At 49.2% G+C, this 60118-nt stretch overlaps 7 protein-coding genes and 1 pseudogene across 8 annotated transcripts; 4 read left to right on the top strand and 4 right to left on the bottom strand.

Moving 5' to 3' along the window:
* Positions 1-1812: 1812 nt before the first annotated feature.
* On the bottom strand, positions 1813-2769 carry LOC127023831 (olfactory receptor 51E2-like). The gene has a single exon (XM_050908149.1). It carries the CDS (start codon positions 2767-2769, stop codon positions 1813-1815), a length of 957 nt encoding a protein of 318 aa, XP_050764106.1.
* Positions 2770-8383: 5614 nt separating this feature from the next.
* LOC127023814 (olfactory receptor 51G2-like) lies at positions 8384-14799 on the bottom strand. 2 transcript variants are annotated; one of them, XM_050908139.1, is made up of 2 exons: positions 14770-14799; positions 8384-9379 (listed from the first exon to the last, which is right to left on the bottom strand). In XM_050908139.1, exons 1-2 carry the CDS (start codon positions 14797-14799, stop codon positions 8444-8446), a joined length of 966 nt encoding a protein of 321 aa, XP_050764096.1. In that variant the 3' UTR covers positions 8384-8443. The 2 variants fall into 2 exon arrangements, with proteins under 2 accessions (XP_050764096.1, XP_050764091.1); XM_050908134.1 differs by lacking the exon at positions 14770-14799 and adding an exon at positions 14434-14455 and having other exon boundaries at positions 8384-9387.
* Positions 14800-25320: 10521 nt separating this feature from the next.
* Positions 25321-26277, bottom strand: LOC127025286 (olfactory receptor 51E1-like). The gene has a single exon (XM_050910183.1). The coding sequence runs from the start codon at positions 26275-26277 to the stop codon at positions 25321-25323; it is 957 nt and encodes a 318-aa protein (XP_050766140.1).
* A 4238-nt stretch (positions 26278-30515) lies between these two features.
* On the top strand, positions 30516-33536 carry LOC127025245 (olfactory receptor 51E2-like). The gene is made up of 2 exons (XM_050910112.1): positions 30516-30549; positions 33028-33536. Exons 1-2 carry the CDS (start codon positions 30516-30518, stop codon positions 33534-33536), a joined length of 543 nt encoding a protein of 180 aa, XP_050766069.1.
* A 2778-nt stretch (positions 33537-36314) lies between these two features.
* LOC127025200 (olfactory receptor 52K1-like) lies at positions 36315-37428 on the bottom strand (annotated as a pseudogene).
* Positions 37429-41224: 3796 nt separating this feature from the next.
* LOC127015771 (olfactory receptor 52K2-like) lies at positions 41225-45202 on the top strand. The gene is made up of 2 exons (XM_050895934.1): positions 41225-41238; positions 44235-45202. The coding sequence occupies exon 2, from the start codon at positions 44252-44254 to the stop codon at positions 45200-45202; it is 951 nt and encodes a 316-aa protein (XP_050751891.1). The 5' UTR covers positions 41225-41238; positions 44235-44251.
* A 4991-nt stretch (positions 45203-50193) lies between these two features.
* Positions 50194-51207, top strand: LOC127019838 (olfactory receptor 52K2-like). The gene has a single exon (XM_050902085.1). It carries the CDS (start codon positions 50194-50196, stop codon positions 51205-51207), a length of 1014 nt encoding a protein of 337 aa, XP_050758042.1.
* A 6953-nt stretch (positions 51208-58160) lies between these two features.
* Positions 58161-59111, top strand: LOC127027966 (olfactory receptor 52I2-like). The gene has a single exon (XM_050913807.1). The coding sequence runs from the start codon at positions 58161-58163 to the stop codon at positions 59109-59111; it is 951 nt and encodes a 316-aa protein (XP_050769764.1).
* The last annotated feature ends 1007 nt before the right edge of the window (positions 59112-60118 follow it).

The following is a 60118-nucleotide window of genomic DNA, read 5'->3' as shown; positions in this document are numbered from 1 at the left end:
AAGGACAATCAAGCACTGTAATAGAGACCCAAAGAGGTTGTGCAACATCCATCCCTGGAAGCTTTCAACACCGAACTGGATAAAGCCCTGAGCAACCTTGTCTGACCCTAGAGCTGCCCCTGCTTTGAGCAGGAGGTTGGATTAGAGATGTCCTGAGGTCACTTCCAACCTGAATTACCCTGTGATTCTATGATAATCACCTACTAATGGAGACATCAGTGTTCAAGAGCCCAGGTCCCCAGGGCTCCTGATGGAGTGTGTATCAGCCTTCTTAATAGTACCTGGTGCTGCTCTAGTCACCTGTGAAGGGTCCTGCTGTGCAAGGCTTTGTGCACTACTGCCTTGTGTAGTGTTCAAATTAGAGATCACACACCCCTGGCACCTCTCACTGGAGGAATCCCAGGGGCTGTTGCAGTGGGAACAGCAAACACGGCCCTGTGCATGGCAATGCAGCCACCTCAAGGATGAAGACCACAATTCATGATATCCAACAACAAGGTAAGAGTTCAAACTGAGAGGAAAAAGAAGAGATTGCTTGTTTCTTTCTATTTATAAAGAAATTGATTTATTTTTAAAAAGACAAAGCACATTAGGAAAAAAACTGGAAGTGAACACTCTTCAAATCTGTAAGTTTCTTTGTAAAACCATATTGTACAACATCCTTTCCCAGGATCTTTAACCTTTTTCCAAAATATGAAGTGGTGTCTCCATCCTTAGAGATATTCAAAAGCTGTCTGGACACAGTCCTGGGCAACTGGCTCTAGCTGGCCCGGCTTGAGCTGGGGGGTTGGACAAGATGACCTTCAGAGGTGCCGCCAACCTCAACCATTCTGTGATTCTGTGATGGTGTGAAAACAAATGCAGTTTGCTTTCAGACCTTCTTCATTGGCCCTAAGGCTTGCTGGCTTTCATTGTATTAAAAGAGTTTTGTAGTAGTGTCCCACTGGTAGAGGAGTCATGACAATAAAGAGAGGAAAGGCTGTCATGTACTCTGTTTCATGGGGAATACCTAGGAAGTATAAAAAAAGCTTGAAAGCTGAAGATCTTGACCTTAATTCATAACTTCTTAGGAATTCCAAGCATGTGTGAAGTCAAAGGTATGAAACACCTTTGACTTGGAAATACCACTTCCTTCAGCTTGGAAGTATCACTAACATCTGTAACTTGCTTATTTTTTCTCTTGAGACATTGTCATTTTATTGAATATAATTATTAATTGAAATTATTTTTACAACTGCTACCAATAACTCTGGATCTGAAATTTTTCCAGAGCATCTGCTACAAGGAGGCTGAGCTGTCTTGACTGAACACCCAACATCTATAATGTCACTTGCTATAATTATTTTACTTAGAGATTGATGCTACAGCCAAAGTTTCTGGCAAAAATTTTGCTAAAACGTTTTTGGAAAGTGAATGTGCCACAAGCAGAAACCATGAATTAACTAAATCATTCAAAAAACACTATAGCATTCACTCAGCTCTGCCATTGTTACGGGTGAGATGGGAACAAAGAAATGCAATGTCAAGGCATCTTTATTAGTTTCCTGAGCCACTTTTCCTTCCCATTGTGCTACCTGCTGGATCAGGGTTGGATTTTGATCATTGTAATAGATTCTCTCCAAGTTTGGTGAGGGTAAACACTCTTAGAAGGAGTTTACAATTGCTATTTACTTTTTGCCTTGTGGTAGCACCTCAGAGTCTCCTGCCATGTGCTAGGTGCCATACAAACAGAGGACAGTCCTGCACCAAAGACTCAAGTGTAAAACAAGATGAACTGGTGCAAGGATACAGGAGACAGCAGCCGAGCACAGGTCACTGGGCAGTTCTGTCATTGTGTATATGAATTAAATGCAGGATCCTCCTCTGTATCTCTTTGGTCCTCACCCCGTAGATGATGGGGTTGAGCACAGCAGGCACCAGGATGTAGATGTTCCCCATGGTGATATGGACCAGTGGAGCCAGGTCCTTCCCAAACCTGTGCACCACGGACAGCCCAATCAGGGGCACGTAGAAGGCCAGGACCACGCAGATATGGGCAATGCAGGTGCTGAACACCTTGAGCCTCTCCTTCCACGATGCCAGCCGCAAGACAGCCTTGAGGATCAGGATGTAGGAGAGGCAGATGAGGATGGCGTCCAGCCCCATGACCAGCAGGATGGCGGTGAGGCCGTACACCACGCTGGGGGTGGTGTTGGCGCAGGCCAGGTTCATCACGTCCTGGTGCAGGCAGAAGGAGTGTGACAGCACCCGGGAGCTGCAGAAGGGAAGGGGCAGGAGGAGCAGAGGCAAAGGCAGGAAGAAGAGAACTCCCCTGGCCATGGCTACCAGCCCTATTTTCACTGTCGCAGCATTGGTGAGGATGGCAGCGTGTCTCAGCGGGTGGCAGATGGCGACGTACCGGTCCACGGCCATGGCCAGGAGGACAGTGGACTCGATGGCCGAGAGGGTGTGGATGAGGAACATCTGGACAAGGCAAGCGCCGAAGCTGATCTCCCTGGTGTTGAACCAGTAGAAGGAGAGGACACGTGGCACCGTGGATGTGGACAAGGCCAGGTCGATGGCAGCCAGCATGCAGAGAAAGAAGTACATGGGAGCGTGCAGGCTGGGCTCCGTCTTCACGATGAACAGCACTGCGCAGTTGCCTGTGACCGCCAAGATGTACGCGGAGCACAGAAGGATCGCCATCCAGAAATGGGCAGCCTCCAGCCCCGGGATGCTGGCCAAGACGAAGGAGGATGGGCTGAGGTCAGAGCTGTTGGGGAAGGGCATGGCACATGGGGTGAAGAGCAGTCATGCTATGCCATGGCACATCCCCTGCTGCAAGGGAAAGAGAAACAGCAGCTTTATAAATCCGTTCCCATGACTGTGAATCCCATGGGGCCGGGCCTGTGAAATGCGAGGGAATCTTATAGTTGCCATACTGATACAGAGAGCTCCTCTCTTATTTCTTTAGCCCATTATGGCTATATACAATAACATAGGCAGCCACAAAATGGTGGCATTTGAATTTGAACAGGAATTGCTCGAATTCTCTTAAATGCAGAACACTGTAAAAACAACATTTTAAATGATAAACCCAACAGCCGAACTTGTTTTCTTTTATTTTTAAAGGGCAAAATTAAAAAAAAAAAGAAAACAGATTTTTAGTGCTTCCTGTTAAACTTCAGTTCTGCTTGAGTTTTTCCATATATGCTGTGCTGCCCTGTCAGATGTGTACTCTGTGAAACTGGCTGTGCTGCCTCCCACGGTCCACCGCTCCCAAGTACTGCAGACACGCACAGTGAGACACGCATATTTATTCGCACACACAAATTGGATTTTCATCCTTTCTGCCTGAAAACACATATGGAAATATCAGAATATCTGTAGAGAAAAAAATTCTGATTATTCACCTTCTTCTGTGTCTGTAAACTTCCCAGGAGTGCTGTGATCCAAGGAGAATGGCCAGGAAGATATGCAAAAGCCTTTGCTTTAGGTGCCTTTCTACTCTCAGGGATCAGATTTTTAAAAATATTAGAATTTAAAAAGCATTGGGATGGACCAGCAAAGGCTGATGCAACGGCAGTGTCAGAGCCCCAGCGCTGCACAGCCCAGCCTGGCACGGGAGGGCTTGGGACAGGGATGCAGACCCTGCCTGACTTGCAGCCCCGAGCTCTGACTGAAGAGAAGAGGGGGATTAGCTCAACCCCCTGGGCAACATGGGGCTTCATCCATCCACCCCGAGGGACCAGACAGCAAGTCAGTAGCTGGCTGCACCTGCACTGGAATGAACCCACCGTCCCCCCCTGCCCTGCACGGACAGCACGAGGTCAAGCACATAACTGCTATCTGCAACATTACTGAGCTTTCTGATTATTTCTTTCATGCCCTAACCACATAAAACAAGGATGTAAAATGCTTTTATGGCAAGCTCTGCAGGCTATTAAAACAGCTATTTTAAAAGTCACATTTGGTTGTGAAAATGTTTTGGGTTTTTTACTGCATATCTGTGGTGAAGCCCTTATCCTAAAATAGCAATCATGATTTATTTCCCTGATGTGGGGTTTTTCCATCTTGACTCTACAACAAATAAGACTCATACTCTAGCTTTTTATACACAATTTACAAACAGCGTAGGTAGACTGTTACTGTCAAGTTGCCTAAAAGCTATTCTAGTGATGAAATTTTCAGCAAATCACTTACATTAAGATGCAAGCTGAATGAACAAAGCGCTTCAGTAATTGCCAACAAGTATCTGAGCCAACTTACCTGCCAGCCACTGAAGTGTAATTACAGTATGAGGCTCATTGTAAAATATCTTGCCTTATCTCTTCATTTCTTTTGAGAGAATGTGACTGTGAGAGACAGACACACAAAGTAAATAATCCCTGGATGTTTCAGTTCATCTTTAGTTCTCTGGCATCGATAAATGCACCAACGTTTCCAGATGTGACAAAAGATTTTGGGTTGCTAGTGGGATGAAGACCAGGCACTGTAAGGACCTTGCTTTCTGTCGAGATGAAAACTGGATCTGTGTCTTTAAAACCACCAGTAAATGCAGATTTATTTTCCTAGGGTGATCCTCCCACCAGCAAGCCCCAGTAACTGTAGTTAACAAGAGGTAAGCACATTCAGACAGTAAAGTTATCCAAGCCAGAGGACCATTAGCAGCAGCCACAGCAGCTGATCTCAGTAAATGCTCATAAACATTGACCAGACTTGTCCCATGGAGCCAAAATTGGTCTGAGATCAACTTCCCAGGACAGAACAGGCAATGGGACAGTCTTCATCATCTGAATCCATCTCTCCACTGTTCCCTCCTGCGATGTGGCAGTGAGAGGGGAATATATATACTGCCTCAAAAGCCCTCTGAACCATTCTGAATATGTAGCCATTTATCCATATCATCTCAGCAGAAAAAAAAGTATACATCAAGCCAAAATATTACTTCAGAGGGAAAAGAGAAAAGAAAAATTAAAAACACAAGGCATCACTCAAATTCAAAGCATTTTTGAACCAAAATTAAAATTCATCTTAATTGATGGTTTGATCAAATGTGGGTTGGTTTGGGTTTTTTTTCTAGCTGTTTGTCATCACTTGTAAGCAGAAAAGCTGCTATACCTGCTTGTAGCTCTGCTACTATTTTATATATACGCCCAGGTCCCGGCCAAGTCAGTCACTCTGGGCAGGCACTTGCTGTATTTGGAGTCATACCAGCTATGCCTGTACTAAAGTGAGCAGGACATGGCTGGAGCCTCATCCCACCATCATCCCCACCGTTAACCCATTCCTCGCCTCCCGGGTCATCCCTGGCTGCTGCCCGCTAGCCCTGCTCCAGGCAGTGCCCAGGCATGAATGAGAGGGTAGCACCAGCCGGGAAATAATGTCCACTGGGCTGTGGAGCAAAGCCATCCTGGTTAGGAAAGGAAGAAAGGATAGACGTGGATGTGGCCAAGACGCACCAGGTGCCTCCAAGACAGAGAACTGTCCTTATCCCTCTTTTAAGTATAGTGTGGACAAAGCCACAGAGCGCAGCAGGGACTGCAGCGTGGCTCCGTGTGAATGAAGGTAATGGGAGAGTTTCCTAGGGCAGAGGAGATGCACAGCGCAGGGCTCAGAGAGGGCTCGGGATGGGAGGAGCTGGCAGTGGGAACCAAATGGAGGTGGCAGGGATGGCCTTCCTTCTCCTTCTCCTTCTCCTTCTCCTTCTCCTTCTCCTTCTCCTTCGCCTTCGCCTCGCCTTCGCCTTCGCCTTCGCCTTTGCCTTTGCCTTCACCTTCCCCTTCTCCTTCTCCCCCTTTCCCTTCCCCTTCCTCTTCCTCTTCCCCCTCTCTCCCTCTACTTTGTCTCTCCCTCTCTCCATCTTCCATTCCTCCCTTCCCCTCCCCTTTCCATCCTTCTCTCCTCCTTCTCTCCTCCTTCTCCTCTCCTCTCCTCTCCAAGAGATGCCTCTGATACCTCTCACACTGCTCTTCCTGTGCCTCATAGGAAATAAATCCATTGGCAAGTACTGTAAGTGATCCCATGGTACAAAGTGGAGAGCTCAGGACATCACATAATAGGAATTAGCAGCTGTAAGTGGTTCATCTATCTCTTTTTTCTCTCATGCAGATGTTAAACCACAATTAAGTTTCCCATTCCCAGAGGCAGCCACAAAGGTTTTTGAACATATGTTCCTGAAAGACAGTACCTTATATAGAGATTCCCAAATCTTGAGCGTCTGCTTGGTATCCTCCAGCTACACAGGCTGGGAAGCAAACGGGGTGGCAGATGAAGCTCTGCTGAACTGGGTGATGGAGATGCACCAAATGCACTGCAAGCCTCACTCCACCGTGGTCTCCAGCTGTGCTAATAAATGTGCTAATAAATCTCCCACACATTTCCTCCCCGGCTGTCCCCCCCAAGCGTTTGCTTGCTGTGCCAGAGGCTCCTGGGGCTTTTGCTGTTTTGGAGAATGGCTGTGGCCAGGAAGCACAGACGGCCAGGGAGAAACTCTGGAAGTTTTCAGAATGGGAGCAGTGCTGTGCGAGGATTCTGCAAGCTAAGCATCTCTCCAGCAAAGCTCTTTTCTAGGCATTTCTGCTGAAAGTTGTGTTTGTTCCCTTATGTTAATCTTTCCTCTGATAATAGCTGGCTACAAGCACCAGGTTAAACCTTAGATATTTTGAGCAAAGAGTGTGCCCATTGGGTGCTATCTCAACACAAACAGGACCTCCACCCCAAGACCTGCTGTGCCAACGCTCAGGCAGAGGTTCTAGGGGTGGTCTGCTGAACAGTATTTCACCCCGTGCAAGGGCCCACTGGGATCCTCAGCAAAATAACTAGCAGAACACAAAACAAACAGTGGCCTGGGAATCCTCCCCACAGGAATGTTCCCTTCTCCCTTTCCATTTTTTTATGGAGATGTTCCCTCATTATTCTTTTCTCTCTATTCCTGGTACTGTTATATGTAAAGCAGAATAGAAAAAGACACTACTCCTGGGTTAGTCTGAAGAGTGAAGTGCTTAGCAGCAGGCAGAAACAGGCCAGTTCTGGTGTGTAATCCTGTCCTGATTCCTTCTGCTGCTTCACTCCTCCGAGGTGAACCCGGACCATTTCTTCTTATTCTCCACCATGGTCAAAACTGGCCAAAATATGGCTTAAGATCAACAAAAATACAGCCCCATAATTTGGAGGCATGAAAGATTTGGGGCCATTTTATTCTGTCTGTGGGAAGACGCAAGCCAGGAGGATCATGAAACCTTTCTGCATGCCTGGATGAGACCCATCCTACAGCAGAGCAATAAGATGCTGGGAGACACTGTCACCTCCCATCTGTGGACTGCCCCTGGAGATCTCCTCCTCCCATCCCTCTGAGGGGTACAGTGAGTACCTGGCAGATCTCAGCTGGAAGATTGTAGTACGTGGTCCCTAGTGTCAGGAAGTTTAGCCATTCTTATATTTTTTAAACCCCTTTTTTTCAGCAAGAGAGCTAGCCACACCAGACCCCCAAGCACCATCCTGATGCATACCTAATTCACACAATCCTGTGCTCATCTACAGCAAATGCTGAAGATTTTAAGCAACTCCAACCTAATATCTCTGCATCATATAAACAGCAAAAAATGGCTTCATCAAGTCTTTTGACCTTTTACAACGAATAGATGTCTTTTATTGAAGATATTGCACACATACATTACATTCAATGCAAAACAATGGCTGGAACATTAGACTTGGCAAGACGGTAAGACTCAGTGACATCAAAAAGAGATGCAAAAGCAGCACTGTTTCCATCACTGTAGATGTGTATGGCACTTTAGAAACACAGATGAAGATGAAGTCTGAGCCTTTTTTTTAGGAGGACTGAGAGCACTGCGGGCCCACTTAACAGGACCTAATCTTCAGAAAATGCTCTGTGCTCAGCCTCTGGAGCTGAGCTCCATCTTGTGGGTTGTTTCCAGTTGAACAACTAATGACGAGGATATTCAGAGTAGCTCCAAACTCTTGGCCCAAGCCCTGTCCTGTTGAGCTTGCTGCCTGGGTTAGCTATGCTGTAACATGCGGTGAGGGGACGATGACCCCATGCAGGGGAGTCTGAGTGAAGCTTTCACGCTCTTATCTGGCTACTAGGGTTTGCATAACGTGTTGCAGAGGTTCCTTGATCCACCCATCGCATGACTTGAAAAGAAAAAGTCATGCAGCCCATTTTTCTTTAATTATCTCCCTCTAATCGGGGCTTCCATCTATATATATATCACTGGCATTAATGCTCGGGGTGTTCGCAGGTTGCTGGAAGGGACGAAAGCATCATGCTAGGACAAAACATGGAAGATCACAGCTCTGGGTTGAGGGACAGCATCCGAGTGGATCTGCAGTTCTTTCATCTGGCAGTGACCCGCGTGGACGGAGCACCAAGAAACCAGTCCACTAGCTCTGACCAAGAAACCAGTCCACTAGCACTTTCTGGCAGAACTGGTGGAGGAAGCTACCAGTCAGATTCACTCTTCCTCCGCAGTGCCCTGAGCAAAGCCTCACGGATGTGGCTGGATTTTATGCTGTAGATAATGGGGTTGAGAGCGGGGGGAATTATAAGGTAGGTGTAGGCCACCAAAGTGTTAACCAGAGGAGGAACGTTCTTTCCAAAGCGATGGATCATGGACAGTCCGATCATTGGGATGAAGAACACTAGAACAGCACAGATGTGGGACACACATGTATTCAGAGCCTTGAGACACTCCTCCTTGGTTGCAAGGCTGATAACAGTTTTAATGATCAGGATGTAGGACAGCACAATGAAGATGAAGTCCATCCCCACCGTTGATAAGAGGATAATCATACCGTAGAAGACATTGACTTTTATATCTGCACATGCTAGGTTCATGATATCAGGATGGAAGCAAAAAGAATGAGAAAGCTCAGTCTTCCCGCAATAGGTTAGTCTCTTGAGCAAGAAGGGTATGGGAAGGAGGGAGATCATGCCTCTCAATATAATTGCCAGACCTATTTTTATGACAGTCGTCTTGGTCAGTATGGATGGGTGTCTCAGTGGATGGGAGATGGCAATGAAGCGGTCAAATGCCATTGCCAGGAGCACAGAGGATTCAATGAAGGACAGTATGTGGATGAAATACATCTGAGTGAGGCAAGCATCAAACCCAATCCTTCGCATATTAAACCAAAAAATGCCCAGAGTAGTAGGCAGTGTACATAGAACCAAGCCCAGGTCAGTGACTGCCAGCATGGAGAGGAAGTAGTACATTGGTTCGTGAAGACTTTGGGTCTTCTTTATGATGAATAGGATCATGCAGTTTCCCAAGAGAGCAATAAGGTACAGTGCACAGAAAGGGATGGAGATCCAGTGGTGAAGGGCTTCCAGGCCTGGGATGCCCATCATGAGGAAAGCTGAAGGCTGATAGAAGGAGCCATTGAATTCCCACGTGGTATGAGAGTCATGCTCCATCCCAGCTCAGCTCTCACATGACCTATACCTAAAACAAATCAACAACAGAAACTCCACGTAGTTGCACTCTCCACTGAATATAGAAGTGGGTAATGACAAGCGCTACATCCCTCCACCTCCCCACCAACCTATGCAGATGTCCCCATGCTGTTTAGGACACTGTTATAATTACCATAGTGTCACATATGACTACACTCTTGTTTATCCGTTAAACTATAAAATGAAGGAAAAGGATGGACATTTTTCCTTAAAAAAGAAAAAAAAGAAAAACATTTTTTCTTAAAATGAAAGTGAAAACATTCCTGGTGAGTGCTACTGTTTTACAGTTGTCCCCGAATTCCACAGGTTGAGATGCTCTACTGACTGAGCAAATGCTTTTTCTATGGTCACCCCCACCAAGACTAAGCTGCTAAGCATCTGGCTTCTTTTTGAAGCCAGCTGGAGATCAGAAGACATGGAAATGGTGAAAGTTCAATCTGACTTCTTAGTTAAGAAATCAACATTGGAAATAAATGCAAAATATAACAGAGAATCCGGGACTTAGATGCTACTGCTCTCAGCTCAGAAGATGGCCACCAGGGTAAGGTGGATTTTCAGCGGCTCCCACATCCAAGTTGTTGCTCATTTCATGATCTACCTTACTATCAGGTCAAGGGAAATAAATGAGCAAAACCCCACTTGTGTGGTGCCCGTGACTTTTCTCAATAACAGGCAAACACAAGCCAAAGCACAAGAAGTTGCAGGTTCAGAAGCACTGGGGAGGCATCCATGGAAAGTCTCTGGGTCCGAATCAGAGGGGAGGGGCACAGGGGATATGGTGGGGTTTTTATACAGGGATCAAGAGTATGAGATGAGGCCTTTACAGAAATCTAGCAGATGTCTACTCTAGTGCGTTCAGCAGAAGGCCACTGAGATGGATGGGAGTTGGAGAAATGCCCTAGGGTAAGAGACCAAGGAAAGAGGCTTGTTCAGCCTGGAGAAGAGAAGGCTTTGCAGGGACCCAACAGCAGCCTTCCCCTGCCTACAGGGAGGCTATCAAGAAGGCTGAGCCAGGGTCTTCACAGCAGTGCATGGCTGGAGGATGAGAGACAACAGGTATAAGTTGAAACAAGGGAGGTTTAGACTGGATATAATAAGAAATGTTTCCCCAAGAGGACCATCATGCATCGGAGCAGTTTGTGCAGAGAGGTTATGCATCTCCATCCTTAGAAGTTTTCAAGACTGAACTGGATAAAGCCATGAGCAGCCTTGTCTGACCTCATAGCTGGCCCTGCTTTGAGCAGGATGTTGGACTAGAGATCTTCTGAAGTCTCTCCAACCTGAATTATCCAATGAACCTATGAGCCTGTGATCTTACCATAGGTTTCAGTCCTCCTGGAGGATTTGGCCATCTCGGCACAATCCAGGTTCCTACACTGCACGTGACAATGCACCCTAGCAGAGATGCTGGAGAGGCTGACGGCGTCCCTGAGCCCCCTCTGTGCCTTCCGTGACAGAACGACTGGCTGGGTGGATGGGGGAAAGCAGTGAATGTGCAAAACAAGAGCTAATTAAAGGAAAAGAAATATTTGTGGCTTCAGTCTTAACGCACCTTCTGTAGGATACAAAACAAGCAGGTCAAAGAGTGCCTGAATTATGAGCAAGAGGGTTTACTATAACACAGTTAATTTTTGAATAAACACACATATCTTCCATGATGTATTTATCATGGAGCAATATGATTTTGCTCCATTAGACTCTCTGCCTGCTTGAGAGTCTAATGTGGCAATAAATCCCAAAGCTTAGCAAGGATAAAGATCTTCCTGCTCCAGGGCAAAAGCAACACGTAACTGATGGGAACTGGAGAAGACCTAAAGTCGTTTCATTTCCTCCAGGCAGGGCCACTTTATCTTCATTGCAAAGTTACATGTTAGTATCAGGAATCGCCTTGGCCAGCACGTAGCCCCGCCGTGTCAGTTGCTGAAAAGACAAGGCACAGCCCTTCTTCGGGAGAGCCTCGCCAGCACATGAGACGGCAGAGATGTGGATGGGCAGCCAGCACTTTCCCTAATGCATCGACAGTGGTTGACGTTGGCAAAAGGAAACTGTCCAGAGGTACCTCTGGTCCTAAGTGGCGGCCTGGAGCTCCCCAAAGGTAAGAGCTGTCCCTTTCTGCCAATCCAACAGCATCTGAGCAGCGAGAATTAACCTGCAGACTCCTGCAATTCAGCCTCTATCTGGAGGCTGGGTTAAAAAAAAATAAAAAAACCCAAGTGCGTGCATGCCTGTTTGTCTGTCTAACTGTCTCCCTTACAGCAGCATCTGGCAGATATCCAAAGGTCTCAAAGATATTGAGATTCAAGAGGTTTTCAGGAATATGGAGGTGCATAAAGAGGAGAGACTGTTAGAGCACAGTAGGAAAGAAAGGACTGGTGAGAATTCACTGGGGTCTGTAAGGGATGCTCCTCCTACAAGAAAACCTTCATGCAAACCTGACTTTGTTAGACACCGGCAACTCCTACCACGCTATATGAAGTTATTTCGAAATGGACTTTACTAGCTCTGCTCCTCTCTGAGCTACTCTGGTTTGTTATGTGCTCCTACGCATTACAGATACAGATCCCACTCCAAGCCATTTTTTTCCCCTCCATGTTTTATGTGTATATATATGTGTGTCTATAAATAATACATATAAATATATAAAATACATATATTATACAAAATATATAAACAAGCATGCATGCTTATTTATGTTTATGTACATTTATATGTGTATATATAACATATAGAACACATATATATGTTACACCTCCCAGTTGACTGTCGTGGGACAGCAATTACACCTTTCACACTGCAGCCAAGCCCTGACGAGGAACAAGCCTCCAGTCGGTAGAGGATATCAATTTAAAGATTAATGGCAGCACCTGGGCAGTGTTTGCGGCTCGCCTAGAAAGGCATCCTACCAGAGAGAGAAAACTGCCCGCCTGCTCAGCACCCAAGGCGTGTCTGCTCCCCAGGATCTACTCCAGACTGCCTGGGGGAAGGGGTCAGGCACGAATGCAGATGCCTCATGGAGGACACGGTGCCGTCCCTCCTTCTCCAGCCCTCAAAAGCCACCTCCTGACTTCTTGCCTGTCTCTGATTTTGATTTTCACCAATAACTTAAGCAAAGTGCTGGTGCTTTAAGAGTTCTTCTCAGCGTAGGCAAGAGCAGGGGCTTGGGAGCCGGGGCTGGGGAAGGATGAGACCAAGAGGTCTGCTTTTTTCCCAAGAGGAGATTTTGCTATTTTCACAACTGCATCGCTGCCAACTCAAGCATCCAAGCAAGGGTTCAGCCGCTCAGTGAAGGGAGGAGGATTAGCAAAGGGACTCTGGGGACGCAGCACTCACAGAGCCGAATTTCTGTTGACTTTACAGGCAAGGACAGGAACGTGCCATTCCCACCAGCCAAGCCAGGCCACCAGACGGTGGAAGAGCAGGCTGACTCTTGAACAAAGCCCGCAGCACAATGGCAAGCGGCACTGCGATGGCTAGATCTTCCCTGGCAGTACCGCGGTGCCAGCGGTGCCTGAAATTACAGCCGCCTACTTCCTCCAGCACATCCAACCCAGCGGGTCCCGTGGAGTGGTGTGGATCTCCCGAGCAGCACTTCAGAGACGCATCTCCCCACCCATGTTGGTGTCCAGCCCCATAAACCACAGCCACAGCACGAGTAAAAGAGGACTGCAATGATGGAGAGGCTGCTAATTGCCCAGGGTACTTACCGAGCGCGGTGGCGGGGGCCCGGGGGCTTTACGACCTGCGCAGGCAGCACAACCCTGTTGTGATGCAGAGGAAGAACCCGCATCCGCATCCCGGCGTCGGGAGGGCAGCGCTTATAACGCGCCCCGAGGACTGACCCCGTCCAATCAACCGGGAGCCGTGCGGAGCCCAGGCTCCCTGTGCGTAAACAGCGTGAGGTGTACCAGTGAAAATAGTGTGTGAAGTAAATGATCTTTTCCATTTATGATGCTCTCCCAGCAGGCATGATTTTCTCCTGATAGTTTATTGGGTGACATGTTTATAGCTCCCTGTGATTTATGGCTGGCAATGCTGCAGCATGCTGGCAATACACATAAATTTTATTGTGAGAATGGATCTGTAATGCAAATAATAATAAATTTTGCAAGAAGAGTGCTTGCAGCATCTCTCCGAGTGAATAACAAGGGTGAAGTTCTAGCTATCCCTCTGTGACCAGTGAGACACGAAATGTTTAATTAAAATCATAGTATATTGCACAATAAAAACAAACTAAATATTACAAAGCCAAACACAGACACATTAGCGCATATCCTCTCCAATGGCCCAGAAGCCTGTTGTATCTAGATGTCTCATGGTAATAAGTTTATCTTTGCCACCTCAGCTGTGACATGGAAATTGCTATTAATCCCTATTTCTGTGGCTGCCAAACCAAGACACAGGAGAGCTAATGGGTTTGCCCATTCTCGTATGAGGTGTCTGTAGTAAATACAGACACCGGACCTAAGAGATACTTCTGTAGTCACAAACCAGACTGTGCTGGGGCACTGCCCACGGTGGACACCAGTAAATTGTTATCACGGTCCCTGGCGTGCTGCTGACCTGAGCTTCAGCAACTCTCAGGCAGGGGCTCAGGAGTCTGCATGATGTCGCTGCCTCATTTTAGAGGCTAAAGGGTTTGTTGGCATGATCCTGGACCTGCTGGAGCTGGGTGGCCCTAGTGCCAAAGAACAATTAATTTGCAAGCATTAATTTTAAGTAAGACAGCTGCCTGCTCCTACCTGGTTGTTAAATCTCACGGCCAGGCTTATGGCTGAATACACTGAGCCTTTGTGACACTCATCCGAACGGTCCTGGCAGAGGTTTGTTACCTCTAGATGTGCCAGATGTGAAAAAAACAGAGGAAGAACTATTGAAGCTAGCAAACATCCTGGAGCAAGCGTGCTCAGAGGCGTGGAATAGAATAGAATAGAATAGAATAGAATAGAATAGAATAGAATAGAATAGAAAATTCAGTTGGAAGGGACCTACAACGATCATCTAGTCCAACAGCCTGACCACTTCAGGGAAGCTCCTGTACAAGTGGAGATTATCAGAAAAGGACGCTTCAGCCTTGAGAAGAGACAATCAAGCAATACAGGAAAGGTCTATAAGATAATGAATGGGGAGGAGAGGATACATATGAAATGGTTATTAATCCCTTCTCACACTATGTGAACTAGGAGGGGGAGAACACACCCTGAAAATATCAGGCAGAAGATTTAAAACAAATTTAAAAAGTACTTTTTTAAAGAGCTTATAATGAAATTATGAGACTCATCACCGCTGCATGTTGTGGGAGCCCAAAGTATATCTAAGTTCAAAAAACTATTAGACAAATCCATAGGTGAGAGATTCATTGATTTCTATTAAACATGATGGCCGAGGTGCTGCCTCCTGTTCAGGAAGCCTCTAAATTGGTTGCTAGATTCTGGGACATGTGCCAAGGGAAAGATAAACTGTAAATTACCTTCTTAAATGGCCATTAGTAGCCACTCTGCAAGGCAGGATGGCAGGATGGAGGGACCTTTAGTTTGATCTAGTAGAATAGCTCTTACGGTCTTCAGAGCAAACAAGCTTTAGCCAGAGAACAACGTCTTTACATTGGAAAGAGAAAGTTTTGTCACAATTGGCCATGACAAGCACAAAACTCAAACGTGGTGTGATGGGTTTAGAGCAGCTGAGATGCCACCGTGCAGAGTGAAAGCAGGAGATGACCTCGGAGGCAGCAGAGAGAGGGAAGTGTCCTGCAGCCAAGCAAAGAGATGCTGCAGACGTGGGGATAACCAGACTGTGGGGCTAAGAAAGTGTCGTGGGCTGAACTGGCAGGAAGGAAACCTGAGGTTAGCCAAGGGGTGGACAGTGAAGCAGGGGAGCAGGTTGGCATGGTCATGGAGTCGCCACCACAGATGGTTTTCCTGAATGTCTCTCAGGAACGGTTTCAGCTGAGCTGATCCCGTCTCAGGGCAAAGGCACAGGCGAGATACCCTCTCCAGGCCCCTTCCAGACCTGTTTTTCCACAGCTCTCCAGGAAAGGTATAAACTTGAATCTTTTTGGACTCATCCATCTGTGGAAATGACACGGTATCTCTTTCCCTGCTCTGCTCAGCCCAGCTGCATGCACACGGTCATCTTTCATGCACCCTGGCATATTTAGTTTCTTTCCCTCGGGACTCTCTGCCACCATTTTACTCTACGTATCAGGCAGTTTCCAGCGTTGCTTGTTCAGCCTCCTGCACCGAGAGGCTGCAGACAAACTATGTTGAGCAAACCTGTGTCTGTGCAGCGGGAAGCAATGATTTGGTTTGCAAACTGCAGCATCACCCCTAGCAACTGCCAGAGAGAAAATTTCCCCTCGTTGCATGTGCTGAAGTGATAACGTATTTCCAGCACGAATGTCATGCTTGAGGGTCCTCTCAAGACCAGCGTGCCAAGCAGCCTGGTTGTATGCATGGCACAGAGAGAAGGGTTGCATAGGGTCTGCTGGGACAAGGGAATGGCTTGGAGATGAAAGTGTCTGCTCAGGGTTATCCAGCAGACCTGTGGCTAAATGAGAAAAAGGGCTCAGGCTTCTGGCAGCCACTATAAAATGCCCAACACTGATCTTGCTTGAATCACCCCCATACCTATTGCATAGTGTAAGATAATTTCATCTTGTACCAGATATGCTCAAAATCTTATGATTCCCTCTGATTTGTGTCTCAAGGCTCACCCACATGCACCGAGCTTCCTGCAGGGATGTTTCCATACTGTTCTCCTACCACGTCATTCTTGCTGGTTTTCTGCCTAATCCCTTTTCCCAGAAGTATAGGTATTGCATGTATATAGGGAGGGGTGTGAGGTTCTGTTCATCTATTTTCCCATCTTAAAAAAAACCTGCTTTCCCAGAACCACAGCTGAGGGGGAACACAGCCACCACTTGGCACACATCAGTCTATTTGCTGGAAATGTTTATAATTTGAGCCTAAGCCACTCCTAATCATATTTACTGTACAGGCCAGAGTTCAGTGTGTGAGTACTGATAGGAGTGTGAGAAGGGATGGCGAGGAGGGAAGGGAAAGGTGGGTGGGCTTGGTCCTCCCATGTAAGAGCCTTTATGAGGCCCTGTTCAAAACGAGTATGCTCATAACATTTAGGAAGGCAATGCTCACTGGAGATACGCAAATAAAGAACAGGAAAGGGTTTAGGAGGATCCAGGAGAGCAGGAGCACCATTGCTACCTGAAATCACCACATTGGCACCAGTTCTGGCTTCCTTCTTTTCTCCTAGTGAGGGATTCCACTGTCTGTGTGTCCACGCACAGGTCTGAATTGAAAAGTGAGACTCAAAGGCTGCTGCTGTGGAGGTTTCACCTCCCACGAGCCCAGCAGTGTCCCTCAGGGTTGCTCCAGACTTTGCAGATCCAGGGCAGGGGAGGAAGGCAGGCATGTCCCCCATCCTCCTCTGCTTCAAAAAGTTTCAAAAATGCAAAGGCTGTTTGATCATGCGCAGTTTTCTTTGGCGGCAGTGGCTGTGTTGAGCTGGACAAAAATATCCCAGCTGCCTGGAAGGAGAGATTGCAGCCCAGAAGGGACATCTTCTCCTCGGCAGGCTGTCCTTCCCACTTGGTACCAAAGGAGCGGCTGACCGCGTTGGCACCAGCAGCTCTGACATCACCAGCAGTGACGCAACGTTTTTCCAAGTCAGCCATCTACTGAGGCTCAAAAATAGCACCGAGGAAAAGAGCTCAGCAGGACCTGGACATGGACCAGCTGCTCTAATGACAGATTCCCCGAAGGACCGCGTAACCCTGGAGCCGGGCAGCTCTCCTGCTTTGGGATCTCCCTTGGGCCTCAGCGTTAGGGGGAATCCCTCTCCTGCTGAGCTCCAGGGATGAGCGTGTAGCACCAGCTAACTCCCCAGGGGAGGTGTGATGGGTTAGACATCTAAGATCCAGCAACTCCTTGCACGCAGCAGTCGTTGCTGCTCCCTGCTCTGTGTGTGTGTGTGTGTGTGTGCTGAGGGTTGTGTTTGAAGATGGTGGAACTGGTGGGGTTGGGACTACAATCCTGGCCTGAAAGGTGTGAGTAGATGCTGGAGAAGCATGCCATGGGGTCAGGCTTTGCTTGCGGTGGGAAGTCAGAAGCATAGAATCATAGAATCATTTAGGTTGGAAAAGAGCCTTAAGATCATCAAGTCCAACCGTTAACGTAACACTACCAAGTCCACCAATAAACCATGTCCCTAAGTCCTGGGGAAGGATGGAGAAGGGCAGCTGGAGAAGGGAGGCTTTGGTCAGGCTCAAGTTTGGGGTTGCAGTAAGTGCATGAGGGACTTACATGGGGCAGGACTCAGGTCAGGGGCAGCTGTACATGTGCACGGAAGAGGGGAGGATAAGAGGAGTCCCCTGGATCAGGGTCTGGACCTGGAAACAGGGTTTGCTGGAGACACCTCTGCAAATGTCACCACTTCAACCCTGGAAGTTTAAATAGGTTTGAAAGGGGACAGGAGGTCCCTCCCTTCTGCCCATGCCCTTGCTGCTGTGCCTGGTGTCAACGGTGGGTCTCCTGCACTCTGTGTTTGAGGTAGCTAAGCTGGTTGCAAGACTTCTTGTAGTCTGAACTGTGAAAGGCAGGGTCAAGAGGTGGCGAAGCCCAGATGCGACTCCGTTCATGTATTTCTGTGCAGGACTTCTGGGCAACTTCCAAAACTGCAGAAACCCTCACTGGCTCTGGTCCTGTGCTGAGCGTCCTGCCAGGAAAGCATCATGCAGTAGCTGTGGGTAAAATCCTCCCAAACTCTCCCAGGTTCTGTCGTACAGCTGCGTTTCTGTATGTAACGTTTATCACCTCGCTGCTCATACGTTTTTTCAAGTGAAAGCCCTCATTCAGTGGTGGCTAATAGAAATCAGTCTTCCGCCAGAGCACCACAGTCTCCAGCTCTATTATCCATCCTAAAGCTGGTTCACTTTAACGTCACCTCCTTATGAACAGAGTGACCTCAACACAGAGCTTGGAAGAAATTATAGAGGCAGACAATGCCACTCCAGCATGGTCTTCTGCAGGGAGCAGAGCAGTTAAACCTGTACGGAGCACTTTTAAGCCTGTACAACTGCAGCTCATTCAGAGACCAAGCCACCTGGACTGTTTCAGCAGAAAAATAGTGTCTTTAATTGAAATAATCACAAAAACCCTGGGTGAAGTGAAGTGGTGTCAACCAATTTCCTGTGCTGCCATGAGTGACACACAGGAGATCCTCGGTCACCAGCGCTCCATCCTGCAGAAGTGAATGAGCTCTTGTATGGGTAAACATTGACATATTTAATGCCTGACTTGGTACATCAGGTAAATAATACAATGGGGGGATTCAGAAAATGCAGAAAGGACAGGAGGTCCTGTCGCAAAGGCAGCAGACTCTCTGCTTTTAGTGTGTGGGGTGGAAAATCAAACAATCCCAGAGAAATCTGCAAACATTGCAAAGCCCTGTATTTCATTTTCCCATATTAAGCGAAGCTGGTAGATAGAGGTGATTCAGAGGCAACTGAGAGGTGAACGTAGGTCAACACGACCTGTATATAATTTGCTAAAATACAAACCCAAAGCAGCATCATGTACGGCATGTCCCAAACCTCCACCAGCAGGATAACATTGTCTGAAGGCTGTAAATAACAGCTGGGATGCAATAAATTTACCCTGATGGGGAAGGAATGCCGAGGCAAAGCTGTGAAACTCGCTGCTGGTGTGTGATCTCAATGAGAGCGGTGCCTGATCCCCACACTCAGCGGTGCATGCCACGACTCTTGGACAAGCATCGTTCCTTAGGGATTTCCTTACAAGCATGGTTTCTACCTCCTCGTGCTCGCCATCTGCAGCACAGCTCCACGAGGGATGGCCGGCAGAAGGAGAGGGCACGGCATTAGCTGTAGAGAGACTACTGTTTTGCCAAAAACAAAAAAAAAAAGTGTGCGTGGAAAGCACACTTCGCTTTTAGGTGCACCCCCAAGTGCCTAAAATGGGGTCAAATGGATCCAGGCGCTTGCTGGGGGCAGGAACAGCCGTGGTCTGCTCTGCAGAAGGATTTCCTTCTTAGCAGGAAAAAGAAGAACGGTGCCAATTAATCGATCCAAAGGGTTTCCAGGTTGCCTGGCCCCATCTGGATCAAGGTGGCCAGATCGCGGGGCAAGTGTGCCACAGGAATTTCACGTTTGTCTTCACCCCGTTTCGCAAGGTTTAAAGAGACCGAAATTCCAGAATATCATTTTGAAAAGGCTGAAAAGAATTTGGGTTTTGATCTCATCAACATATTTTGTATTCTGTAGGTTGAAGTAGTTTCATTCTGATAAGGCCAAATGTGTCCATTCACCTTTATCACCTAACGTCATGATTTTAAGAAGATACCGCAATGGGAATCTCAGTAACAGCGGCAAGAAAATGAGAGCAGAGCTGTGAGGAGAGACAGTAACAACGTTGCGTTGCTATTCTGCAATGATTTCTTCAAAATAAATCACTGTGACATCATTGAACTGGTCAAAATTCAATCTGGCAATTGAGAAAATGTTATCAGATTACTCTGCTTTCAAAAGGGACTGGGGGAAGAATCAAGGAGATTTGATAATTGACATATGAGTAACTGACATTGAGTGAAGTCAGAATCTTGTTGCTGCTCATGCATATAAAATTGTTTGTTTGTTTGTTTCACAGACTGGTTGTATATCTGAAACGGTTTCTCAGAAAGGTGGGGTGGAAGCAGAGCAAACAGCCAAAGGAGAAATAGCAGTGTAACCAGAGATGCAATTCAAAGGACTGCAGGGAAAATTTCCATTAGAATTTGCCCTCAGAAATCTTCCAGTTCCTTTGAGAATAAGGTCCCCCTGGGAAGCGATTTTGTGACCAAAATTCTGCTTTTAGGACAAGCTGGTTTACAGATCTCTTGCAGAGCTGCCCGTGTTCCTGCTGGCAGCCCTGGGCACACGGACGTGTTTCCCCACGTGCACAAGCACGAGTCCCTGCGGGAGACGGGGAAGGGGGGAATCGGGGAAGACTGATGGGAAAGGTGCCGGTTTCAGGGCTCTGAGGCACTTGTCCTGTGATGTCCAGCATCATCACAGGGGTCAGAAGATGAGACACCACAAGGACGGTAGGGCCAGTCACAGGGTACTGTACTCAGGTCCCACAGGTTGTTGGCCTTTATGGCTAGAGAGGCCATCTTCTCTGCCCTCAGGTTTTTAAAAGAGTATTTAACAAAGCCAGAGCCTGAGAGGACAATGCAGGTATCTCTGGATAAAATCACCACTCCTACTTTCTCCATTATCAAGGTTAGGAGGAATGAGGTATTTCTCTGAGGTCAGTGGTCTGATGGATTCACTGAAGAGCGCTGCAATAGGGACACACAACCAGCCTGACCTCATTGAGGAAGAAGGTGTGGGGAGTGCAGGCACTGAAGGCAATTTCCATGGAATTAGACCAAATCAGGCTCGGCGTGGCTGGCGGTATGGGAGAAGGTAAGACTGGATCTGTGAGGACTTGCACAAAATGCAAAATATATCCGGGTGCATGGAAGCTTCTCTTCACTTTTGCAATACAGAGGACGTAGTTTCTAGCGAGTATAAGGAGATTAGAGCACAGAGGTTGGGCAGAAATGTCACTGCCGCCCATCAGGACGGATGTCTGATGATTAAAGATGCTGCTGTTGCTGGGCAATAGTTTCTGGACACACCGTAGCCCAGAGTCAGTAATGCAGTACCCTGCAATAGAAGAAGAGATGAATACCTAACCAAGTGCACTAAGGACCACCAAAGCCATGATGCTACAGTTTTATGCTGTCTGTTCTGTGCTAATCCTAGAAATTGTAGACAATTTGGTGAAAAAAGGGACTTGAAGATGTCATCTGGTCCATCCCTCACACTGAAGTGGGTTCACGGTTTCTAAATGAGGCTGGATAAACTCCCCCTCTCTGCAAGAAGAGACACAACGGTAGGGCCAAGAGCCACAAGACTCACCACGCTTAACCAAGGTGCCGAGAGGAGGAGGAGGAGGAGGAGGAGGAGGAGGACATGTGAGAGCCATCTCCTGGTGACAGTGGGCAGCAGCTCCCAGGTACGGGCTGGCCAGGTCCCCGCGTGATCCAACGAGGTCAGCCTCAGCAGTGACGATGCCTCATTTTCTCTCACAGCTGGAGACTAGGATTATTCTGCAAATCCTGAAACCCACCCAGCATAACCCACCTTGAGCTTCTTGAAGGACACTTGTGAGGCAAAAGCTGAGGGTTTATTCATGCATGACCTACAGAGCTATAAACACCTCCAATGGGTCACATCCACTGGGTAAAATTTAAGATGAAAGGGTTGTTACCTAGGATGTGGTTTCGGGGGTAGGATTTAGTTTGAAGTTCCCTTGTTTGAACCTACAGAGCATCTCAGCTCGCCTTAGAGCAGATGTGCTCCACAGCTCCACGGACTGCATTGACTCCCCACCTCTGACTGTCATGGGAGCTTGGACCCCGGCCCACATGTAGTCCCCAATTTGGGACACTGAATGCAGAGCTGAATCTAGGGAAACCCAGAAGCTGGATTTTTGGAGTTTTTCCTCAGCACTTTGAAAAGCTGTATGCCCTTTTATGGTGTCCCACTTTGTGTACTTAAAACGTCCAATTCATTTTGGCCTCAACCGTGATCTACTTCATTCTCAAGGTTGAGATTAATGTATGAAATCTGTTTACATGGAGCTAAAAGCTGCTCTGTCCGGCAATGTGCAAACATACGGATATGGAGGCGTAAACAGAGGATTTTGTGGTCTTAAACTAGGTCAGAACATTAATCCATGTCCAATTCCAAAGATAAAACAAACTTTCCCAATGAACATGTAACCCTTCTCAGCATCACCCCATTGATTTACTACAAAGTTCCCTGGAACTTCACAGGGCCTCATAACAGTGAAATCCCAAGATGCATAAGCAGAGGAGTTGCATGGTTGCTACTAAAACTAATAAAAAGAAAAAAATATCTCAGTGGTATGCATCAGAGTATCCCAGATCTGACCCAGTTTCAGAGCTTGTCTACAGACTCCTTTAACTTCACAGTTAGGGCCCAGTTTTTATGTCTTGCAGAGCAGATGAAGTTTTACCAGTAAGAAAGCTGTGCTGCGGCAGAGAGCCTTCCCCCTTTCGTGGAAGAAAAACCCCGTGAAATCTGTTAACACAAAACCAGCTGAATCTGTTGCAAGGGCTGTGCATGGTTAGCTATTTCAGTCGGAAAGTTGCACACACGACTAAAATGTGAGGTTGGTACAAAACACAAATGTTGACCAGAACAAGAAGCAAGTGAGGCAGCGTCTGGACATCATTTATTTTCACGTCCCTGTGTAGCATCGTCAGAGCTACTGTGCTTACCAGGCTGTGAAGGTGCTGGTGTGAAGTAGAAGTTGACAACTTACGCTGTTTGCTGGCAAAAGGGACTTTTGTGATGGCAAATGTAGTACGTAGGTACAGGGCTGAGCAAATGCAGGTAAGAGAAAGGGATCGACAGGTGGAAAGCACTTGTAGAAAAATTGGTATGTACATTATTGCTTTTGGCACCGTTGATGGAAAGTCAAACATAGAAAAGCAAACAGCAAATGTTAGGAAGACGCACGGTCCTGTCAATTATTAAATGAAGCCAGCAAGTCGCTGTGACTCAGAGACAGCTGGAGAATAGCTGGGTTTAGGGAGAGCTGCAGGTATGGCGAATGCATGCAAGCCTCAAGGTAGCACATTTCCTATTGCAAACCTAAATCAACAGGCAGCAAGGTACCTGGCCCTGTTACTCTGTAAAGTGCGTGAGATGTTTTTAGGATAAACACAAACTAACATCACTGCGGATTTCATCACTCAGCATCACACAGACCTTTCAGGGCTGCAATGCATTAGCTGCGCTCTGTCCTTGAGGGAAAGGCCACCTCCAGGAGGGCTGGGAAGGCCCGTTAGCACCAGATGGACAAATTCTCATATCAGGTCTGTCCCTGGAAGGAGATGCACGGGCTGTTTGGGGCTTGCATCCACCCTTATTTTTGCACAGAGTACATCTTTCCTCCTGCAGACACCAGTCCCTTCCCAGCATCTAACTGACGTGACGCTTTGCAGCATGCACAGCAGGACCCGTGTATTCTTGCTGGTTTTACTGCTTGGCACCTCCCAGTGACAGTACCCAAGAGACCGTGGAAGAGACGGAGCACTTTCTTCCCCTGATGAAAAAGAAAAACCCAGGTACAATTTTCCCATAACTCTCTCATGCTTGCCAAAAAAAAGCACCTAACTCCCTTTCACGGCACTGATCCTTGCCATTTGGATTCTCCATAGCAGCACCTAGGACAGCTGGGAGAAGCTCTCAGTACATTTACCAAAGCAGCTTTTGGAGCTGTAGGGGGTGGGTGGGAAACAAATAAAAAACTAAAGAGAAACACCAATTTTTTTCTCACTACCAAAGCTCCCAGCACATCCCTGCAGTGCGCAGCATCTCCCAGTTTCCTGGGACCTGCTAACAGATGGCCAGGGCATCCCAAGTGCCAGTCCTGATCCTGACCTTGTAGCTCTTTGCACGGCTGGACATCGACCCTGCCAAGCGCCTGCACTGAAATCCGTGGTTTCCTCTGCCTTCATCCCTCCCCAGCACGAGTGCTGCTCACAGCATCACTGCGGCACGCTCTCCCCCATGAGATGGGGGCTGCTGCCCCCTCACCTGCAAGGTCATGGTTTCTCTTTTTCCTCCTTTTCACCCTGCTCCCTCCTTCTTGACCACTCAGCTACTGGGATGAGGCAAAGGCTGGGCTGAGATAGCCCCGAGGAGGAGACCAGCCCATGAGGAAGACTGGAGGCACTGATTTGGGGGCAGAAAGGAGCAAATGGTTTGGTATGACCCTGCAGACGTGATAGAGTCACGGGGATTTGGCTTGCAGGGAGGATTATTTTACACAATGACAAGGGTGGTTAATCAGGAGGTAGATTGCCTTGGGATGGGGTGGAGGCTCCTCTAACGACAGCCTGATGATCTGAAAGGGGCAGCGCAGCCAGCCCAGGCATGAAGCGTGTCATACATGTGCATCCCTAAGGAAACGTGGCAATATACAAACAGCACCATGTGCCGCAGGATGCGTTTGGATTGCATTGCATGCCCATTGCACCCTGTACCTCCATGCCAGACCAACCTACCCTCATTTGAATCATAACCTGGGAGGTGGGGAGAGATTTTCGTGATGTCCCCATAAGAGTTACAGGCAGAGCAGATGATATCATGAGACAGTAAAAACCATACGCTCCCCTTGCTGACCCTGCAACGAGACTGGACTCAGTTTTCTGGGTTTGTGTCCTTAGGCTACAGTCCATAGGCCATTAGTTCCTGTCTCCATAACTGTAAAGATGTGAATGACATTATTTGTGTAATGAAAGCTGAGGAGTCTCATATGATCACATAACCCTGGGAACTGACAGTTTCATATAATGGACCAATATAGGGATATTGTAATTAAAAGCCCAAGTCTGGCAACACTGTTTGTATTTCTTCAGAGACCAAAATTTCTGTTGGCAGTGAATTCCTTGACGAAAGCCTGCCCTTGGCAGTCTTCTCTCTCCCCACCTGCAGGGAGGACAGCTTAATCACATGGCCACACCAGCTCTGCCCTCTTGCAGACTTTCTGAGAAGTGGGGCATCCCAAAATGGGAGGTGGAATAATGTGAATTTCCATAATCCATCCCTCCATGGAGAGGAAAAGAGCTGTATTGCAGAAGAGGTGACAGGTTTCTCCTGGGAAGTGAAGGATCAGGAGTGATTTTCTCCAGGAAAGGATATTGCCCATGAGCAACCCGTCTGGAGAGGAAAGGAAGGAGGAGACTGCCTTTGCGGCATTGCCTCTCTGGGACTAGACCCGCTGCTGGGTCCCTCTCCGGCAGAGGAGGATGAGGATCCGCCTGCGGATCTGCTTGGTTTTCCAGCTGTACACGAGTGGGTTCAGGACAGGAGGAACCAGGAGGTAGGCATCAGCCAGGAGCGTGTGAGTGAGGTGGGGCAGGTGCTTCCCAAACCTGTGGATGATGGACAAGCCAATGAGTGGGATGTAAAAGATCAGGACGGCACAGAGGTGGGAGATGCACGTGCTAAAGGCTTTGGCTTGTGCTTCCTGGGAGACGATGCTCAAGATGGCCCTGATGATCATCATGTAAGACAGGAGGATGGTCAGGGAGTCCAGTCCCTTAGTGAGGATCACTGCAGTCAGCCCATACAAGCTGTTGACCCTGACATCCCCACAAACCAGCCTCAGCATGTCCTGGTGCAGGCAGAAGGAGTGAGACAGGACACGGGACCTGCAGAAAGGCATCTTCTTAATAAGGACAGCAACGGGTAGCACCACACAGATGCCCCGCATGAAGATCGCCCCCCCTGCCTTCATTATCAGGGAGCTCGTCAGGACAGAGGTGTAGCGCAAAGGGTAGCAAATAGCAACGAAGCGGTCAAAAGCCATGGCCACCAGGACCCCAGACTCAATGGCAGAGAAGGAGTGGATGAAGTACATCTGGACAATGCATGCCTCAAAACGGAGGGAGGTGGACTTGAACCAGAAAATGGCCAGCATGGTGGGCAGGGTGGAGAGACACAAGCCCAGGTCTGCCACGGACAGCATGGAGAGGAAATAGTACATCGGTGTATGGAGGCTGTGGTCTGTCTTTATCATCCAGAGTAAGGTGCAGTTCCCCAGGAGCATGAGGAGGTAGAGGCAGCAGAGAGGCAATGCCATCCAGTAGCTGCTCATTGGCAGACCGGGAATGCCGGTGAGGATGAAGGTCAGGGGACTGGACGCAGTCCCATTGGAAGATGACATCTCACGCACTGATGGTCCGAGGGTCTGGAAATAATAGTGTCTTGGAATAAAAGCCCTGCTATGAGACACCTCATGCACCCCAGCTGCAACGGCGCTGGGAGGACAGGCGCCCAAGAGCCAAAAAACCCCTGTGCAGCTGCCCTCATGCATAACCATCACATCAACCAGGGAAAAGCCGCAGTGGACCAGTCTCAGGATCACTGTCTGGGCTGTGCACAGCAGCAGATAACAAGGAAAGAGCAGTGCGGCATTTAACGTGTCTCCCCTAGATGTAGTCCCCAACCTTTAAACACGCAGGGTTTCAGGAAATTTGGTGCTCAGCCCTTTGGGAGGTGCCTGAAAGCTTCTCAGCAGCACAGGCAGGACAACAGCCTGGGGCCAGGGTGCTCCTGCTTGGGGAAGGAGGAGAGGTGGGATGGAGACCTGGAGGTCAGCCCTGGGAACGGGGCTGGCTGCTCCCTGCAGCAGTAGAAGGAGCAGCCGTGGCCATGCTGGTCCCTGCAAGGCTGAAGCACCCAGACAGGAGAGGGAAGGGGGGACGGAGGGGGAGAGAGACGAAGGCAGAGAAAGGTCAATGTTTGTGCTGAACCAAATGCGGTCAGACCACAAGAGATAACATCTCACTCTCAGATGAGAAGTAGCCCCATTATATATGACTCTGTATTGATTTCTTCCCTTTTTGTTTAAGTATGGCAAAACGCATAACGTTTTAGGGAGCTTTATCAGCTAAACCTGCAAGTCAATTAACCAAACCAACCCTGATGGAAGGAAAATGGATTTGTGCTTTATAGCTGCCAAAAAGGTTAAATGGAAAGGAAGAAATTTAGAGGCTCAAATAAGACTGAGAACCCGAAGTGGTGTTTAGTCTGCCTGAGGCCATTAGAAAACCCAACAGCAAACAACAGGTCGCTATTTAAGCACTCTGGAAGCTGCCTGCTTTCCTGGGCAGCTTCACTGCCCCGGGAGCACGGGCGATCAGCTGCGATGCTCAGCGACGGGAGGCTGGGGCAGGCGGGGGAGATTTCCAGAGAAATATTCCCAACAGGCTTCTCTGCAAATGCAGTTAAATTTAGTGCATCTTAAAAGCGCCAGCTGGACAGCTGGTGGTCACAGCAGCACATCCTCAGCTCTTGCCACGGCTGATCAGGGAAAATGTGCATGTCTCTATTCAGCTGGAAATGAATACGTTTTGCATAACTGAGGAGCACAAACTGATTCAGATTTTTCCCAGCGTGTGTCTGCACACACATGCACACACTCCGAGACCTCACCTGCTATCAGGGGGGAAAAAAAAAAAATCAATCAAGATTGCACATGGCCAAAGGGTCAGGCCTGAAAGACAGCAGTGGGAGAGCTGCGAACAGCTCAGCTCACCACGGTGCTGCTCTCCTCCAGCAGCCCACGGTGCAGTTCCTCCGAAGCCATCAAACACCCACTTCCCTGATGAGGGGAAAGAGTCACATAGGGACGAAAGTTAGAGCTGACTGCCCCTGGGAGGAGGGAAAAAAGCTCTCTGAAGCTGAACCGAGCAGTGTGGGAGAGGGAGAACTGGGACAGCAAAAGAGGTGACTGAGGGTGTAAAGAATCTAAAGCTGAGGAGCTGACAACCCCTCCTTTGTGCCTGTGGGGAGCAAAGTCATCGCAGAAATAAACTTACACATCCTATTCGTGTAGTCCTTGAGAGAACGAGGAAAATTTTTAATTATTGATCAAGATCAATTTTTAGGGTGGGTTTTCCTATCACGCCCATCTGTATATATCAGATCAAAATTAATATTTAGCAAAGCAATTTGCCATCTTAGCACTTTTCTAACATGCGAGTTTGTTGTTTCTGCCAGAGACCTTTGTACGTTCTTGTTTTGATGCAAGCCCGCAAAAAAATTGTTCTTGCAGGGGAAGAACACCTCTAGTCTGTCATCTTCAGGCAGCCCACCCTGTACTTACCCCAGGTCACAGCAGAGGACACGGGCTGGGGACCAGGAACAGCCCTGGCTGTGCACGCTGCTGCAGGCAGGCACTGGGCAGGGAGCTGGGAAGCCGTATTTAACCCAGCCGGAGCAAACCCCACGGGTCTCACCCAGGGAGTCACAGCTGATTTCTTTGCTCTTCAGGGGCTGTGAGCACCACGGGGCTGCGTACAAGTAGGTTTTCCTGTCTTCTCTGAAAAAATAGCAGGGTGCAAAAATGGGAGTGAAGGCAGCTTTGGGGCACTGCCTGTAAAAAAAAAAAAAAAAAAAAAGGCAAAAAACGTGTGTTCAGCGAGTTCCCCATTTTTGCCCTGCTCTGTGAAACTTTTGCATTCTGGAAAGTGAAGAGACCCAGCCCCAGTGCCTTCCACCCCCCCGGGTGCCTGTGTGCAGCTCCCCGATTTATACATAGGTACACTTTATATATGTATATTTGTATATGTGTGTATATCGCATTTAGATAGATAGATAGGTTAAATACAAGGAAACAAGGACAATAAGAAAAATCCCCAAAAGGTTCCCAAAAAAGAGCACAAACCAAAAGAACCAGCCAATGGATTAATAATCTTTGAGAACTATTTTGATTCTGTGATGCGTTTCACATAGAGATGGTGGGTGCTGGGGTACAGAGGTGGTGAGTGGTGCGGAGATGCCTTTGTCCACGGCTGTGGGGAGCCTCCAGCTGCCTGTTCCCCCACCATTGATGGGGCACAGACTGGGGCTGTGTGCGTTTCCTTATCCCTCGGTCAACGTCCTTGTAGAAAGCCGTGACACTCGGGCTGGTGGCGAGGATCAGAGGAACTCCTTGCTGAAGGTTGCTGTGGGTGCAAATTATTTACATGAGTTTTACATGAGTTCAAAAGGAGATTGGGAGAGTCTTGGAAGAGGGATTGCTGAGGGCTGCCTCAAGCAGACCAGCCCCCTCCTGAAATGAAAATAGCAGAAAGCAGGAGGGGTATTAACGGGCATGTTCAGCCACCCCCCCGCCGGTTTTGTATCATCTGCAGACTTGCTGATGGTACACTCTGCCCATTATGGGTCATTAATGAAGTGGTTAAACAGTGTTGGCCCCAGTATTGACTCACTGGTGACTGGCCTCCAACCGGACCCTGTGCCACTGATCACCACCCTTCGAGCCAGGCAGCTCAGCCTCTTTTCTCTCCTGGCACTCAAGGAGCCTGTCCAGGAGGTGAATATTTTGGTGTGGTGGGGAGAAGACCAAGAACCATTTCACGGTGCACAGACAAAATCACCTGGAGCAGCTGAGGGCTTCCAGCATGGTGCTGTGCCCTGGGGGACAGATAAGGGTGTCCTATAAAACTGAGCAGCCTATAGCTTGTCCCATGTTGGCAGCACTGAGCCTGGCCGGGACACTGTTCTGCAGTGAGAAGTGCAGGTCTATGGGTGCCTTGGGAAGCTCTTGGGTTTTGGTTTCCAGGATCTCCTCCATTATCGACGCCTGACCTCTCTGTGCTCTTGCAATCTGGTTTTATCTGAGGTTCCCTCTGCCATCTGCAGCACTGCGCTTTTTGTGATTGTCAGGATTTGTCCCACACTTACCCAAAACTGCCTCCAAACACCAGGAGGCTGAGCTCAGACACTGAGTTGCTGCAGCTTAACGAGCTGTGGGTGTCAGACGAGCGTGGTTGTGCCTCGGGGGCTGCGTTACCTTTCAGCCGTGATGTAGCTCAGCTCACAGCAAGCAAAGCTGAAGCCAAGCAGAAGTTCCCAGCATTTTCTGGGGGTTAGAGCAGTCCCTCCAACACTTTCTGCAGCTCAGATGATGCAAAATACCCTGAGAAAGGCCCTGACTGCTTTGCTTGTCAGGCAGGGTCTTTGTCAGGACTGTGGGAGGAAAGAAACTATTCCCAGATGGCATATTGTGAATATATTTATCAGCTTGAAATTTCCCTGTTGTTGCCATAACATACCCTGTGCCCTAGCTGAGAGCACAGGGATGAGAGGCGTCCAAACTGACAAACTATACTATGAACACAAAAACTACAGAATTTAGACTAAGCAGAAACACGCTCATTTGGGACTTGGCGAGGCAATTTTTTACCCTTACCTTCAAAGTCCCCTGGAACTTAAATTTACAGTCCTTATCCTTTCCTGGGACTTCTGTTCTGTGTAAGATAACATGTTTGCTTGCAATAGGACAAAGCATTTACCACCACCTCCTCCCTCCACAAATACCACATGTCTGTGTCTGTGATAGACCATATCAGGAGACCTGTTTCCAGCTGTGGCAACCGTTCAGCGCCCAGCACGATGGGGTATGAGTCTGCAAATACTATTGCAAGTGGTAACAGTGCAAGTTGCTCAAGGGTTGTACTGGGTATTTGAAATACAGAGGCCCTTTTCCTTCCCTGCTAGAGTCAGTGCAAAATTTCCACTGGCTTCAGTGAGGAAGGGCTGAGCCTGAGCCAGGAATTCAAAGCAGGATATACTGATGTTTCTCTGTGCTTCATCCTTGCCTTTAAATTCTTGTTGCCGATTATAATAGCATATTTGATAAACACCGTTCTTCACTTCAAGGCTCAGGAGCTCAAGCAAATCTGCACGGAGCTCATGTCAGCATTCAAGAACATCAGCTTCAGGGCTGCATTTTTCCCCCAACAGGTTTCCCAGGCTTGGAAACTTCTCACCTCTGCTCTACCTGTTTCACTGTGAGCCTTGGCAATGCCTCCTCATCTTTTATGCAACGAGAGGACTGAAGCCCATGTACTATTTCTTGGCCATGTTGTCCATCGTTCTGCCTGTCTGTCTTCAGGACGTATTGTGCTGGGCATATGCTGGTTTAAGTACAGGGAAATCAGTTGCAGTGCTTGTTTCCCTCAAATCTTCCTCGCCCACTCACTGTTGCTCGTGGAGATGTCTATGTTGCTGCTGATGGCCCTCGGTAGCTTTGTGGCAAACCACAACCTCCTGCAGTATGAGTCAGTTTTAACCACTTGAGGGATGACCATGGTGTGACTGGTGTATGTGTCCTTGTTGTCTCAGGAGGGAAAGTGCCTGCACATCCTGGGCTGGATGCCTAAAAGACTGCAAAGAGGCAAAATGGCAAAAAACGGGAAGTAGATTTTTATTTTTTAAACTTATCTACAATAGCATCAGCCCCTTATTGTGGCCCACTGTGATGTGCATTGGTAAAGCCCAGAGCACTTCTCTGGAGGTCTGTCCTTAGCCCGGGCCACAGACTCAGCCTGGTTGGGACACCAGGGGAAGGTGAATGTGGAGGATGCTCTGCATGGGGCAGGGCAGCACGTAATGGCAGAGGAGTGCTTGGGGCTGAGAGGTGCGGAGGAGTGAGGGGTTCTGAGGGGGGGTCCTCACTGATCAGAGAAGCTGGGAGGTGGTTCACTGTGTAAAAGGGATGATGGAGCAATAACATCTTCAGAGGGTTTGTGATGTTTGATCTGCAGTCGAAAGCAGGACTGTGGAGGGAAGTCTAGATGAATCACCACCTCATCATTGCAGGGCAATGGCACAGGACAGAAAAGCAGAAGGGAGAATTTTGCCAAACACAGGAATTGCTCAGGTGGGTTACAGGGAGCAGGTCACCGTTAGTACCTAGGTGATGTCTCATTAAGGACAATTATTTTCAAAAATGACCAGGTTGGAATTTCTTCTGAAACCCACATCACTGTCCCCGTTGCCATTGTCTCAACACTCTGAGCAGACCCGGCTTTACACTTGCAACAGCCAGGAATGTCAGTGTCTCCAGCCCTTTTGCAACTAAACCAGTTCTGCAGCTCCAGTTTGCCTAAGCCACAGTCAGTGCCATTAACCCTCAGATCTCTCCTTTCCCCTCACAGCTGCACAGTTTGAAGCACAAAGAGATGGGGGCTCTTACTTTTCACCCACTGATGTGCATGTTCTTACTGCACACACAGGTTCCTAAGCGAGGCGCATCATCACTATCTTGCAGCAGTGAGCTGAATGGGTTTAAATACATGTAGTTTAAATGAAGTGTTAAAACTGAAACCTTCTCCACATCAGTGATGTTCCTCCAGGGCACAGCAGTGAGGGCCCAACTCTGTGCCCCAAACAGCAGTTACGGAGGGGATTGCAAAGGGCATGACTAGTACGTGAAGTAGTCCTGGTGACCAGCTCATCCCCGTTGCTTCTACAGTAGATAATAAATAACCCACAGAGTAATGCTAACCTGCTGGTGGACCTATAGGCTGTATCAATACTGTGTGAATAGTTACCAGTGCAAACTACTGTCTTCTTTGAGTCTCAAGCACCTTAAGGGAGCCATTGTCCCTGTTGAAGGGGCACTTCCCTTGGCAAAGAGATTCTGTGCTTGAGTGAGCCTTCTTAATGTGTATAAATACCTGATGGGATGCAGTAACGAAGACAAAGCCACATTCTTTTCAGTGGTATCCAGTGAAAGGACAAGAGGCAATGGGCGCAAACTAGAAAAAACAGGAAATTCCATTTAAACATAACAAATATATATTTTCTTTTTTTATGATGAGGTTAATCAAACACTGGCACAGGTTGCCCAGAGAGGCTGTAGAGTCTCCATCCTTGGAGACAGACAAAACCGAGAGGTACACGGTCCTGGGCAACCCGCTCTGGGTGACCCTGCCTGAGCAGAGGGGTTGGCCAGGACTATCTCCAGAGGTCCCTGCTAGCCTCAGTGACTCTGTGGCTCTGGATAGCACGTACCCCTATTTCACACTATAAAAGCACTGCTCTGGTGGTACTACAGTGCAGCTCCCATGTTGGTAACATAATTTCGGTATAAAAAAATAAACACGCTTAACGTTCCAAGAGTGCCAGAACACCACCTGGCTCCAGAGGACAGACAGAACCAAGTCCTCCCTGCCCCTTCCCTTCTGCAGCTCCCGGGTGCTGTCACACTCCTTCTGCCTGCACCAGGACGTGATGAACCTGGCCTGCGCCAACACCACCCCCAGCGTGGTGTACGGCCTCACCGCCATCCTGCTGGTCATGGGGCTGGACGCCATCCTCATCTGCCTCTCCTACATCCTGATCCTCAAGGCTGTCTTGCGGCTGGCATTGTGGAAGGAGAGGCTCAAGGTGTTCAGCACCTGCATTGCCCATATCTGCGTGGTCCTGGCCTTCTACGTGCCCCTGATTGGGCTGTCCGTGGTGCACAGGTTTGGGAAGGACCTGGCTCCACTGGTCCATATCACCATGGGGAATATCTACATCCTGGTGCCTGCTGTGCTCAACCTCATCATCTACGGGGTGAGGACCAAAGAGATAGAGAGGATCCTGATTTCAATTAAAATTTCCGATGCCAGAACTGCCCATTGAACTGCACTCAGCTCTTGACTTTTCTTGGCTTAGCTTTGGGGATCAGGAATGCGCTCCTCTTCTTGGACTATGCAGCATGCTGCCTTCGCCCTTGGCAGGCTCTCAGTCACTATCACAACAGAATAACAATAATTTATGACGGCAAATTGTAGAGCAAATATACTTTGTGCAGCAAGCACTAGTACTGTAGTAAAAGTACAGTACTTGTACACAAGCTTGGCAGGTTGATGGCTTTACGGATGCAGAGTCCTTCAGGAGTTAACATTTAGCTGGGACTTGTTCCTTTCCTTGCAGTGCATCCCAGTGCGTCCCAGAAAGGCACTGGGCCAGACAGACAGTATAAAACACTTTCACCTACTATTAACTTTTTCACTGTGTCTTCTTTTTCTTGCGTTTATTCACTGCCTGTAATTTAGAAAATTATTTTTGGAAGGAACAGATAAATACCACTTTGTGGAAGCAGAAATTTCTAGCACAAATCTGATTAAGAGCTTCATTTCCTGAATTAGGAACAAATTAACTCATTATCCACACAGCACAAAGCAAAACAATATTTGTAAATAGCAGCTCAAGATATTTGTGGAGAGGTGCACTGGGTGTAGGTGGTAAGGTTTGGGTAGCAGAGGGGGCTGCAGGGGTGGCCAGGAGGGAGGTCCAGGGCTGCCCTGTGCCGGACGCAGATGGTTCCAGCTGGATCAGTAACAGACGCATCATGCACCAAAGCTGCGCCAGCCAGGGGAGTTTGTGGTGCCTCTGTGAAAATATATTCAAGAAAGGGCAGAAAATGTCAGACTGAGAGAGGAGGAGTGAACAAAAAGAGTGAGAAACAGCAAGGGGAACACCAAGGTCAGAGCTGTAGGAGGTGCTCCATGTGGTAGAAGCACTCCCACCTAAGGGACTGTGGGCCGTGGAGGACCCACACCAGAGCAAGTACACCCCCGAAGGGACTGCAGCCCATGAATAAGCCCATGCCAGAGCAGCTAGACCCCAAAGGGACTGCGGCCCATGAAGGACCAACACTGGAGCAGGTACACCCCCGACGGGAATGCAGCCTGCAGATCAGCCCATGCTGGAGCATTGGAAATGAGTGAGAAGGAAGGAGTGGCAGAGAGAAACCGCTGTGTACTGACCCTGACCTGCGCCAATCGTCGACTCGCTGAGGGGACTGAGAGAAACCTGCGGTGGTGACAAGGAGAGGAGAGGAGTCTGGAGTGAAGAAGTGACTGGGTACCACTGATGTTTTCAAGGAGTCATCAGTCATAACTCCAAGATGCCTATTTCTGAGTGGGGATGGACAGCTCATAGCACACCATTGTTTACGCAAAAATAGGGCTGTGTTTTGCCAGAGCACCTCAGTTTTAATGAATCTATACTGAATTTTACTGTCCAGTTTATCACTTCATCATTCAGCTTTGCAAAGTTCTCCCATAATCGCTCATCTCTACTACTTCGGGTGTAGCGGTTTCATAAAAAGCTTCAAAACATCCCAATTCACATCCTTCCCTAGATCTCTGATCAATAGAAGAAGAACTGCTGAGGTCAGCCTGGGGGAAGCAAACAGAGACCCCACAAGACCCTGTGACCCTCATGGTAGTGTGGGCGATGAGACACCACATACAATATGAGCTCGCTGGATGTGGGCATTTCTTACCTGCTGGGCTGCCATTGCAAAAGCCAGGTCAGGGATGCAACAGCTATAGATATACCAGTAAAATAGGCCTGACTTTGCTCTTGTGCCACATAAATTCGACACTGTGGACAGGAATCTCCTTTTGTAATTGTCCAGATTTATAAATATGCCAGCTATACAGCAAAACACATTTCTTATTCTAAGACTTGGAGAAAATAAAGGAAGTAGATAAATTAATTCAATAGAAATATTATGGATTTCTTTCTTTTTTTGTGCTGTATTTGCAGCGCTGATCTATGAATCAGATCTACAGCAGCCTAGCACATCAATAATTAACTCAGTTCTGTTAAATTAATAATTTAACAGAAATCACATCTAAGTCATACGAGGAAAATCACAACCGAAAAGACAGCTCAAAACCCCAGTGCTCACAGGTGTTTGTGCTCTTCCCCATGACCCTGGGAGCTGGTCCTCAGTGCATACAGGGGTGGAGGAAGGGAGCAGTGCTCTGCCTTTGCTACTGAGGGGGGATAAGGTGCATCCAGCTGGTTTAACCTTACCCTTACTGAGACTGTCCTCAGAGCTCACGCTGGAAAACGTGAGCAACTCTCCTCCAGGCAGATGCGTCCTCGGCCATGGCACATCTAGCCAAGAGGCTGGGAGCAGGCGTGGGGCTCTGGGCTGGTTTGTGCCTGTGCCAGTGCCATGTGCCTGAGGAGTGGGCATCACCCACCGCCCACCCCCTCTCCTGGCAGCGAGGGTCAGCACCTCGAACCTCACTCCCCTCCCAGCTGCCTGCCAACACAAGATGGTTTGGCCCCTCTTTCCCCCACCCACTTTAGGTAAATGGTCCAGGAGCATGAATGGCTCTTTGGAGAGGACCTGCAGGCCATCAGCTCGTTTCCTTAGCACACAAAAAGAGAAGTGCAGCTTGTGGAGCTCCAACAGGAATGTTATTTACCTCCAGCTCACTGTCAGCACAGTGACGTCAAAGCTGAATACTCTGAAAATTTTCCAGTTCTACATAGGCTGACCTCTGGATTTAGCACCCTCCTCAGTCTGCCAAGCAGGCTTCGCTGCTTGCTGCAGGCAGTGATGAGCTGAAAGGCTACCATTTTTGGCACACACATACAACCCTCTCACAATTCTCAAGTCTTAAACTTGGAAAGATTCAGGAGAAGAGGTGGGAGTTGTTTAAAGTGGGCCACGCACTTGCTGCAGAGTTGTGTGTCCAGGGTTAATTTCTGTGGCCCATCATGGGCTGCAATTTGCATGTGCGGTGGTATGGATAGCCGTACATGCTCCTGTGGATGGGGCGTGTGAGAATTTAGATTCTCTTGAGAGAAAAATGCAATGAGCACCCGGTCATGGATCTGCTTGGTTTTGACACCATACACCATGGGGGCGGAATGGGAAGTAGAAATTAGCCATCAAGATGTGCGTGTGAGAGGAACGTGGCAACCAAACCTGTGGATTATTGATGAGAGAACCACAGGGGTGTAGAAGACCAGAATGACACAGATGGTGGAGAGGCAGGTCCCAAATACCTTCAGTCTGTCCTTCAATGCCAGGCTCCACACGGTCCTCAAGATCCTGAGGTAGGAGAGCCTGAGGAACAACAGATCCAACCCCACAATGAAGAGAACCACGATGATGTTACTGAACCTGGTGTTGGCACAGGCCAGCTCCGCCACTGCCATGTGCTTGCAGTAGCAGTGGCAGATGATGTGGGAGCAGCACTACAGCAGGCGACGGAGGAGAAAAGGCAGAGGCAACGTGAGCCCAGCTGCCCTGGCTAGAGCCAGCAGCCCATTCTTGGCTACTGGGGAAATGGTCAGGATGGAGTTTGCAGCTCAGGGGGTTGCAGATGGCAACATATTTGTTGAAGGCCATGGCCAGCAGCTCCACCAACTCCATGACTGAGAAAGTGTGAAGAAAAAACATCTGCAAAAGGCAGGCACTGAAGGTGATCTCCTGGGCCTTGAACCAGAAGATGCTCAACATTTTGGGCATGGTGGTCAGGGACAGCACCAAGTCAACGACAGCCAGCATGGAGAGGAAATAAAACAAGGGCTTGTGGAGAGATGGCTCTGTCTTCATCACGTACAAGAGGGTGCTGTTCCCAAGGAGGGCTAGGGTGAACACTGTGCTGAATGGGATGGAAATCCAGGGGTGTGTATCTTCCAGCCCAGGGATGCCAGTCAAGAAAAACATGGATGGGGTCGTGCTGTTGGAAGCAGAGAGTTTGACATTGAGAGGCATCCTTTGCAAACTACACCTAAAAGTCTTTCTTTTCAATAAAACATAATAGCAAGAATCATTGAACTTTGCAAAACATACCCAGATTGTGCCACTTTCACTGCAACTCCCTTATAACGTGTGAAGTTGATTTGTTATTCTGCTTGTTACTAAATCATGGCAAGGTCAGTCTGTGCAGCTTATCAAAAAGAGAGTGAAGCGATATCAAGTAAAAAGCATGATCGCCATTGTTCAGATACGAAATTCTTCGGTGCTTATGTGGATTCAAGACATCTCTCCTTCCCTGGAGCAAGTGGAGGAGGCAGCAGGTGGGCCCCCAGCACCATGAGGCTGGCACAGTCCTGACAGCCTCCTCCCAGGACGTCTCTGATTCTCCAGGACCCCCTGAGCACCCCTGGGGAGGCTCTGCCAGCTGTGCACAGAGGCACAGCCACAGCTGGAGAGCAGATCCCAGGTGAGGAGGACTTCTGGTTTGACCCAGCACAGGCGCTCGTATGAGTTCCCAGATTAAACTAAGAAAAAATCGTGCATCATCAGAATTCAAGCTGGGTTTCCATCCCACAACAGATCGGGACCTACATCAGGGCTTAGTTCAGACGCTCTCTTCACTCCCCCCTCGCACAACTCGTGCACCAGACTCCCTGGGATGACTCACCAGATTCCTGACCAAGCTGTGAGTAACAGCTCCTCTTCTCCAAGGACCCCCGGCTCTCCAGCCTGCTGAGCAGACTTCAGAAGCTGCCCTGCAGCTGGGGAGTTTATAGCCAAGCTCTCTCCTGGGAGGTTTCACAAAGCAGCTGGCAATCTCGTGTCATTCTCCCTCTGTCGTCTTCAGCTCCAGAAGACCAGGATTAACTCTTGCCTCTCAGAGTTGGAGGAAACCCTTGCTGCAGAAGAAGGGAGGCAGGGCAGTGATTTACCTTCTCCCTAAGCTGTTTCTCTTGGCCAGAGTCCCAGCAGACTGTCTCTGTCTCTTTTTACAAAACCCAAGCAATCAATTGCTGCCACCATCCATGGGAGGCCCATCCAACCACCCCAAGTGCCCAGCGTTCCCCAAGATTTCTTCTTTAGCTCTACTAGAGGTCTCATCCTGGCTGGGTGGGCTTCCCCCACCTTTGGCCTCTCAGTCACAGCACTGTGAGTGAGGTGCTGAGACCCCAGGTAGGGTAAAGGACGCAGTAACTGCAAAGTGGTGTTCAGTGGGCAAGGTGCTTCGCTGGCTCACCTCTGCGTTATCAAGAGCGAGCCTCCTCTCAGGTCTTCTTGTTCCTGTTTGCACCATGATAATGACGAGAGGGCTCAGAGCAGAAAAGCCACCCCGTTTCAGGCACACAGATGCGATACCTTTGCTTGCAAAGGATGGGAACCCATCCATTGGATTATACAAGGGGACTGCGTCTGGAGCACCAGGCTGCCTGGCAGGTCCGTATCTGGCTCACGGGCTGAGGGAGTCCTGGTGTGAGATTGCACCTGGGGAGGGCTTTCCGAAGAGGTCCTTTTGAACACGGATGCTGGGTGCCCACTCCATGTGCTCCCCAGCTGTTCTGGCCTCTCCCCACCTCTGTGGTGAGATGTCCCTGGTCGCTTGATGGCCAGGTCAGACTTTGGAGTGGGAGAGAAGCTATCACTTGGCTGTGGGGACCCTGAGACAGGACCCTCTTTGTGGTAGGGCAGGACTCAGAGATGGCTTCCCACCACATCGATGTCTCTGTACCCTCTGACGCCACAAGAGCTGCTGAAATCACACATCAAGGCAGCCCTGTGTGCCACATTAGAAGCAGGCTGAAAATAAGTTGGATGCCCGAAGCCACCAATGAATTGTATGTTGAGGAACATGAATGCAGGGAGAGCCCAACTGATGGAAATACGTGTCTGAAAGCAAAACATGTCTCCATGGGTGCGTGGCCAGGAACAGCACATGGAAGAAGAGGGCACAAAAAAACAGACCAAGGAAGCAAGGAGTTTCTATTGGGAGCAAAAGTCTTGACCTGGGGATTTTCACTTAATTTAATTTACAACAAATTAACACAAACTTTTGATAATGAATTAATGCATTGAGGAAAAAAAAAAATATATATAATTAAAAAAACATTTAGGGAAACACCGTTCCTCCCCCTTCCCCTGATTTTTCATCACTCCAGCATCTCTTCTCCCCTGTCCTAGTCTCAACTCCCCATGTCGTCCCCCTGCGTTGCACTCCTGCCCTCCCAGCCCCTTTGGTGGGGTGACGGTGGTGCAGGAGGTCCGGATCAGTGCGTGGTGCTTTCGTTCTGCTGCTCCTTGGTCCTTATTTGCTCTCCTCTGCCCCAGCTTGGGTCTCCCATGGTCCCTCAGGGCTGCCCCTGCCCTGGCGTGGGTCACCTCCTTCCAAGAGCATCTCCAACCATCTAGCCAAAATGCCAGCAGAAGCTGCAAGGCTCCTTAAACTGGTCTTCTGGGCTTCTCCTCCTCTGCAGTCTCTGCAGACTTCTACTAGTTTTTGGTTGCATTCTTTTGAAGGACCAGTAGCCCAAGGGGCCAGCACACCCATAAGTCATTGCTCTTTGTGTCATGTTTGTAGTTGCCAGATCGAAACAGCCGAAAAACCTGACATTGATCCCAGATGTGGGGATTATCTGAATGGCTTCCTGCCCTCCTTCCCCAGCACCCCTCTCCCTAAATACCATACTGATTGTCTGTGGTTCATACATGACCTCCACCCTCAGAGACGGCAAGGACAGGGAATACCTAAATTAGGTCCAAAGGATCAGCACTCATTTACAAAGCATTCACTAAAGTTCATGGGTGCTTCAGGATCCTCAGATGAAAGGTGACATCAAAATCCAGTCCTAAGAATCCAGGCTGCTATCTTGTGCCCCAGAAGGAGTACAGTGACACTGGATCCAAATCCAAAATTAGTTTTACAGTGACAGGATTAAGCCCAAAGGACACATGCACTGTTGCGTGTGTACCAGGAGAACAGCTCGTCATGCCCAGAAGGATATTTGCCCACCCAGAGACAAAATCTTCTTCCCCCTTTGTGGACCAAAGATCTGTTTGGCACTGCTTAATGCTGAGACAGACGTAACCCATGCTGTGGGAGAGAGGAGTGAATTTGTTTACAAACCGTTGCTATTTCTGGCTATTCCCAGGCAGCACTTTCTCCTCTGTGATGATTAGTGTCTCTGAAGTTGCAGCAGTGAGTGATTAGGGTGATCAGGTTCCTTAAGGCATATAAATATTTCCATGCAGGTCCTTTTGGCAGGTTGAGGAGTTGCTTGGTTGTGTGAGAGAGAAACAGTATTTGAAGGGGATGTAGGTACAGCCAGGGTCACATCCAAATCATCCAGGTGAGCTGGGTAGATGGGGTTTTTCATTTAATCTGGTGTTATGCCAGTATTTTTAAGCATAGTGCCAAGCTCTGAGCCAAGTTCAAATTGTAGCCAAGTCGAGGTGGAATACAAAACAGTCTGTCCAGAAAAGCTACTATGCAGATATGCCAATACATCTAAGTGGACTTCGTCTCTTATTGAGTTTATGAGCTACTTCATTGCTTCAAGATATCCCACATTAAGTGAATATTGTGGTAGAGAACTGCCAGTCACACACCTGCAACCTCAGTTTGCTTCCTTGCAACAGTTAATTACAACAGTGCTAATTATTTGGCTGCAAGCTGTTCCTTGGTTAAATCAACTTCAAACAAGCTGTAGACACATAGGTGTAACATCTGCTAACCCAGTCATCTGTGAAGACCTGCAATTACCTGATCATAGCTCTAGTCCTGTCCTTTTTGCTTGCGCAAACCTGAAGAGGATGGCAAACACCACAAGGAAGGTAATAATTTGTTCTTCTCCCTTATGGAAAGGACAAAAGGTATGAGCTGAAGTGACATATAGGCTTGACGCTAGGAAAATGCTCTGAAACGAGTGATTTGGGGAAAGTATAGAGTTTCTGCAATGGGAGATCAGGTCGTGCATGTATCTATCAGAGATTACTTTTGATCTTATACTGGGGAAGGGCTATGGACTGGATCATTACTCTAGCTCTCTTAAAACCCAAAATTCAGGGGATCTTTGTTTCATGACAGGCTGTATGCTGATCAGGAGTGCTGGGTGGCTGTTAGCACAGTCAGATCAGCATGTGGTGGCAAAAGGAGTTAGGTATATGTTTTTCACAGGCTCAGACCACATGGCTGGTAGATTTACAATGTCTAAGAAGGACACAAAATGTTAAGTGCATCAAATCTGGTAAATTTAATGATTATTGCTTAGCAGTAGAGAGGCAGAGCTGACAAAAATGAGTGAGGAAAGAGTTAAAAATCTCAGCTTCAAGTACCAGGATCTATTCCGTCCTTACAAAGTCAGGGAAGCTTTGCCAGTATGCTAGCAATCAAAGATTTCGACTCCTTTTGCACTTGTTCCATACCAAGCAGCTCATTCTCTGAGGGTATTTTAATCTGTTTCACTGTTTAAAAATAAAGTACAGTAAGTTTGCAACAAATCTAATGGGGTACAGCAAGCTAGGTCAAGATGCCTGGTAATGTCCCCCATTTCTAGAAAATCTTCTGGATTTTGACTACTGCAATGAGCAAAACTTGTCACTTTACAAGTTACTGAACTATTTAATTGCACAAAATAAAACTCTATCAGCTTTTCGTGCCAATGAAGCACAAAGAAAATACTCAGAACAGGCCTGAAAGCACTGCTCGACTTGAGCAGCAACAAGTCTGAAAGTGCTGCTCCCATCCCTGCTGTTGCATGGGCAACTGAAAAAAAAGCCAAAATCTCAATATCTTCCTAACGTGGCATTTGTATGTAGGCTGCAACTGCAGTCGTTCTTGGGGGTTGGTGGTAGAAGTGAGAGGTCCATGCAAGGCTGGGTTGGAGGTGAAGAAAGAGCTCTTGCAGGTGTGATGCTCTGTGCAGGGCTGGGACGTGGCACTAGATGCCTCTGTCTGTCTGTCTGTCTGTCTGTCTGTCTGTGTTCAGGGTCCGGAGGCACCTTTGATTGCTAGCACACTGGCACCGTGGCTGCAGGGCACGTCAAGAGGAGGATGCATGAAATGGAGAGGTCAGGTGTAATGTGGATGAAAGTGAAGTGCAGTGGGGACAGCGTCTTTGCATGACCCAAATGGGCTGGTCAGAGAGACGGAGCTAAAGAGGTGGCTTCCTTGGTATTTCATGTGTTTATGTGTGCCCAAGAAATCAGACCCTGCTAAGGGAACAGAACTGGCACAGCACCGTGAACATACATGAAAAGGACCCAGTAAAAACTGAGTCTGATGCTTGTTGAGTAGCATTATTTAATAATCTGGATGGCTTTATTATACAAGATGAAGTACAGGTAACACTGCCCAGAACAGTACACCGGATTTGTAGATCAATTACCTCTGACAGAGAGGAGGGAGGGAGTGTCTGCTTTTTTTCCAAGCGTTACAGGATCTCAGATGTGTTTGTCCTTTCCAGATAAATAATTCTGGCACGAGACACATTTCCTCCCGGACCAGCTTGTGCCAGCTGTGGCTCTGCCTCCCTAAATTTATAGCCGAGGTAGCTGACTACACTGCAAACAGAGTTCTCTTTGCAATAAACTATTATAAATAACATTGTCTTGGCAGCATTTTCACAATATTAGCTTTGCAGTATTTGGCCTTACATTGCAAATAGCAATGACTAGAAACAGACTGAAATGCCTGTTGGTTTGTGTCATGTGGAGGACTCGAAGCGGTTTGGAGGAGAGATGAAACTATTTAGGGGTTAAGGAAGTCAAATGTCTGGAAAGCCAAGGATATGAAGTCTGGCCCTTTGGTATGCTGGGGAAAACAGAAGGTACAAGTGCTTGAGAAACTTGCATCTAATTCCCATACTGCCAGCAGGCTAATTTAACCCTTCTGTGCCTCTGTTTTCCCTGTAAAACAGGGGCAATTCACAGCACTTCTTTCTTTTGCTAAGGGCTTGAGAGTAAGGAGGTACACGCACCGTGGGAGGGTTAGTGCTGGAAGGGACCAGCACTGCAGCCTCAGGCCAGTTTTGGTCATGACACTGGTTTTCCTTCCTAACGCAGGAGACAGGGATGCTGTAGGTGGGATGCCCATTCAGAGAGGGACCCCAGCAAGGTGGTTTGGATGTGGGCTCCAGCAGGAACAGCCCCGCAGCTGACAGTGCTGTCCTGAAGCGGGGCACGCAGCTGGGGGATGCACAGGGTCAGTGCGCTGCTTCCACGGGCATCAGCTCTCATGGCAAAAATGCTCCGGGCGACAAACGTTGATGTTGCAAATATACATCTGCTGCAATTTCCCAAGGTGGGAATCAGATGGGGAACACCAGCCCACAAGAAGATAACAGTTTATACCTGCAGAGGTGTGTGGGTGACCAGAGTCCTGCTGAGCTGCATCCTCAAAGTATTCTGGATCTTCCCCCTTCTCCCATCTTAGATTTTTGTACTGATGGCAACTAAATGTACTCAATTTCTAGCTTGTAACTCCCAAACTATGGAGGGGAGGGGTAGAGACAACAGCCAGAGGTCAGCCCGGGATGGGAGGAGAGGTAAGATAACTCCCAAATATTCAGGCTAAGACCATGTGAGTTTGTCTCTTGCCAATGATGGGACTGAGTGTACCTGGATAAGAGGCAGGAGGATACGAATATCACAGAATCGTATCGTAGAATATCTCGAGTTGGAAGAGACCCGTAGGGATCATCGAGTCCAGGTCTGTGTGCCTGAGAAGACAGGCAGGGGTATTCTGCCTGTGGCTGGAGTCCACAGCAGTGCTTGTTGCAGCTCATTCCTCTCCCTGTCTATGCCAGCTGTTCCTGTGTCTTCCCTTCCAGCTCTGCAACAGTGCCTCATGTCCTACCCAAATCGGTCCAGTCCCTCGTCCTTCATCCTGACAGGCATCCCTGGGCTGGAGGATGCTCAATTCTGGATTGCCTTCCCATTCTGCACCATGTACTTCATGGCAGTGCTGGGGAACATCACACTCCTCACAGTGATTGGGATGGACCCAAGCCTGCACCTGCCCATGTTTTACTTCCTCTCCATGCTGGCTGCCATTGACCTCGTGCTCACCACTTCCACCATGCCCAAGCTCCTGAGCATCTTCTGGTTCCACTCCCACGAGATCAACTTTGAGGGCTGTGTGGCCCAGATGTTCTTCATCCACAGCTTCTCCGTGGTGGAGTCAGGGGTCCTGCTCACCATGGCCTTCGACCGATACTTGGCCATCTGCAAGCCCCTGTGCTACTCTGCCATCCTGACTGGCCCCACCATTGCCAAGCTGGGTTTGGCTGCTGCTGTGCGTGGCTTCGCCATCATCACCCCTCTGACGTGCATGGTGACCAGCCTGTCCTACTGCGGCCCCCGCGTCATTCACCACTCCTACTGCGAGCACATGTCAGTGGTGAAGCTGGCCTGTGGGGACACCCGGCCCAACAGCATCTACGGGGTCACGGTTGCGACCGTCGTGGTGGGCTCAGACTCCATGCTCATCGCTGTCTCCTACATGCTGATCCTGAGGGAGGTCATAGGCCTCTCCTCCAGAGAGGCTCGTCTGAAGTCCTTCAGCACCTGTAGCTCCCACATCGGTGTCATCCTGCTCTTCTACATGCCCGGGCTCTTCTCCTCCTACGCTCAGCGCTGGGGCCAGAACATCCCCGCAAACCTCGACATCCTGATGGCTGACCTCTACCTGCTGGTGCCTCCCATGCTCAACCCACTCATCTACGGGATGAGGACCAAGGTGATCCGGGAGCGGGTGCTGAGCCTGCTCTGGCAGAAAGGGCTCCAGCGCCGGTCCTGACCCCAGCCCATCGCTAATGCCAGGTGGCAAGGAATAGGGTTCGGACCAGGGAACAACGGCAGCATGTTTGGGGAGCAAAGAAAAAGCTTAAAAAGCTGTCTGCTGGAAAAGTGGGATGATCCCTTCATCATCTTGGCCAAAGCCTGAAAGCTAGAGGCACCACGGAAGGTTTGACTGGTGAAACATTATTTTTAGAAAGTGAATTCTACATTCCTGTTCAGAATGGAAAGATAAATTGTGTCTAACTGTATCTGTATCTTTGGTCCTCCTCAGGTCTGTATTGCCTCATGACCCTCCTCTTCATCTCAGCCCTTGATAAAAGACTGTTACCACTTTGGAAATGAAAGTCTGTTCATGGATTCATCCTCCCCATGTACCTTTTTCACCCAGTCTGTAACTCTCCATTTATTCATTTACTAGTTTTTAGCAGCTGCCTGATCTTGGTGCCTGGCTATGTGGGGGGAGTGTGGTGTGTGTGTATGCACACACACTCATCCAGATGTTGGCCCAAGCAGATTTTGTTTTCCTCCCAATCCTGTCTTGAAACCTTACTGAAGCATTTGCAGCAATCACAAAAAGCCAGCTCACGTGAGCACAGGGTCTACAAGTCACACTGAAACCCTGCAGTGTCGCATAAGGTTTTGTTCCTTTCTTATTAGAAACACCAAAACAGCATCAGCCATGAAATGTTGTTCTACAAAATTTTTTTCAATATTTTAATCAGACTCCCTAACTTTCTATGTTGTTGTGTCTCTTCCCTAAGCATATAGGCACTGGTAATGGGATTTTGAGAAGCTCCAGTTTTTCGTAAGGCTTCACTTGCCTCCAAACTCCTGTGAGATCGCACTCCTGTGGTTTTGGCACTTTAGTAAACTGGCTCTCCTCTTTGGAGACCATGTAATTCTGCATGTGCTGCACTGCATGAGGGTAATACATCACTCCTTCCCCCAAACTAACACTCAGGTGCAACGTTGTGTTAGGGAGAGCGGGAATTGTTTGCAATGGGGTGCACAGAGCCGCTGGAGAGTGCAATTGCACAAGTCTGCTTTGCTTTATGCAGATCTCCTTATGCAAAGGACAGGGCCATAAACTAAAAAAAAAGCCTGCGGGGCTGTTGTAGGAGGGTCACCTCCAAGCACTGGAGGCGAGGAGCAGGAGTGTGGATTAAAGTAGGGGAGCAGAGAACAGGCACTAAGCTTCTCTTGTTCTCCTCAGCAAACCTGTACCTGATTTTAACTATGATGAAAACTCATCTCCTAACACCACATACTGACTTACCATCCCAGCTCTCCTTGTGCCTTCACCCCATGGAAATCAGAGCACAGAAGTCTGGTCTCTGAGGGAAGTCTGAGGTCCTGCATGTATTCTGCACCGAGCTAGAGAGGAAAGGGGAGCTTTACAAAGAGCTGTGGTGACCACCAAACCCAAGCTGGTGGGTATAAACTCAATTCTTTCAGTGTCTCCTGACACTGCTGCCTTTGGGTGCCTTCTGGATTACACAGTCGTATCCCCCACCACCACCACCCCACTTGGCAACAGTACAAGCCACACAATGCCCAACAACTAAAGTACAGCGCAGATCCTCCCGCCTGACTCGGACACCAGGCTCTTCCAGCCTGAGTCTCGTAGTCCTGGTCCAGGTTGGGGCTGGAAAGTGCCAGTGCTAGGTGCACTGCTTGGAGCCTGCCAGGCAGTGGATTTATTCTCCAGTTACAGGGTCTGCCTCCGCTGCCGTTGCTTGATGCTGCCCAGGTAGGATGCGCTGCTCCCAGTATCACCCAAGCTTCCCCTTCCCTGGGGGCACCCCGCCAGGCTTGGTGCAGCTCTTCTCATCCCCTTCAGGGAAGCACACCGCTGCTTTCAGCAGACCTCTCACCACGCAGTGCCAGCCCTTTTTGGTCAGGGGGGTTTGACATCCCAATGGCAAACCCTGGCTTTGCAGCGGAAGGAGACTTAGGCAAAATTAGTCTCAGTTAGGTCAGAGTGGCCAGAGTTGGTCTGCTGCATGATTTCTGTCTAGCTGTGCTCTTCCTGCTGTTGCCTCAGAGGATACAAAGCACAACTGTGGGACAGGACATCCCTCCTCTGGCGCTCAGCCTCTGACAGGATGGAGGCAGCCAGGAGCTCCATCTCATGGTCACACAGACCATGGAAGAAGACCCAGACCTCATTCACATCTGGAAAGGTTCAGCATCCCAAAAAGAGGGAGCTGGCAATGCCAAGCTCCGGGACCTGTGTTTGGAAGGCTGCAGGGTCAAAGGATGAGGAAGGGTTCAAGCTACTGCAAGGGTTATAAGCACTATAGGGGATTGGCAACAGTATCTTCCCAATTAAACAAACTGAATTAGGAGGACAGTCAGTAAATGAGCAAGTCAGCTGCACACGTGCATGTGTGTGGACTCATTTCTTGAGCCGTGAGACAGACACACCAGGGATTCCTCTCAGCAAATTTATAAATGCTCCCACTGCTAAAAGCTGCTGGGTCAGAGAAGCAGGCGACATACCCGGTGGAAGCAGGGCTGGCCAGCATCACTCCCGCAGGGGCTGGGTGAGTTGGGTATGCCTGCTGATTTATCTGGACAAATCTGCAGCAGCAAGCCAGGTAGGTCATCCATCGGTGCACGGATTTTAAATAGAAGCAGCACAAGAGGATTTGCTGCTGCAGTCTTTTCTTTATAAACTTAAAAAATATATCCATTAAAAAAGAGAAGAAAAGAAAAAAGAAAAAAAAAGAAAAGAGTCTGGAAAAGGCCCCATGACCCTCTCCAGTCCCATGCTTCTTGACCACATTCTCTACAAAAACAAGCACCATGAGTTTTGAAAAAAATCTTAGGCAACCTTGTCTTCTTGCAACAGAAAATTCTCAGACCAGCTTGCACATTGTCATCTCAGGGAGTTTGCTTTACAACTGAATAAATTTAAGGGTACACTTTATCCGCAGGCATATAGCTTTTATTCTCCTCCATTCTGTTTGCTTGGTTTCAGGAATGGGAACGCGTGGGCAGGGGGAGCGGGGAGGGCACGTGCGTGTTTGGTTTTTGAAGGTATTTCTGCAGTCACTCCATGGACCACCTTCAGAAGTCTTACTGAACAGATATGAACAAAACCTCATCCGATCTGGCACCCTTGCCAATACAAGGTGGCTGTACCAGGGTCATCCCTAACAGATTTTTGTCCTGCTTGGTCTTTTGCAAAAATGGAGCGTCAGTCTCCTTGGGCACTGCAGCTCTATTTTCATCAGTGCATTGCTATCTTTACCATCAGAGAAATTTTCTTTAAGCCTAGACTGAATTTCTCCTACTCTTTCTGGGATTTAGACCCCTGACATCCTTTCAGAGGACATGTAGGACAATTATTCCTTTCCACTTCACTGTAGCCTTTAACACGTTTCAAGGCTCTTCTCTAAGCCAGTCCCCTCAGCTCTCCAGCTTTGCTTCATCCTTATTTCTGAACTCCCTCTAGCTTGCCATTATTTTCCATAAAGTGCCTGCCACAATGCACTTCAGTCTGTAGACCTCCAGCTCAGTCCTTTGCCCCTGCCCTTCATGTTCATCCTACCTGAGGGTGTTCCACTGAACAAGCAATTCTGAGAGTATGATTTGCTCAGAAACTTTAGTTTAATCTGCTAACGTGTTTTATAAATGACAAGAAAGAAAGCAACCAGATTTGCCTGGGAAGATCTACCCTTGATAATGTGATGCTTTCTGGACATGTCACACTCTGCCTGCAAGGTCCTGCTGGAAAACAGCAATTAATCCGGCTGAGAGATGGGTTGCATCCCTGGGAAACAGAAACCTCAATGCCTCTCCTTCCCGAGGTGAAGGTGATGTGGGCAACTGGACCTCAAAGCGTGGGAGTATTGAAACCACAGGTAAAGTGGAGCTCTTTGAAGACTGGTCTTGGGCAAACTGTTGTGCATCAGCCAAGACCCCTTTGTGAGACCTCGTCTGTGTGACTCTAACCAGGCACGGCCAAGAAAGGTGCTTTAGAGGAAGGTGTAAAGAGGAAGACTGCTTGTGCGACTAGGAGCAGAGCTCTGGTCTTGTGAAAGGGGACGAAGGAGCAGAGGCTCTTTTGCTTAGCAAATGTCAGGTTGGGTTGCATGGCTTTATAGACACGCTGGGGTGCAAATGCCAGGGAAGGAAAAGCGTAATCAGATTTAATTTCAGAGATGATAGAAACTGGACAGGAACACACTGAGAGAGGAAAGTAGAGGTAATTTCCCAGCTGTTGGAGCAGGGTGAAGGATTGGAGCTGTCTTCCAGTAGATGCATGAAAGCAAAATATCCTACGATGCTGACTGTCAGTTTTCCTGGGTAAGATAAGCTGTCACACCTAAAGCAACAGGCACTCGACTCTGTGATCCAGAAAGTCCTTTTCAGCTCCATCTTTCTAGATACAGAGCAAGACAAATGGGAGATGAAGATGGGAAATCAAATAGTCGGTGCTGATGGACGGGTTAAAAATTCTCCTGCAGGTCTGGTATAAAACTTCCATCATCCGAGGTTTACTTACTTCCACGTCTCATGGTGGCATGTGGAGGAAGAACAAGGATTCTACTAACTCTTCTCTGCCTGTTTTGATACAGGAACTATGGGTCCTCAGATGACACTAGCAAATGTCAGGCTCACAAGAAAGGGAAGGAGATATTTCACAAAAGGTGCCGTTCGTTTGTGAAACTCCTTGCTAAAAGATGGTGTGGGTGCTAAAATTTTGCACAGAAGAGGCTAGATGGGTTTCTAGGGTAGGGTTAATTAAAATGGAAAGACCGCATCCAGTCCAGGAAGTCCCTTGAGCTTCAAATTGTTGGAAGCTGGGAAAGCACACAGGAGAAGTGTCATGGTGTGTTTCCTTTCTCATATTCTTCCCTAAGGGTCTGCTTTTGATGCTGGACATAGGATCTGAGGCTGGATGGACCTTTGGTGTGACCCAGGGTATGGCTGTCCTCATGCACCTGGGCTCTCCTCGCTCGGGCTCCTGCAGTGACCACCATGGCCCACTCGCCTCCCACCAACGCCTCGCTGTCAGAGCTGCACCTGACAGGCATCCCGGGGCTGCAGCACCTGCACCACTGGATCTCCATCCCCTTCTGCATCATGTACCTCATCACGCTGGCCGGGAACAGCACCCTCCTGTGCGTGATAAAGGCTGATCCCAGCCTGCACCTGCCCATGTTCCTCTTCCTGTCCATGCTGGCTGTCATTGACCTAGTGATGTCCACCTCCATCACCCCCAAAATGCTGGGCATCTTCTGGTTTCACTCCACTGCCATCAGCCTGGATGCTTGTCTTACCCAGATGTACTTTGTTCATGCTTTCTCCGTGATGGAGTCGGGGGTGCTGGTGGCGATGGCCTTCGACCGCTACGTGGCCATTTGCAATCCACTGCGGTATTTGTCCATCCTGACCAGCCCCATTGTGGCTGCCGTTGGCTTGGCTACCTTGCTCAGGGCTGTGGTTTTCATGAGCCCCCTCACCTTCCAGATTCGCCACCTGCCTCTTTGCAGCCCGACAGTCGTGGACCACTCGTACTGCGAGCACATGGCCGTGCTCAAACTGGCCTGCGGGGACGCTGCCTTCAGCAACACCTACAGCCTCTCCGTCTCCACCTACGTGGGCAGCTTCGACTCGCTGCTCATCGCCCTCTCTTACGCGCTCATCCTCCGAGCTGTGCTCAGCCTCTCCTCCTCAGAAGCCCGCAAAAAAGCCTTCAGCACCTGCGGCTCACACCTCTGCGTCATGGCCCTCTTCTACATCCCTGGGCTGCTCTCCATGTACATGGAGAGGTACCACCAGGAGCTCCCACCCCATGTACAGGTCCTGTTGGCTGATATCTACCTCCTCATCCCACCGGCATTCAACCCCCTGATCTACGGCATCAGGACGAAGCAGATTCGTGATGGAGCACGCAGGGCGATCTCCCGGAGGAGACCCATAGCAAGAGGGATTGGGCCTGGCCTTCAGGGCACAGGACTGGGACTCATGAAGACGAAGTCCATTCCCTAGAATGGCCAAAACCTCTGCTGGACCTTGGTGTGGCTCTCAGTGTACATTCAGAGCCACAGGTGCCCCAGGAAATGTTGGCACCCACTGAACTCAGGTCAGCACCAAGGGCTTCAGCTGGTTGTTCTCCTGCCTGTCCCTAGCACAAGGCAGTGACATTGGCACGGCACCTCTGGGGTGGTCCAGTTCCCTCAGGTCTCCCAACGTAAATAAGGATTGCAGCCATCACCTGACCTTGTTCTGGCAAAACGACCTAGTGCAGCTGAACCACAGAAAATAGCTGTTTCCTTAACATACCGCTTTATGTGCAGTAGAGCCATGCCAAGGGATGTCAGGGACATGGGATCACAGGACCACGGGATAACTCGGGCTGCAGGGGACCTCAGGAGGTCTGTAGTCCAACCTCCTGCTCAAAGCAGGGTCACCTACGAGGTCAGACCAGGTCGCTGAGAACATCCCCTCCCTCTCAGTGACGGTCTGTCAGCCCTGGGGAGCAGGTACCCACACACAGTCACCACCATCCTGAATGCACAAACCCTTTGTCTATCTCTCACCAAAGTAAACGACCTGAACACCTCTCTGTCTCTCCCCTGCCTCTGTTCCCCACCCCTACAGCGGGGCTACACCAGAGCATCAGTTCAGTAGCATCCAGCTGCCATCTCCTTGACGACTTCTTCATGCTCTAACAGGTAAAGTCGCCCCAGTGGGAGCGGCAGTCGGTCCCTCTGTGCAGAAGAAGTGCCGTGGAGGCCAGCACAGACAGCTGAGGCGCCCGCTGGTCTCTGGGCATTGCTGCACCTCTGCCCTGCGCAGGGGCAGCGGGCTCTGCATTGCTCTGCCAGCCCTCTCCATGCACCATGGAACTGGTTTTACCTGGGACAGAGTTAATTTTCTTCATAGTAGCTTGTATGGGGCTACGTTTTGGATTTGCGATGAAAGCAGTGTTGATGATAACACACCGCTGTTTTAGCTATTGCTGAGCAGCGCTTGCACAGCATCAAGACCTTTTCTGCTCCTCACCCTGCCCCGCCAGCGAGTAGCCTTGGGGTGCAGAAGGAGCTGGGAGGGGACACAGCCGGGACAGCTGACCCCAACTGACCAAAGGGATATCCCAGACCGTATGGCATCACACTTAGCAATAAAAACTGGGGGAGGAGGTTTTCCAGGGCTGCCGTTGCTCAGGGACTGGCTGGACATTGGTTGGCTGGTGGTGAGCAATTAGATTTTTTGTGTCACTTGTTTTTCTGGGGTTTGTTTTCCTTTGTTGTTGTTGTTGTTGGGTTTTTTGTTTTCCTTTTTTATTATTAAACTGTCTTTATCAAAACTCACGAGTTTTCACATTTTTACTCTTCTGATTCTCCCCCCCCAACCCACCGGGGGGGTGGGGAGGGGTGCTGAGTGAGCGGCTGTGTGGGGCTGAGGTGCCTACCGGGGTTAAACCACGACAGCCATGGATGCCATCGTCCTGCAGGGACCTGCAGCAGCAACCTGTCTGCTGGGTGCCGAGGCTGTTGAGTTGTGTGATTAAAGGTTCACCTCCGTAAACCTGAAGGAGCAGAGGGACGTGGCAGGCAGGAGAACCCCAGTATCACCCTCAGAGCCAGCAGAGCCCCCAGCCCGGCTGCTCCCCAGGCTGTCCCAGGAGGATGCTCAGCCCATGGCCAGGTGCGCGACCTCCAAGTTGGTCAACGGCAGTGGGTCTCCCTCCTTGCAAACCGACATGGGGTACTGCCTACAGGGTGGGGGGACAATCGGTATGGGATGCCAGGAAGAGCACTTTGGGACTGCGGCACTCACTGTGGGATGTTTAGGGGAGGAACCAAAGGCTGGGAATGGGAAGGATCAGGGTGGATTGGGGGCAAAGAAGTGTGGGAAAACAGAGATAAGGGGATGAAAGGGTCCAGTCACATGTAAACAGGCTGTTGGTCAACATGCTGTCTGTCCATGCCTGGTGCCTGATCAGCGCAGTCTGCCCTGTTTTCTCATTAAACTCCATTTCTAACAACATCCCTGGGTGAGAGTCCCCTAATCCGTGTGCATGTGTGAGCACCGAGGGCTGAGTGCCAGCTGCTGGAGTGGGGAGCATGGACCACAGGGGCCCACAAGCCTGGAGTGCCAGCACCTGGAGAGACTGGGGTGCACACATGTGGGGTGGGTACGTACATCAGTGTGCAATCACCAGCAAACATCAAGCTGGGCCAGCCAGCGAGTAGGCTGAGATTTGGGAGCCAGGTATCAGCGAGGCTGTAAGTCTGGGCTGGATGCTGGAGAGACCAGAGGGTTTGAGTTGCTACTGAAGGGACCAGGGGGGTCCAAGCTAATGCTGCTGCAAAGACCATGGGGTCAGCCACTGGTGATGCCGTAGGACTCAGCCAGCTAATGGAGAGAGCTGTTCACACGTGTGTGCGTATGTGCATGAGGCAACTGGAGAGACCAGGGATGCAGGGCCAGCTACTGGGTAGACTGTGCATCTAAGCCCAGCTACTAGAGGGATCCATATTGTATATACATATACATAATTTCCTCTAAAAGCATTCATCCGAATCAGCCAGAGGGGAGAACAGGATCAGGCCGTTGATGCTGTTTGTGTTTGTGTGAGTGTTTTCAGTCTGTGTTGACCTGCGTGGCTGTTCTCCACTTGCAGACTCCCTGGGGCAGGGTCTGTGTTTGCACCCATGTGGTCCAGATCAGCAGCCAGGAATCTCCTGGGTGCAAGAGCAATAAACACAGTGACATGTATGGCATGACAGGCCACAAAGTGTGTGAGAAGCATGGGGGGACCTCCCTTGGGAAGGGAGTCTTGCTTTGGGTGTACTGAGACTTCCTGATCTGCCATTGAGACATATCAACCACTCAGAGAAGTGAACTCTAAGCAAAAGCATGCTTTTGCTCTGCTACCTGCAGTCTAACACTATGTCCTTGCCCCAGCACGTGACCTGACCCCTGAAGACATTCCCTCTGCTCGACAGGACACGGTGCCAGTTTATGTGTCTGGAAAGGAGAAATTGCAAGGCACCGTTGCCATCCAACATGCAGAGATCCCTGCAGGATGGAGGGGCAGGTGCATTTCTGGCTGACCGGGTTTGTGCAGGTGTGGAGGAGACATGGGTCCCTGGAGGGAGGAGAAGCCAAGAAAAAAATGTGCATAAGACCATGGCAGTAGTGATAACATTGAGTCCACAGGGAGCTGAGTGATGGAGGTAGAAATGCCCTGTACTGAGCAGGCGCTCAGCTGTAGCTCTTATGGGCCGCTTTGAGGTAGAAGCTCTGACAAGACTGAAGCACCCCAAATGTCAGAGCTGATGCATCCATCCTACATCAAGTCTGTGCCTTCTAGATCATGTGTGGGGCCGGGCAGTCCTGGACGCCCTCCCAGGCTCTCCAGAGCAGTGGGTTGGAGTAGAGTTCATGGGACAAGACAGCTCACATGGGGACCACTCAAGGAAACAGAGGCTGCATCTCCATCTCACACCCTGAGTGTACACACACATTCCTCTGGGAAAGTGCTGTTTGCAGAGTCGGAGGCAGGACACAGGGGCTGAGGAGAAAGTGCTCTTAGGGCAGGGAAGGCAGAACAAAATCCCCGCTTTAGGAAAACCTTCCCTTTCTGACAAAAGCTCTGGGAATGACATTACCCGCACATCACACAACCGTGTCTTCATTTCCTCCCCCATCTCACACGTCCCTCATTGCTGAGCCCCTGAGCTGAACAAATCCTGTGCTGTTCTCTCCCACCAAGATTTTGGGGCAGGCAGGAAGCATTGAGAGTGGAGACAGACGAGACAGGACAAGGCAGAAGAGGGTCTCAGTGGGACAGAGCAGGGATGAAAGCTCTCCAGGGCTGTTCCACCTCTCCCCTCAGTGCCATGCTTGGCCCTGACACAGCCCGGTCACCACTGTAAAATAAATGTACCTGCTTGCCTTATACCAGGTAGAATAACTTTATATGGCTGGCAGGAAAATAAAGGAAAAGCTGCACTTCAGAGTGGTGTTCCTCTTGTAGTGCACTTCTGCTCACACATAGGTTCTTGTCTGTACTTCCCCCAGAATCTTTTTTTGGAAATTAAGCTAAAAAATTAGGGAAGATTAGGGGTTGATTCCCTAATGAGCTGGCATCCTGCTAATGATCCTTAAAGGCAGGCCTTACACCCGCTGGAGGTTTGCCATCACGTGTGGTTTCCTTATGCATGATCAGTAGGCATCGTTCCTCACCTATGTACTGCGTGATGCAGCCAAGGCTCAGGACCTGCTGTGAGACCCCACCTCCCTGCGTCGATTCGTGCACAAACTCTTTTTGGGGATTCAACAGACATAAAAGTTTGCTGTAATGGTTCTGAGTGGAGAGAAGAGTGGAAACCCAGAGCTTCCAAATCATCTTGCTCTCTCTGGCAAAACCAAAGGGACTTTTCTCCACTTCAGATGGACTTCTTCCCTCACATTTTGTGCATCGGTCTCACGGGCACCCGGCAGGCTCTGGAGACTGCCATAACCCTGACACCCCAACGGTATGACACTATGAGGGAGAGCTAATGAAAGAAGCTGAAGCAGTCTCGAAAATTTCCATCTCCTCACAGGACAGACAACCTAATCTCTGCATCCTCCATCTGCTGTCCCTTAGGGGATTTCCAGAGGATGGATTAATACCCCAGCATTGCTGCACTTGGAGATACGCAGGGATGTACTGCTGCAGCCTTCCAGGTGACAGTCCTACAGGTGAGACAGATACCTGTGCTTATCCTTCTCGGCAGACCGGGATCAGAAGCCTCTGCTTAGGCTGCAAAGCTCTTCTGTGCTATGTTTTTCCATCTCCCAGGACAAGAAGTCCCTGTGATCAGGGTTCTTCAGTACTGCTGCAATACTCACAATAATATTGCGCCAGGCACTGGCTGTGGAAGAGAGCTTCTGGAAAGAAATATACTCTTGCCTTGGATGTAGGCACCTGGGGATGCAGCTCTGGATTCAGCCACACGTAAGTGCCTAGAGGTAGGTGTCCACACATGCTTGTGTGCGTGAGTGCTTGGTGTCTAAGCACTGAATACAGCCAGTGGAGATCCAGCCCCTACGGTCAGTGGATCCTGGAGAGCAACTCAGCTCACCCTAGGGCAGACTCCTACGTTTGGGGAGTCAGTTACTCCGTAGGCTCCACGCTCGAGCTCTTCTCTGACTACAACAGGGTCTCGGACCCTCAGGGTGTCATTCCACTGCCCCTTACTTGGATGTCTACAGCCACTTGAGATGCCCCCAGGTACCCAGGGCATCCCTGTGGGAAAGGCAGACCATCACCCAGGGTTTGCAGGGACCTGCACCCTGCTGGGTGTAAAGGAAGTAGAGGCCAAGTGGGATGCACTGGGGGGTCTCAGATGGCTCTAGGCACCTGTGTTTAGGCAGCTGAACCATACTCGGAGTCTTTGTGGAGGGACCCTCATGTAGACACTTAGATCTGGTGTGTTAGACTGGGGCTTGCGCCATCGCAGGGTGCACAGCTCTGTTTTGCAGCAGGGGCTGGTCTGAAAGGCTGGTCCGTGTCACTGGCACTATGTGGGTCTGCTCGGGAGCGTGGGTCGGTGAAAGCAGCCACGGGTTAACCTCGCTGCTCAAATCTGGAGTCACACCTGACTCCTGCAGCTGCTGGTTACCAGGACGCAGAGGGTCAGCGCAGTGCAATTGCATGCAGTAATTAAAAAGGAATTTCGATCCTGTTTCAGCCTCTAAAATGTTCTGATTCGCAGACATTTAGGCCAGAAGGTAAGCACTTCTGTCCTGACCAGTCTTTTCAGCCAGCAGCTCCTGCAGTAACCCCAAACCTGGGGCTAAGCCACAGTTCAAATGGAGGGTTCAAAGCCTACAAAAGTCTGCTCTCTATTTTAAAACTTCAAGTGCTGTGTTTCCTTAGCGTCTCCCAGTATGTTCTTTATTTCTATTCTGAACTTGTCTAGCTTCTGCTTCTCACTACTGCCACACTGGCCATGTCTAACGTTAAATTTTGGCCTAAATGATCCTGTAGCAGGGCTGTACACAGGTGAATTTTACTCCATGTTGTCACTAGCATGGGTATTGCCAGCCACAAGCCACCCCACTGCTTGCTGCTTGCTGAAAAGCTACTGGTGGATGATCATCCAGGCAATTTCTTTTAACAGGCAGGGATCTGGTGTGGTCATCACCTGCCCGGTCTTTGCAGCTATGTGGGGAGAAGCGGCAGAAGCAGTAGCAAAGTTTTGGCACAAATGAATGTGTAGATCCTGCCCACCGTACTCAGAGTCTTCCTCATGTCTCTGCAGGATTGTTCTCTGGAGTTTCTGTATTACCTTCAAGCTTCTCCAGTCAGAATAAAACCTCAGAAATTAATCTTTTCCTCTGACTACCACCTAGTTTTGCAGGCTTCTCTCATGGGTGAATGACAAAATGAAGACAGAGCAGCAAAAGGCAATTTCATGATCACACTTAATGTCACAGAGCACTTTCTGAGACCACTTTTTGCCCTACAAATTTGGAGGAACTTCCTATGTTGGGCCATTGCAGGGAAGCCAGGGCTGCTCAGGCAAAAGCACTGTCTGAGGGAAGCTGGGTGCCGACCTTTTTCTCTCCTCTTGCAGCTTATTTCAAGATTTCAGCTGAGTGGTGGTGAGCAACCGACGAAGAAACAAGTCTTTCACAAGCAACAAACTGTAGAAGTCCCTTGGTTATCCCTGGTGGCACAACTTGAAACATTAACTTCTTCACCTTGTAGGAACTTTCAAGCCATAACAGCCCCATTTATTCAGCATTTCTGATCCATTCCCCCTACCTGGTCATGTTATGCTGTAGCGCTCCCCTCTCACACATCGTAATAACGATGTGGATTCCTGATTTGGCTCTTCCACTGATGCAGAGTCCCCACCTTATCCCCCTTAGTTCTGGACATCTCAGGGCTCAGAACTGGGCTCCTTGTTTTAAGCAGAAAAGCAAGGTTCTCCTGCATGGCTTCTGATCCCTTCAACCACCCCAACAGCAGCTCCTCCTCCTCTTTCATCCTTGTGGGTGTCCCCAGCCTGGAAGCTTTCCCCACCTGCCTGGGCATCCTTTTCTGCTCAGGCTATATCATCGCCTTGGTAGGAAATGGTGTAGTTTTGCTTGTCATTGGGCTGGACAACTCCCTGCGTGATCCCATCCATTGCTTCCTGGCCATGCTGGCGGTCATCGACGTGGTGATGGTGACATCCGTCATCCCCAAGATGCTGAGCGTGTTCTGGCTGAACTCTACGGAGATTGGTTACATGGCCTGTTTTGTTCAGATGTTCCTTGTTCACTCCACAACATCAGAGGAGTCGGGAGTGCTCCTGGCCATGGCTGTTGACCGCTACGTTGCAATTTGTCACCCCCTCAGGTACCAAGCCATCTTGAATCGCCAAACAATTGCCCAAATAGGCCTGGCCATTGTGGTGAGAGCTCTCCTTTTCATGGTCCCCTTGACAGGGATGGTGACAAACCTCCCCTATTGCCGTTCCCGTGTGGTTCCCCATTCGTACTGCGAGCACATGGCCGTGGCGAAGCTGGCGTGCGCAGACCCCAGACCCAGCGGGCTTTACAGTGTGGCTGGGTCCTCTCTTATAGTAGGGATGGACATGGCTTTCATTGCTGTGTCCTATGGGATGATCCTTAAAACTGTCCTGGGGAAGAAATCGTGCTGGAAGGCCTTCAGCACCTGCGGGTGTCATATCTGCGTGATGCTGCTGTATTACATCCCTGGGATAGTCTCCATATACGCACAGCAGTTCAGCAGCAGCATACCCGTGCATGCACAGGTTCTGCTGGCTGATCTCTACCTGACTCTCCCCACCATGCTGAACCCCATCGTTTACAGCATGAGGACCAAGCAGATCCGTCAGGCAGTGCTCAAAATGCTATTTTCCAGGAAGGTTCACACCTGACACAGTAGTCAGTGGTTTTCCAGGTGTATTCATCTATGCAAAGGCAGCACCAATTTCATTCCCATTGAATGCACACAGTGAACAGAAGCAATGAGAGGAGGAGGGAGGACTCGTTGGCTTTAATGACCACATGAGACCCTACACTGTGACGAGAGTTATTTGGGACTGGGAGCATGAGCAAATATCAGGTCCTATTTCCCTTCCTTCCTTCCAGGTGATACAGAGAAGTAAGCAACCACCTTTGAGTTTTGAGACGTTCCCGATGCCATGAACATCCCTGTGATAATTTAAAGCAACATTTCAGGGCTCCAGGTGTATTTGTGTCAATACACAGGTTCTATTCCAAATGGGGAAATTTCTTCTATGTTTTCTTCTTTAGTCCCTGATGGCCTACCAGTCAGGGCTAGCAATAGGAGACTGTCGCACATTGCAGGTGCTGCAGCCACAGAGGCTCTCCTCTCAGGGCCTCTCTTGCCCAAAAGGCTGACCCTCACTGAGCACAGACCAGCTTTTCCCGGTTTCTGGGTGATGATGGAAACTGAGCATCTTCAAAACCGAGCTCTTCAAACCATTCTGTCCATCTGACAGTTCACACCAGCTGGGTGAGGAAACCGAAGCCGGGAGATACACAATGGTGTTTATCACTGTATCTAGGTGTCCACAGCTTGTAGTGGTGGAAATAAACACTGAGTCTGCTTGGGGTTACTTACCAATCCTGTGTCTGCTTGTTGTAATGACCACAAGTACCTGAATAGCTAAATCTAGCATGTCTTGGAGGCCTGAAGGACAGCATGCCATAGGTCTGAGTGTCCTGAGCCCAGCTAACTCTTGCTGCTGGTAGACCAGCTGCATCCCAGACTTCTCTGAGCCCTCTCTGAGCCAGCCAGCTATGTCCAACCAGGATTCACAGGCTCCGTCCGGGGGTTGCAGCACCCAACCATGCTGAGACTTCCCCGGGTGCAAGAGCCCTCCTGTTCTGGAAGCTGGGATCCAGCTGGGAACGACCC

Source organism: Gymnogyps californianus, chromosome 1 (genome assembly GCF_018139145.2).
Source record: "Gymnogyps californianus isolate 813 chromosome 1, ASM1813914v2, whole genome shotgun sequence".
Lineage (NCBI taxonomy): Eukaryota > Metazoa > Chordata > Aves > Accipitriformes > Cathartidae > Gymnogyps > Gymnogyps californianus.
Note: the sequence above shows the minus strand (reverse complement) of the source record. Positions and strands in the feature narration are given on the sequence as shown.

Bases quoted from the DNA above. Each gene is read 5' to 3' on its own strand.
- LOC127023831 (XM_050908149.1), bottom strand. From the start codon at position 2,769: ATGCCCTTCCCCAACAGCTCTGACCTCAGCCCATCCTCCTTCGTCTTG.
- LOC127027966 (XM_050913807.1), top strand. From the start codon at position 58,161: ATGGCTTCTGATCCCTTCAACCACCCCAACAGCAGCTCCTCCTCCTCT.
- LOC127025245 (XM_050910112.1), top strand. From the start codon at position 30,516: ATGGGGTATGAGTCTGCAAATACTATTGCAAGTG. The intron at 30,550-33,027 runs GTAACAGTGCAA...TAACGTTCCAAG, and splicing joins TGCAAATACTATTGCAAGTG to AGTGCCAGAACACCACCTGG.
- LOC127023814 (XM_050908139.1), bottom strand. From the start codon at position 14,799: ATGGATTTGTCTAATAGTTTTTTGAACTTA. The intron at 9,380-14,769 runs GATATACTTTGG...GAATTCAATGGC, and splicing joins CTAATAGTTTTTTGAACTTA to TCCTTCTATCAGCCTTCAGC.
- LOC127015771 (XM_050895934.1), top strand. From the start codon at position 44,252: ATGTCCTACCCAAATCGGTCCAGTCCCTCGTCCTTCATCCTGACAGGC.
- LOC127019838 (XM_050902085.1), top strand. From the start codon at position 50,194: ATGGCCCACTCGCCTCCCACCAACGCCTCGCTGTCAGAGCTGCACCTG.
- LOC127025286 (XM_050910183.1), bottom strand. From the start codon at position 26,277: ATGTCATCTTCCAATGGGACTGCGTCCAGTCCCCTGACCTTCATCCTC.